Source organism: Capra hircus, chromosome 10 (assembly GCF_001704415.2).
Source record: "Capra hircus breed San Clemente chromosome 10, ASM170441v1, whole genome shotgun sequence".
Classification (NCBI taxonomy): domain Eukaryota; kingdom Metazoa; phylum Chordata; class Mammalia; order Artiodactyla; family Bovidae; genus Capra; species Capra hircus.
The window spans coordinates 38,160,475-38,232,563 of NC_030817.1; the positions used below are offsets into that span (position 1 = coordinate 38,160,475).

Consider the following 72,089-nt stretch of genomic DNA (forward strand, 5'->3'; position numbering starts at 1 on the left):
GCGGGACCAAAGTGGGTTACCTGTGCTTTTTTAAGTTCTCCAGGTGTTTGCTGTGTGCACACAGTGTTGAGGGTCACTACTTAGGAAAATAAAACCCTTAAGCCGAATCTCTGTGTTTGGGTGTGTAGGGCCTGGGGGCAGCCCAGGTTCAGATCCTGCCCCCACTACTTATTAGTTGTGCCTTCACAATTCTCTCTGAGTTTGAAACCTCAATCTCCTCATCTGCTAATATGAGAATAATAATGTAAGTGTCTACTTTGTGGGATTAGATGTGACAATCTGCTTATAATAGCGCTGGTCACTCCTTCCTATTTCCTTATCAGTCATACTCTGTCTTGTCTGTACCTCCAAAATGTGAAACCTGTGTCTACCCAGCTTGGAGTGCCCAATATTTTGTCTATACGGTGCTTTGCACATCGCTATACTCAATAAATACGAGTTAAATAAAGGAGTTGGAAGGCGATCCTTGTGCAGTGCTGACTTGTTTCCTAATTTAGCCCTGGAATAAATCCAGAGTCCATATACTGATTCTGTTTAGCACATTATTGCTTTTTTGAGTGTCCGCTATGTGCTGGGCTCTAAGTATTTGAAGATAAAGACACAATTGCTGTCACTGAGGAGTTGAGTCTGGCAGGGCCACAGATTCATGACCTCACATTTTTATCATCTATAAAGTTAGTACAGAAGCACCCCAGGCAAGAGGACGAGGATGAGGTGCAGGAGGAGGAACAAGAGGAGGATGAGGAGGAGGGGGAGGTAGAGGAGGAGAAGGGGGAGGAAGGAAGTATCCACACAGAGAATGGGAGATGACTTTTGAGATTTCTTTTCAAGTTTTTTTTTTATTATTATTAATTTAGTTTTGGCTGTGCATGCAGGGTCTCGGTTGCTGTGTGGGTTTTTCTCTAGCTGCTGTGAGTAGGAGCTACTCTCTAGTTGTGGTGTGAGGGCTTCTCACTGCCACCAGCTCCAGGTGCTTGGCCTTCAGTGGTCCTGACACGTGGGCTCGGTAGTTGCGACTCGGGCTCTAGAGCGCAGGCTCAGTAGCAGCCCAGGGGCTGAGTTGCTCCGCGGTGCGCACATGAGAGCGCACGAGCACGTGCATGCGCAGTCCTGTCGACTTTTTACGACCCCATGGGCTGTAGTCCGTCAGGCTCTTCTGTTTCCGAGCAAGAAGAGGAGAGTGGGTTGCCATTTCCCCTTCCAGGAGATCCTCCTGACCCAGGATGGAATCCCCGGTCTCCTGCATTGGCTGAGGTGGGTCATAACAATGGGAAGGAGCTTGTCAGGTGGAGAAGCAGAGAAGGGTGTTGGAGGCAGAGGGAACGGCACCGACAGAGCCTGAGAGGCCTGGAGGGTGTCGCGCCATGATCGAGGAGGGTGTCGCGCCATGTTCGAGGAGGGTGTGACAAGGCAGGAAGGAGCATGGGGTCCACATGGTGGGAGATGAGGCTGGACAGTCAGGTTGAAGCCCAACTGGGAAAGGCTTGGGGGCTGGGCTAAGAGGCTGGGGCTTTATCCTGTAGGGACAGGGAGAGCCCCGTCATGGCTGTGGGCCGGGAAGGCTAACAGGGCACGCCTGTTTGGTTTCCTTCCTTAAGGCATTAAGGCAGCCGCTCCTCGCCCGGGTGAGCCCTGCCCCGAGTCACTGAGCAGCCTTTCCTCTGGTCCCCGCCCGGGAGAGCCTGTCAGGTTGGGTCAAGCTTTGTCCCCGCTTCCTGGTGTCAAAGGGGCAGATGAATGAGATGGGTGTGGAGGAAGGTGCAGGCGGGGGTGGCCATGATTTCCACTGAGTTTCAGTCACTGGAGGCTTGACTTTGGGGTTCAAACCAGCTGGAAAAGCTGGGGCTGCTGCTGCTGCTAAGTCGCCTCAGTCGTGTCCGACTCTGTGCGACCCCATAGACGGCAGCCCACAAGGCTCCCCCATCCCTGGGATTCTCCAGGCAAGAACACTGGAGTGGGTTGCCATTTCCTTCTCCAATGCATGAAAGTGAAGTCGCTCAGTCGTGTCCGACTTTTAGCGACCCCTGGGGCAGCCTACCCTAAACAGGTAGGCTGGGGGTAGGGGTTAGCCAAGGGCCCCAGGCGGAGGGAGGCCCAGGAGACGGCCTTTTTTGTTGTAAAGCACGATTACCTCGCCGGCTGTGGTACCGCGGGCGCTGAATTCCCTCTCAGGACAGCAGCTTCCTCGGCTTCGAAGTGAAGGAGGCGGGCCACGCCATCTCCCAACCCCGATTGCAAGGAGGAGCGTGGGACTCTGCGCACAGGTTGCCGGAGGTGGGGGACTTCCCGGCAGGACAACGCCTCTTCTAGGGGGACGGACGGCTTTCCAAGGCTTGCCTCCCTGCCGGACCTCGGCTGCTCCGGGCCCTGCCGGTAGCCGGGCCCAGGCTGACGCGGGACCTCGGAGGTGCGAGCTGAGGTCCGCCTCCAGACCCGGCAGATGAGAGGGACCAGCCGGCTCGGCCGGGCTGCGCCGGGAACAGTGCTGGGACGCAGGAGGGGCCAGCTGCTCCCGTCCCTGGGGGTTCCCCGTCCTTTCCCGGGGTCCCTCCCCCCGCCCCACCCCCCTGGGGGCAATGAGGAGCCCACAGGAGCTAAGTCCAGGGGCAGACACCAGGCCCTCCCAGGCAGGGCGGTGAGTGACCGCAGGAAGTCAGCAGAGGCCTCTGGGCGGAAAGCCTGCAGAAAGGATGGAGACACCCTGACTCCGGAAAAACAGCCAGACCGCCGGCGCTCGTCATCCCCCAGCCACACCCAGCAGGCAGCCCCGCCTCTTCCACCGCCCACCCCTCCTTACTCAGTTACCTGAAAGCTCTGGTCTTCAAAAGCATCCTTGTTTTAAAAATAATTTCTGTTTCCTTTATTAGCACTCAGCTCCAGCTTTCATAAATATGTGAAATCGATGTAAATAATTGTTAAATTAAAAATGCACATGTTCCCAGTGGATCAAGAAGAACTAGCTGTCATTCTCAGCAGATCTGTGTTGAGCCTGGGGGAGACAGCCCTATACTCAGCGTCCTCACAGGGCTGAGGGCCATCATAGGACCACAAGGGGGGTTCAGGGAAGACTCTTGGGAGGAAACCTTGACCCAAGACCTGGGGCTTAACAGAGATCTGGCTAATGAAGGAGAGAGGGCATCTCAGGAGAGGGGCCGACCTAGGCAGGACCAGCAGATGGGTACCACCAGGAGTTGTGGTCAAGCAGGGAACTGAGGAGGAAATGTTCCTTTTTCTGAACTCATCACACTGATAATCATTTGTACAAGTATCTGTCAGTATCTGCCCTAATAGGTTACAAGCTCTGGGAGAGGAAATGGTATACATTTTATGGTTCCTCAGGATCCTGGTGTTTAGTACAATGACTGGCACACAGTAAGTATTCAGTTAGATTGGTGTTGATTGACCAAATAAATGAGAATTCTTCTGTTAATGTGGGTTTGGTCAGAAAGGGCTGAGAAGCCAAGCTAACTAGAGTGTAAATGTTATCCTAAGGGCAGTAGGGAGCCACTAAAGGTTTTAAATACTCAACAACAACAAAAGTTTTAAATAAGGGAATGACTTGGTCAGCTTTGTGTTCCAGGAATCCCGTTTTGGCTTTGGTCTGGAGAATGGCTGGAGACAGAGTCCAGGTGGCAGACGCATTGTCCTTACCTAGGAGCACTGTATGATTCAGTATCTGTTTATGTGATCTCCCTCAGTAGGCCATGAGCATCCCTGTGCCCAGCACACATGGCACGTGGTAACGGCTCTGTGGGTTTAATGGGTGAAATTCTGATTGGAAGTTGCAAATGCAACTTTAGGGGTAGGTGGTGATGTTTAATGCATGCAATGTCATAGGCAACTTTCAAAACATGGGGAACATGAAGGGAAAGGTCATTAATGTTTGGGAAGCAGTGTCAGAGCCCTGGGAGGTGGGATGGAGGAGGAGGAGGAGGGGTGTGGGGAGATGGAGCGGGCTTCTCAGAGCTGTGACAGTTGCTGGACTGATGAGGCCTTCCAGGTTTGGTATCTCTCTGAGATGAGAGGCTGAGGTGGGAAGCAGCAGGTTTGGAGGACTCGGTGAGGCATTTGGGTGTCTACGGGACATCCAGCTCAAGACTGGGGTGTCTCCAGCAATAGAAGATTCTGGAATCTTTAGGGTGAGTGTATGGCAGAATGTGGGGAAGTGTCTGGAATTCCCTGGAGAGGAGAACATTTGAGTAGGAGCAGAGAAGTGAGTCAGGGAGTCGGTGGGGTGGTGGGGGTGGGGGGAGGATGGAGAAGCACCAGGAGCTCCTGCCTCAGGACTGTGAGCTGGTGACTTCCTCTGTGTTCCCTCCAGACTCTTCATTATGAGCCCATTGTAACAGTCCTGTCAGGAACCGGCACTGCAGAGCCTCTGGTGAAGCCCAACTCCTCAACTTCTGTGTACACTTGGCTCACCTCCCTTTTGTGGTCAGAGTGCCACATTCTGTGATTGCCTTCTGTCTTCACAACACCTGCCTTCTGGACACTATACTTTCCTCCACTCAGACACTTAACTGTTTTCATTTCTGCTTGTCACCTTTCTCATGCTCCTGGCTTTTCCAAATAGTTCTGCCCACTCCCTAGTGAGCCAGGCTCCCTGCTGCAATGTCCTAGAGGGGGAACCAAGGGTGTTTCCCAGCTTTTCTCCACTTCCTCCCCTTTCTTCCCTCCTCATCTGTCTGAGCAAAGGTCCAGCACTGGCAGCAGCTGGGGGAAACACAGGGCTGGCCGCCCTCCCAGCCACTGCACATCCAGGTCCCCCAGTTGTGGGCCAGGTGCAATGGTGCACCTGTCAACAGGTGGCACTTGGGGCAGAAAGCCCTGATTGGTTGCATTTCTTGATTTCCGTGGTGTAAATATTCCCACCACCATCAATTTCAAGCTGCTGCTGCTAAGTCACTTCAGTCATGACCGACTCTGTGCAGCCCCATAGACAGCAGCCCACCAGGCTCCCTGTCCCTGGGATTCTCCAGGCAAGAACACTGGAGTGGGTTGCCATTGCCCTCTCCAATGCATGAAAGTGAAAAGTGAAAGTGAAGTCACTCAGTCGTGTCCGACTCTTGGCGACTCCATGGACTGCAGCCTACCAGGCTCCTCCATCCATGGGATTTTCCGGGCAAGAGTACTGGAGTGGGGTGCCATTGCCTTCTTCCAATTTCAAGCTACCAACAAGATATTACCGAATGCAGAACTGGGGGCAGATGGGAAGCAATGCACTGTCACATAATATTTCTAGCAAGCAGACACAACAGGTGTAGACAGCCTCAAAAGCAAATATAATTACAAAATTCAGTCAAATAATTGGGAAGTTTTGAGTATTTGTTGCTTTTTTAAAACATAACTTATTCTAAGATTTTATAATTGTTAATATGATGGCTGTTTAACAACCACTTTGCAAAAACCAAAACAACAGCTTTGCAGAATTCCTTAAAACTTAACAATTAGATCTTGTAAGCAGTACAGACTGGCTTCAGCCAACCACTGGGTGCCATATGGGCCAGGAGGAGAAGTGGAGACCCCAAGCCCCAAACTACAGTGCATTCTCACCTGCAGCCTCTCCCTGCCCGGGCTGTGTGGGTGGCAGGTGACAGGTAGCAAGCCTCCGCAACCCAGGAGGAGCAGAGCTGGGCCCTGGGCACCCCTCCCACCTGTAGACATGCAGTTTTCTGGCCTGGGCCTGTGGGCTCTGTGCACATCCAAGCCCCAGGCTCTGGACATCTACCCAAGTAGCCTCCAGAATGAGGCAGTCTGAGTGGTGCAATTTCCTCTACCCTAAAAAGTGTGAAATACTGCTCAGAAAGCAGGCTTGCCCAATTACCCACAAAGAAAAACCAGAAGAGGACAAAGCCTCTCTTTCTAAGCTTCTCTTTATATCAGTGGGCTATAAAGCAGGTCGTGCTAGGTCTGAAAGGACATGAGATGGAGATGACTTCAGGCGTGCAGCTCATCCTGTGGGCATTTCTGGACACGGAGAATGAAAAGCACCAGGGAGCTAATTTGACCTGTTCTAAATGTGCACTAGATCTTGGGGACTTAGAAGTGGTGACCTAACATGGTAGAAACCTTGTGTTGGCTACTGCAGGAAATAGCTGAATCTCTGACTTGATGTTCCTGTGTTCTTGCCAGTGACCCTTGTGAAGGCTAGATAAAAGGGGTCACCTTCTCACCACATCCTATATGTGCCTCGGGCCCTGGTTTATGGCTTTGCATAAGTATTAATAACTAACGGTGTCTTCTCACTCATAATCACATCCCATCACAAGCCAACCCATCGCACCTGCTCCCTCTCAAGCTCACTTTCAGAACTGCACCTCTATTTGCAGCTTTTCCACATTCTCTCATGGGGTCTTCCTTTGAGTGTGGGGTTTGTGTGCTCTGATATTTAAGCACAGGAAGGCCAGGACTTCGTCACTCACACATTCATTCATTGCTTTGTTCAGTGGGGAGTGGGGCTGGGGAGGAGGCAGGAGGATGGAAAGGTCTGTCCAGCTCTAAGTGGGGGCACAGCTCAGGGAAGGCTGCACCCTAAGTGGAGGCAGAAGGAGAGGCAGAGGGGGGCAGGAACAGAGACCAAACCCCTGTTTCTCTCTGCTTTCAGACCTTGTGCCAGGGTGTACCTGCCTTTGTAAACAGTGAAACAGTGTCTGAATGCTAGGTGAGGTAGTTATTCATTTTCTTTGGACTGCAGGTTACTCCCAGAGAGTGTTTCCATGGATTTGCCCGCCTCAGGACAGCCTCACCTGTGTTTCCTGCCTTGAGGTAAAGACCTTTTTATTCCTTTATTCGGAACAAAAAACATTAATATATTGTTTTCTGCCCTCCCTCTAAAAAAAAGCAGTTCTAGGTGTATTCCATCTAGCTGTATGGTGGCTTAAAGTTTTGATTTCTCATTATTTAACATTGCTTACTTGCAATATTTGGGGAAATTTAGTAGAAGGTAATGGCACCCCACTCCAGTACTCTTGCCTGGAAAATCCCATGGACGGAGGAGCCTAGTAGGCTGCAGTCCATGGGGTTGCTCAAGAGTCAGACACGACTGAGCGACTTCACTTTCACTTTTCACTTTCATGCACTGGAGAAGGAAATGGCAACCCACTCCAGTGTTCTTGCCTGGAGAATCCCAGGGACCGGGGAGCCTGGTGGGCTGCCGTCACTGGGGTCGCACAGAGCCGGACACAACTGAAATGACTTAGCAGCAGCAGCAGCAGCTGAAATTCAGGCATAGCCAGTTGGAAGGCTCAGGAGCAAGGTTATGGCGCTATCTACTGGTAACATCTAAGTATGACAAAGTTGAACTTGCATTGAGCCTCTTGCGTAGGTGAAAATGAGTTGATTTTTAAGTGAAGTACAGTTGATTTACAATGTTGTGTTGAATATGAGTTTATTTAAAAGCTTAAAATGGAAAGTGTGTTGTGTTGAATATGAGTTTATTTAAAAGCTTAAAATGGAAAGTGTGTGTGCATCAACATATGCAGATAACAAGTTAATATAAAAAACCTCAATGGAAAAATGAGCTCAGAAAAATGTATGAGACATAAAGGGGTACTTCATAAAAAAGGATATCCATTGCATGATGAATTTATGAAAGATGGTCGACTTTTCATTCTTGGAGACTCCTGGGGGAGGAAGAGATGGGATGGAGGGCCTCAGACCAAAAAACCAACAAAAACAACAAACAACCTTCCAAGTAATTCAGATTTTATCCACCAGGGGGAGGACTTTGACTTTAAGTTGCATCAGTTCAGTTCAGTTCAGTTCAGTTGCTCAGTCGTGTCCGACTCTTTGCGACCCCATGAATCGCAGCACGCCAGGCCTCCCTGTCCATCATCAACTCCTAGAGTTCACTCAGACTCGTGTCCACCGAGTCAGTGATGCCATCCAGCCATCTCATCCTTGGTCGTCCCCTTCTCCTCCTGCCCTCAATCCCTCCCAGCATCAGAGTCTTTTCCAATGAGTCAACTCTTCCCACGAGGTGGCCAAAGTACTGGAGTTTCAGCTTTAGCATCATTCCTTCCAAAGAAATCCCAGGGCTGATCTCCTTCAGAATGGGCTGGTTGGATCTCCTTGCAGTCCAAGGGACTCTCAAGAGTCTTCTCCAACACCACAGTTCAAAAGCATCAATTCTTCGGCGCTCAGCTTTCTTCACAGTCCAACTCTCACATCGTACATGACTACTGGAAAAATCATAGCCTTGACTAGACGGACCTTAGTTGGCAAAGTAATATCTCTGCTTTTGAATATACTATCTAGGTTGGTCATAACTTTTCTTCCAAGGAGTAAGCGTCTTTTAATTTCATAGCTGCAGTCACCATCTGCAGTGATTTTGGAGCCCCCCAAAATAAAGTCTGACACTGTTTCCACTGTTTCCCCATCTGTTTCCCATGAAATGATGGGACTGGATGCCATGATCTTCGTTTTCTGAATGTTGAGCTCTAAGCCAACTTTTTCACTCTCCTCTTTCACTTTCATCAAGAGGCTTTTTAGTTCCTCTTCACTTTCTGCCATAAGGGTGGTGTCATCTGCATATCTGAGGTTATTGATAGTTCTCCCGGCAATCTTGATTCCAGCTTGTGTTTCTTCCAGTCCAGCGTTTCTCATGATGTACTCTGCATGTAAGTTAAATAAGCAGGGTGACAATATACAGCCTTGACGTACTCCTTTTCCTGTTTGGAACCAGTCTGTTGTTCCATGTCCAGTTCTAACTGTTGCTTTCTGACCTGCATAAAGATTTCTCAAGAGGCAGGTCAAGTGGTCTGGTATTCTCATCTCTTTCAGGATTTTCCACAGTTTATTGTGATCCACACAGTCAAAGGCTTTGGCATAGTCAATAAACCAGAAATAGATGTTTTTCTGGAACTCTCTTTTTCCATGATCCAGCAGATGTTGGCAATTTGATCTCTGGTTCCTCTGCCTTTTCTAAAACCAGCTTGAACATCAGAAAGTTCACGGTTCACGTATTGCTAAAGCCTGGCTTGGAGAATTTTGAGCATTACTTTACTAGCATGTGAGATGAGTGCAATTGTGTGGTAGTTTGAGCATTCTTTGGCATTGCCTTTCTTTGGAATTGGAATGAAAACTGACCTTTTCCAGTCCTGTGGCCACTGCTGAGTTTTCCAAACTTGCTGGCATATTGAGTGCAGCACTTTTACAGCATCATCTTTCAGGATTTGAAATAGCTCAACTGGAATGCCATCACCTCCACTAGCTTTGTTCGTAGTGATGCTTTCTAAGGCCCACTTGACTTCACATTCCAGGATGTCTGGCTCTAGATGAGTGATCACACCATTGGGATTATCTGGGTCATGAAAATCTATTTTGTACAGTTCTTCCATGTATTCTTTCCACCTCTTCTTAACATCTTCTGCTTCTGTTAGGTCCATACAATTTCTGTCCTTTATCGAGCCCATCTTTGCATGTCTTTCCCACTCTGTTGTTTTCCTCTATTTCTTTGCATTGATCGCTGAAGAAGGCTTTCTTATCTCTTCTTGCTATTCTTTGGAACTCTGCATTCAGATGCTTATATCTTTCCTTTTCTTCTTTGCCTGTTGCCTCTCTTCTTTTCAGAGCTATTTGTAAGGCCTCCCCAGACAGCCATTTTGCTTTTTTGCATTTCTTTTCCATGGGGATGGTCTTGATCCCTGTCTCCTGTACAATGTCACGAACCTCATTCCATAGTTCATCAGGCACTCTATCTATCAGATCTAGGCCCTTAAATCTATTTCTCACTTCCACTGTATAATCATAAGGGATTTAATTTATGTCATACCTGAATGGTCTAGCAGTTTTCCCTGCTTTCTTCAATTTGAGTCTGAATTTGGTAATAAGGAGTTCATGATCTGAGCCACAGTCAGCTCCTGGTTTTGTTTTTGTTGACTGTATAGAGCTTCTCCATCTTTGGCTGCAAAGAATATAATCAGTCTGATTTCAGTGTTGACCATCTGGTGATGTCCATGTGTAGAGTCTTCTCTTGTGTTGTTGGGAACTGCAAATTCAAACCACAGTTAATTGTCACCATTTACCCTCCAGAATGGTTAAAATTAACAATAAAAAACTGTCAGTGCCAAGTTGGCAAAAATGTGGGGTTATGGGTATTCAAATACACTGCTGCAGGGAGTTGTTCTGCATTATCTGAAAAAAAGTTGAACAAATGGCTTAATCTGTAGCATAGCAACCTGACTCCTTAGTATATACACAACAAAAATATATGCCCATGTACCCTAAGATGCATACACATTGTTAACAGCATGAATGAAGCAAAGCTGAAATCAAGATTGCAGGGAGAAATATCAATAACCTCAGATATGAAGATGACACCACCCTTATGGCAGAAAGCAAAGAAGAGCTAAAGAGCCTCTTGATGAAAGTAAAAGAGGAGAGTGAAAAGTTGGCTTAAAGCTCAACATTCAGAAAATGAAGATCATGGCATCTGGTCCCATCACTTCATGGGAAATAGATGGGGAAAGAATGGAAGCAGAGACTTTATTTTGGGGCTCCAAAATCACTGCAGATGGTGACTGCAGCCATGAAATTAAAAGACGCTTACTCCTTGGAAGAAAAGCTATCACCAACCTAGAAAGCATATTAAAAAGCAGAGACATTACTTTGCCAACAAAGGTCTGTCTAGTCAAAGCTATGGTTTTTCCAGTAGTCATGTATAGATGTGAGAGTTGGACTATAAAGAAAGCTGAGCACCGAAGAATTGATGCTTTTAAACTGTGGTGTTGGAGAAGACTCTTGAGAGTCCATTGGACTGCAGGGAGATCCAACCAGTCCATCCTAAAGGAAATCAGTCCTGAATTTTCGTTGGAAGGACTGATGCTAAAGCTGAAACTCCAATACTTTGGCCACCTGATGCGAAGAACTGACTCATTTGAAAAGTCCCTGATGCTGGGAAAGATTGAAAGCGGGAGAAGGGGCCGACAGAGGATGAGATGGTTGGATGGTATCACCCCCTTGGTGGACATGAATTTGAGCAAGCTCTGGGAGTTGGTGATGGACAGGGAAACCTGGTGTGCTGCCGTCCATGGAGTTGCAAAGAGTCAGACATGACTAAGCGACTGAACTGAACTGAACAGCATAACTGGTAATAGCCAAGAAGTGGAAACAGTTCAAATGTCCGTAAACAAACAATAGGCTAGATAAAAAGAAAAAAACTGTAGTATATTAATGCAATGGAATATCTAACAGCAAAACAAACAAAAGCAAAGCGCAGCCCCTTAGCAACAGCTAGGTGAATTTTAGAAATGTAATATTAAAAAGAAATTGGACATAAAACAATGCCTACTATGTCATAATGATTGTATAAGTCAAAGAGGCAAGTCATTTTATGGTGTTGGATGTCAGGATGATGGTGTGGAGGATGAAGGCAGAGATCAGGACTGGGCTGGGGCTAATGATGTTTTATTTCTTGACCTGGTGGTTATATGGGTGTGTTCACATTGTGATCATTTATCTTTGATTTGAGCACTTTAAAAATAACACTTTTTAACTGTGTTAATAATTTAACCCTTCATTTATAAAATTAAAAAATAAAAATAGTTAAAGGTGGAAAGGTAGAGTGGGATTCCTAACCAGGGTAATATAGGCAAAAGTGTGGAAGGAAGGTATCAGAAACTCAGGCTTTTGGCTGCAAAAAAGGTTCCAGGTAATTCAGATTCTTCCCACTAGGAGGTCTGCTTCTCTTTCTTGTCTCAGATTCTTGCCCTAGGCGAACATTTTGTTTGGGTGTTTTTTTTTTTTTTTAACGCTTGAAGTATTTCCATAGGGGGAATTTTCATGAGTAGAATAATTTGGTTGAAGGAAGGGTATGGCCATTTTAATGTCTTGTTTTATAAACTGTCAGACTGTCCTCCAGAAAGACTGTATTAACCTATAGCAACTCAAGAATGCTCCAAAGTGTGTGTTTCTAAAACAGGGTTTTAAGAGTTTGTGGATTTAACATTGGCAAAATGGTATGGAAGTGGACTAATTTACATTTCCTTAGTTATTAGTGAAACTAAACATTTTCCTTTAAAATGCTTAATAATAATTCCCTCTTATACATACTGGCTGGTCAATGTTTTCTCTGCCTATTTAGGAGTTTGTTTTTTCTATGGATCTATATTTGATCTTTATATATTTTATTAGCAAATTTGTATCTGTCACAATTATCACAATTCCTCCAGTTCTCATGGTTACTTTTTTCCATCTTAATTTTTATTTTCTTTTGTAATACACTGTGGTTATACCTTTCCATTTTTTGCATCTATTTTTTTAAAAAGTACTTTAATGGTAATAATATATATGTCACCAGAGGAATGGTGGTTTTCTTTTTTTTTTTTTCAAGACTTTCTTTTTTATTTTTGCTTTTTATTTTTTTATTTTTTAATTTTATTTTTACTTTATTTTACTTTACAATACTGTATTGGTTTTTCCATACATTGACATGAATCCACCATGGATGTATACAAGCTCCCAATCCTGAATCCCCCTCTCCCACCTCCCACCCCATATCATCTCTCTGGATCATCCCTATGCACCAGCTCCAAGCATCCTGTATCCTGTATCGAACATAGACTGGCACTTCGTTTCTTACATGATAGGTGGTTTTCTTGATTATTGTTTTCTGAAGGGAAAGGATTCAGTTCAGGGACATAGAGTTTTAAGTAACAAAATGTTTGTTTATTTACTTGTTTGACTTAAACACCAAATTTATTTTCTCAGAATTTTGGAGGCCAGTAGTTCAAGATCAAGGTGCTAACAAGATGTTTTTTTTTAATTACTTATTTTATTATGGTTAGAACACTTAACATTTAACATAAGAACTTTAGAACACTTAATAAAATGTTAAGTGTGTAAAATACAATATCATGATCCATAGGCACAATATTGTTCAGCAGATCTCTACGTATTATCCATCTTGCATAACTCAAATTTTTCAACTGTGATTATCAACACTGCATTTATCCCTTTCCTCAACCTCTGAAAGCCGCAATTCTGTCGTTTATTTCTATGGGTTTGGCTATTTTCCATATTTCATATAAGTGGCATCGTGTGTTTGTCTCCCTGTGGCTGGCTTATTTCACTTAGCATGATAGCCTTCAGGTTCATCCATGTTGTCACGTATGGCAGAGTTTCCTTCTTTTTAAAGGCTGGATGGCAGTCTATTGTATGTATATGCCACACTTGCTTTATTCTTTCATCTGTTTATGGACAGTTATGTTGCTTCCACATTTTGAGTAGCAAGAGTTTTAAAGAAAAGGGAAAGTACCCTCTCAAGAAAGGATGAGATCCGGCTGTCTGGAAACCAGAAGCAGCCCCGCGTGGGGTAGGGCTGGGTGTATTAAGAGTGGTGGTGCCTCCCCATGTCATTTGACTGGCAAGTTAGTTAGCTTTAGGTTATATAACTTCTCCTCATGTGCAGGTGCTTTCGCGGGGAAACCCATGGTGGTGATCGTGGGGGTCAAAAACTGCAGTGCTAATTTATTACAAATACAGCACAATGAAGCCCAGGTTACTTTGAGTCACCTTTTAGGTCTTGGTACTTGTGTGCCAATGTGTGCTGGTGGTTTTTTTCTTGCCTGGTCATGATATGCCTAGATACCTAGCAGGGGTCCTTGGCCACAAGAAAGAAGGTCTTTGGCATGTTCTCATCACCAGAGTCCAGGTGGAGGAGAGAAAGATGACCCAGTTCAGGATAGTGCATGGACCCGCTCATGTCTGACTACCTAGCATACGTATGCTGCTGCTGCTGCTATGTTACTTCAGTCGTGTCTGACTCTGTGTGACCCCACAGACTGCAGTCCACCAGGCTCCCTTGTCCCTGGGATTCTCCAGGCAAGAACACTGGAGTGGGTAAACATACGTATATTTCTTCCTAAATTAAGGTAAAATGTGTATTTCTTCTAAGTAGTGTTTCCCAAATCAGTTTCCTGTTATCTCTTTTAATGTTAATGCATTTTCTGAAGGGGTTCCATGGTCAAAGAATATTGGAGAACAAAGAATTAGACAAAAATTAAACAACTTCCTTTATTACATTACTTATCAGATCATAAATATGGTAGTTTATTCATTGAACAAAATATTTATTGAGCACCAACTATGAGGCACTAGTGAACAAAGAGTCAAATGTATATTGTGTATTTCTAGGTGAAGGACATGGTAGATAAATTTTCTCTAATGTGTTTGAGCAAAAAGTTTTTATATCAGTCGTTAATCTTTTATATGATTCCACAGAATATCCTGATCTGGAATTTTTGCCGCATGATGTGAAAGACATGAATCAGCTTTCATTTTTTCCTAACAGACTCATCCATATTCCTTAGCAGAATTTGTTAAATGTGATTCTTCTTTGTGTGGTTTCATTGTCTTCTACTCATTGAATATACATTTTCCATAATTTGGGAATTTGTGGCAGAGTTGCTTGTTTCATTGGTTCATATTTCTGAACTGTGTGTTGATCATGAAGGAATTGTTATTCAGTCGCCAAGTCGTGTCCGACTCTTTGTGACCTCATGAACTGCAGCATGCCAGGCTTCCCTGTCCCTCACCGTCTCCTGGAGTTTGCCCCAAGTTCATGTCCATTGAATCGGTGATGCCATCCAACCATGTCATCCTCTGTTGCCCTCTTCTTCTTCTGCCTTCAGTCTTAGCCAGCATCAGGTCTTTTCCAATGAAGATAAGGAAATAGCTGTATCCTAAAAGGGACAAGAACTTTCACTTTTCCCACCTTTAATTGTTGCTAAGATGAAGTGGTGCCCTTGAGCCGCAATTTCCCTAGGCATCTGCCAGCAAGAGCTGGGCATCTCTCAGAAGAAGCATGAGAGCAGAGGGTATAATGTCTCTGGAGTCTCCTCAGCCCATTCAGCCACCGGGAGGGCTGGCCCTGGCTGGAGCACGAGTATTTGGAATCAGAGCAGGAAATTGATAGTTACCGGGTGCTTACCATGTGCAAGCCACATTGCATGTAAGGAATATTTAAGGAGAAAGTAAGGAAGCCAGAAGCAGCAGCAGAGAAATGAAAGGAGAACCAGGAGGGAATACACACAGACTGAAGGAGGTGAGTTCCCAGGATGGGTTGGTCAACAGAGTAAAAACTTACAATCTATTCTTGGTAAAACAACAACAACAACAAAATCAGCCTATAATGCAGGAGACTGGGTTTGATCCCTGGATTGGGAAGATCCCCTGGAGAAGGGAATGGCTACCCATTCCAGTATTCTTGCCTGGAGAATTCTATGGACAGGGTAGCCTTGTGGGCTACAGTCCATGGGGTCCCAAAGAGTTGAACACAACTGAGCAACTAATACTTTTCACTCTTACCATATAATCCAGCAAATCACAATCCTTAGAATCTAACCAAAGGAGCTGAAAACTATGTTCAAACAAAAAACGTGCTCTTGGATGTTTATAGCATTTTTATTCATAATTGTCAAAACGTGGAAGCAATCGAGATGTCCTTGAGTAGGTGAATGGATAAATAAACCGTGGTACATCCAGACAATGGCACATTATTCAGAACTAAAAAGAAAGGAGCTATCAAGTCATGAGAAGACGCGGAGGAAAGTTAAATGCATATCACCAAGTGACAGAAGCCAACTTGAAAAGGTTATGTACTATGTGATTCCAACCATATGACATTCTGGAAACATCAAAACAATGGAAACAGTAAAAAAAAAAAATCAGTGTTTGTCTAGAGTTGGGTCAGAGGAAGGATGAACAGGTAGAGCACAGGTTAATGGTGAATACGTGCCACTATAAATTTGTCAAAACCCACAGAATGTACATCAAGAGTGAACCCTAAAGTATGGACTTTGGGTGATAATGATGTGTCAGTATAGGTGTTTTTGTCGTTGTTGGATTTCTGTTCTGTTTTTTTTTTTTTTTTTTTGCTACACTGTGTCTTCCTTTTTGGTGTGCAGACTCTTTGATGTAGTGAGTAGCCTTCTCTAGTTGTGGCACGTACAGGCCTGGTTGCCCTGCAGCATGTGGGATCTTAGTTACTGGACCAGGGATGGAACCCACATCCCCTGCATTGGAAGGCAGATTCTTAGCCACTGGACCACCATAGGAATATAGGTTAATCAGTGACTCAATGGACATGAGTTTGACCAAACTCCAGGAGACAGTGAAGGACAGAGAAGCCTGGCATGCTGCAGTCCATGGAGTTGCAGAGAGTCAGACACGACTTAGTGACTGAACAACAACAAGTAACAAAAAGAACAAAGCATCACTCACAATCTGATCATGTGAGTTAAGTCATCACTCACTGACAGAATGTCCTGAGAGAGATTCAGGATGGAAAAACAGGGTGATACATTCTGTACTCTGGATACACCAGTCCCTGGTAGTTAAGATGCATATCCAAGGGAGAATTTCAATGATTCCAGATTCTTGCACCTTCTCATATGTAGAAAAGCACGAAAATCATTAACCGGGGATGTCTGTTCTTTGTGATTAGCAGTCATCTTTTACCAAAATGTATGCTGGATGCATGTATTTCCCAGCCAAAAATTTTACACATATACTGGCTCTTCCCCTAACTCTTTGAAGTAGTCCCTTCAAAGCTAGTAAGACGCTATTTTCTGGGGTGAGGGGATGTTGACAGTGAGAGAGACTCTGCATGCAGAAAGTAAATGGGAAATCTCTTACCTTTCTCTCAATTTTGCCATAAACCTAAAACTTCTCTAAAAGAATAAAATCTTAAACCTCAACCTTGCAGATCCAGTGAGAACTCAGCAAGACAAAAGAGTTCGAGTTACTGGCATGAAAGATGACTAAGATGATATTCCTAGATGATATGAAACTGAGTCCCCCTAAAACCGAGTACCCTGGCCAAGTTTATGATTAACCTCTCCATCCAAAACTTTATTCTCTTTTTTTGTCCCACACTTGTCCCCTTAGGATTGAGGAGTATCAAAGAAAAGGGGAGACCGAAAGCTAGCGGGACCCTGTGAAGCCCTCCCAGATACAGTCCCCTCCATGCGACCCACGCCCTTCCTGTTTGTAGAAAAAGGCTTCAGGGTCCTAGACCTTCTTTGGTTTCAAAGGGCAGATTCAAAGACTTCCTAATTAGGGAAGAGAGGGAATGTAGAAACAAAGGACAAGCCATCAAAAAACAATATGTGTGCTTATTCAGTCGTGCCGGATTCTTTGCGAATCCATGGACTGTAGCCCACCAGGCTCCTCTGTCCATGGAATTTTCCAGGCAAGAATACTGGAGCGGCTTGCCGTTTCCCTACTCCAGGGGATCTTTCCGACCCAGGGATCAACCCATGTCTCCTGCATTGGCAGGTGGATTCTTTACCACTTGCCACCTGAGAAGCCCCTCAGGAAGCAATGTGCAGCAATTCAAGAGTCCTGGTTCCTCCTCAAGGGCTGCATGTACCAATCTGATACATAGGCTTGAGTTGTTCTGTAGGAACTAAGGCCCCGACCTTGGGCCTAGTTCACAGAGCTGAATTTGGACTGACTGCAGGCAGGATCAAAGCCCTCTCTTTTCCACTGCACCACGCTGTCTTGCCTTAGTGTCTCACCCACAAAGTGTACGAGAGAAGAGGCACGAAGAGCATAGCCCCTTGGGGTCTTTATTTGCAAAACCTTCTAGAGAGCCTCAGGCAGTCCTGGGAGACATGGGGCCAGAGATATGGTAACCTGTCCATCCAATTGGACAATCACTGATGAAGCAGGCACAGTCCTGCTAGGTCCCTCTTCTCCCATGTCCATCCCACCCATGCAGGTGGGTTCTTGCAATGGCCCAGGACAGTGAGCCCAAGCCCTCCTGACCCTCTGAGAGCACCACACAACATTGCACTTGATAACCCATATGGCCAGTCACAGCTCTAATCATATCATAAAGGGTAAGAGAGTGGACACTGGAGCCTGATTGCCTGGATTTGAATCCCAGCTCAAGGTTACTGGCTAACCTTAGGCAAGTTTCTTAACTTCTCCTTGCCTTAGCTTCCTCACCCATAAAAATGGGATTATAATAACTCATAGATTTGTTTGGTAGGATTCTCAAAAACCTGAAAAGCTTTTAGAACAGTTAACTACCCCAAATGAAAATGAGCATGTCTCTACATGAAATGGATTAAGAAAAAATAAATACTTGAACCTTTTAGAACAAGGCCTGGTATATACAGTCCTAAGCACTCAATCAGTGTTTTAAAAATAATAATAACATTTATTATTATTATCATTATTTTTGGCCATACCATGTAGCGTCTTAGTTCTCAGACCAGGGACCAAACCTGCACCCCTGGTGGTGGAAGCACAGAGTCCCAAACACTGAACTGCCAGGGAAGTCCCTATTATTATTATTCAGATAGCCAGACTGAGGCATAGAAATACAAGAGTAACTTGTCAAATGAAACATGTATAGCAAAGCTGGAACCAGAGCTGGTTCTTGTGCCTTTTAATCCAGTGTACTTTGTATACTTGGTTACATGCTTTAACACTAAGATTACTGATTTAAAATTCATCGATTATCTGAAAGTAGCCTGAGCTGTTCCCCTATGCAGAAAATAATCACTTTATTAATTCATCTTTTTTAAAGTCTTTTATAAAAACAAACTCATCAAGAAGACTAGAATTGACAGGAACCAGCTCAGTTCTACCACTGCATTGGACTCCAAGAGAGATTATCAGGCTATACAAGTGATAAAAACTGCTGGTTGTTAGCACCAGTTTCAGTTCAGTTCAGTCGCTCAGTCGTGTCCGACTCTTTGCGACCCCATGAATTGCAGCACGCCGGGCCTCCCTGTCCATCACCAACTCCCGGAGTTCACTCAAACTCATGTCCATCAAGTCGGTGATGCCATCCAGCCATCTCATCCTTTGTCGTCCCCTTCTCCTCCTGCCCCCAATCCCTCCCAGCATCAGATTCTTTTCAAATGAGTCAACTCTTCGCATGCAAAGAGCACCAGTTTAGTTGCAATTAATTGCATAACTGTCTTGGGTGTTTCAGAAAAGTGTCTAATTTCTGTTGCAGTCTTAAAAAGATAAAACCATAAATACTTGCATAGCAGTAGTAGAATTACACATATCCTAAGTATCAAAAACCAATCTGGAATATTTTTATAGAAGAGTGGGTTTCAGTGGCATTACAGAGAAGAGGTTAAAACATTGGCGGTGGGGATTTTCAGGGTGCCTTAAAAAAGTTTCTGGGTATAAATTGATATTTGATGATGGTATAGTTTCCAACCGGGGGAACATTTATGCAGCCCTCCGGTGTCTCTAACGTTGGAGATTGGAAGAGCAGACCTAGGTCTCACCCAGGGGGCTTGTGGGTAATCAGACAGTGGTGGCTTTCCAGGGTGATGGTGACAGAATGAGGGAGGTGAGCATAGAGGTGTGTGTGTGTGTGTGTGTGTGTGTGTGTGTGAGTTGCTCAGTCATGTCTGACTTTGTGCGACCTAATGGACTATAACCCGCCAGGCTCCTCTGTCCATGGAATTCTCCAGGCAAGAATACTGGAGTGGGTTGCCATTTCCTTGTCAGGGGATCTTCCTGACCCAGAGATCAAACCCAGGTCTCTTGTATTGCAAGCGAATTCTTTATTGTCTGAGCCACCAAAGAAGCCCAGAGAAGGGGCTCCTAATAGGGAAGGCAAGGAAAGCTTCTTGAAAGAGATAATGCCTGAGGAGTCTTTAAGGATGAGTTGATTTTTGTGAGGTAAACAACTTGAGGAAAAGGTCTTCCAGATAAAGAAGGAGACGAAGGAGCAAGGATAAGAAAGTCTGTCTTGTTCTGGGTTTGCAAGATGCAATGCTAAGCTTTTTTTTTTTTTTAAGTCTGCATTTGTGAAGAAATTAACCTGCAGTAATTAGGATAGCTGATATTCGAGTTTTGTGTGTTCTTAAGACTTTGATTATATTGGTCATTTAATTCTTGTAAAAGTCACATTAAGTAGAGACACTTATTGTCCCCATTCTGCAGATGGAGAAACTGAGGCATAGAGTTCAGTGATTTTCCCCCATTCTTCTGGAGAACCAGGATGGTAACCTAGTCAGAGACTTTGCCTTTGTGCGAGCTCACAATGAGAGCATCTGTTTGGTTTGGAGCTACCTAGTAACTAACCCAGATAACAACCAGATTATACCCACTCCCAAGCAAGATGAGATCAACTTTAGCTGATAATTCCATGACTTGAGGGAAGTTCATTCTCTTCTTGATAATTTCTATCAATTACCAGAGGCTTGTGTTTTGTTTCCTGTGGGTTCACATTCTCTATGCAGCATTCCTGAGCTGTTTCTTCATCTCTGTCTTGGTGATGGCCAGTTGGTGGGTACAGCCCCTTCTTAATTTAACCCCTTCCTCCCCCAGCCAAACCATGCATGAATTAAGATTTGGGGGGCTGTTGAGACCAATAGATGCCATGGTATGTTGACTGTAACATGGAGTTCCCTCCCCTTCCCGCTTCACAAGCAAGACCAGCTGTGAGCTGGGAAATGCAGTGTCCTGACCTTAAAGGAGTGGCTGGCTGCAGGCCAGGAGGTGTCCAAGGCCTGTGGCCTGGATCCCAGCCCTTGCCAGTCATGGCCTTGAGGGCTGAGGAATAAGGAGAGGAAGGGCCAGGGAAGGGGATATGCTGGGACCCGATTCAGTGCCATCCTGGTACCTCAATTAACAAATGGTAAACTTTTGGCTGCTTTCTTGCTAATCATGCAAGTAATTATATAAGGTTGAATGTTCCCTAAAATATTATACTTCTCTTACTTTTATACACCTATTATCTAAAACCTGGTTGTGATTGCAACTGCATTAGTTTATATTGCATCCCTTTAGTATTACATGTTTACATGTTTTTGTATTACGTGTGTGTAACTATATTTAGGAGTCATCTGTGACTTCTATTCCTGAATTACTGCTCGACCTATGGGACTTTGGGCAAGTCACTGAATTTTTTCTGATCTCAGTTTCTTCACTTGCAAAATGAAGATTATAATTATCTTCAGAGGACCATCATGAGGATTAAATAATACATAAAAAAGTGCATGGTACAGTGTCTGAAGGGCAGTAATGGATCAGTACATGTTAGCAATCATTATTTCTCCCATCAACCAAGAGCTGACTGTAGTTTGGCTGATGTAGGGGAGGTCGGATGGCAGTAAGCAGTCATTAATTAGAAGGATTTTGTATTTTTACCCAAAGGATCTGGATTTCATCCTACAGTTTTTCAAGCCATCTCTAGTGGGAGTGGGATCTATCTGCAGGGGTGACAGTATAACCCAACATACTCTCCAAAAACAAGAGAGTTTAATTTCCTGTTTAATTTTAAAAATACATAGGAGTTTCATGCTCTATTCCGTAATGTGTTCAGTGGTACGAAGGTGGCCTTCAAAGAGCAATATTTAGTTGAATGATTATAAAATCAGCATCTGGAAGGAGTCTCAACCTATTCTAGAAAAAGAGAAAATTTCCAACCAACAGAGCCAACTTTTTGAGATGTCCTGATTTCAGTACCATGTCATCTTATATTCAAGACTGCTTCTAAGATCAAATATATATATCAATGATTAAAACACTCTACATTCTGTAATACTTTGTCTTAGGGATTAAAAAAAAATATCCTGGGCTTTGGAAAATGTTCTTACACAAGAAAGAGAGCTTGCTGCATCCATTTATGCTGTTATGGTCCTAAAATGGCACAACAGGGCACACCAGAGGCCAGCAAACTTTTTCTAAGAGAGGACAAGCAGTAAATATATTTGTCACAACTACTCAATTCTGCCACTGTAGCATGAGTGCAGTTGTGGTGGAATGAGTATGGCTGTGTTCAAGTAACTTTATTTACAGATGCTGAAATTTACCTTATGTAATTTTCACATCATGAAATATTATTATGATTTTTTAACGTTAAAAAATGAGAAAACCACCCTCAGCAACTTGGGCCATACAAACAGATTGTGGCAGATGGGCCAGTGAGGTGTGGTGTCTGAGCCCTGGTCTGAAACAGTTGGAAGTCCTTGGGGCACTAAGCTCACACTTTCCGATGGGCCTCACCAAACTCACTCCCACAGCAGCTTCTTTCTTTCTTTTCTGCCGTTGTTGCTGGGCTGCAGGGACATCAAAAGGGGCTCATATGGGAATTCCCTGGAGGTCCAGTGGCTAGGGCACCCCACTCCCACTGCGGGGGTCCAGGCTCATCCCTGGTTGGGGAACTAATATCCTGTGTGTAGCATGGCCCCCCAAATTTTTTTTAAGAAGTGATGGATATAAAAAGATAAAAGTTATTTCAATCTCTCTTTTATCCTCTCTGAAAGATTTTCTTCAGGTTTATTTCTTAAACATCTAAGAGGCCATTAAATTGGAGATTCTAAAACTAGATAGCTTAAAATCTATTTTCCAATGCTTTTCTTTCTATGATTACATTTTGAGGCCTATTATGATTATTTATTCAATTTTAAATACATAGAAATTTAAGGCACTGTACACTTTCATTTTTTTAATAAACCACATGGCAAAACAATACTTTAATAAATGTATAGGAAATTACAATTTGAAGATTGCAGATTCAGTACATATACATATACTATAGTTTGATTTTAAATTACAGGGACAGACTCCAGCTTCAAAATCTTTCTAAAATCAATCTTTATGCAAAATACCTGGTTTCTGAAAGTGTATATGGGAAAGTATATACAATTTCTTCAAGTGTGATATGGCCTACTTATTAACATGTATTTATTTAGAGAAGCATAAGCTTTCCAAATATACATTATCTTTCAGGTGCAAAGCTGACATACTGGCACATTTTAATTTTCTTGCAGTTATTTCAGAATATACTTAATTGTAATATTTAAACTGACACTGTCATAGGTTTAACTGGGAAAGTCTCCTTAAGTGTTTTCCAATCTTACCAAAAATTAGAAAATGTTTGTTGGTCATCACAATTTGACTAGAAGAATGGGTTAAATCTTTTGAAAGTGAGAATTCAATGACTGGCTGGCTGGAATGTGTAATGGAGGGGCACACACACAATTTAACACTGAGGACTTCCCACGATGGTTCTTCTCTACAGTTTGTGTGCTCCTACTGGCATCACAAGCAATATCCCTGGCTAGTGATCTGTAACATAAATGTGAAGCCCTGTCTGGTGGGATTCACAGGACAGATCTGTAGCTAGGGTTTGCAAATGATATCGTGGTTAGAGAGACATTAGGCATAATCAACAATTTGGGGATCAAGCTGGCCTCCCCTCAACAGAGCATACTGCAAAGTGTCACTTTGCATTTGTGACTAATAATACCCAGCTGGCTCCTAAGTGAAGCTTGATTCAAAGACAAACTGAACCCGATGAACTAGTCTTGTGAACACATTCTGTAACTTTAAATTTACTCTATGTAAGGCAGAGGCAACAGCAAAAGTGTCTAAAACCTTATTCCAAAGGGGCTCAAATTCTATATAAGAACACCTTATTTCATTGAACCAACTGAAGAAAACACATTTAGCCAATTGTGCTTGTTTCAGAAGTGAGCGCTTCTCTGTGGTGAGAGTGGTTATTTGAATCTTAGCAGTGATCCTGGCTTGCGATTGTGCAGCGCATCTACCACACTTACCATAAAGCTCGGCATGCAGAGAAATTTGGATCAGGAACAATCAGCAGCGTAAACAAAGGTTCTACCCTACCCAGAAACACATTTATAAGTGGTGCTTTGTCTCTGAAGGATGGTTTTTCCTCATATTAAAATGAAAGGGAAGCTCATATATCTGATCCTGCCTGTGTCTATTCTGGGAAAATTCTACTGAAGACAAACATTCAGTGAGGACACCTGAGCTCAAGATGTAGAACCAGAACACGGAGACTCCTAGGAGCAGGAAACTAGTTTTAGAAAATGGGAACGAAGCATCCAAAGTGGAAAACAGTAAAATAAGAAATCTAGTGATTTGGCAAGCAGTACTGATGGGAGCTGCAAGTTGTGAAAATTCAGGCTCACATTACACAGGGAATAGCTAATGGAAAATGTATGGAGGAATTCTGTCGCTTCTGGTTCTTCATTTCAAAGCCCTCTGAAGTATGCCTTATGCAACTATATTCCCCATGTTATATTTCTAAAGCAGTATGGTCATTAATGAAACAATAGGCCATGAAAGTCAAAATGCTGCATCTGGCCAGAGCTATGGAACACAGGTTATACACATAAGTAACTCTGATTATTTGCAAATAATAACCAAAATACTCCTCACTGAAGAACTGCCCAGTTTTTATGTTGTGATCTGTTTTCCTTATGCAAAATTAATAATGCTAGGTGTTTATACAAACAGCCACTGCCTTTGCTGGACAATGGAGAGCCCTTTTTGAGAGCTGGCTGAGGAGTATAACGAGGGGCTGTAACTAGGCGGGGGAAGGACAGACCACTTGTGCAATTCCTGGTCATATCTGCTAAGTTCACATCCTTCTCTGTGGGTCTTACGAAGTTACAAGTTAAATCTATCAATTCTCAAATCTTATACTCCTGGTGAAGTACCAGTACAAAGTCTATAGTCCTTGCTACAAAAAGCAAAGCATAGGAAAACTTCATGTGTTTCTCATTTTTAGGAGAACACTGTAAGATTTACAAAAGTTTTTGGTCTTTCTGCATTTTACAAAAGGATCCTTTCAATCCTCAAATGTATTTCAGACTGTTTCATCAAGTAACTTTCCAAGGAATGGGTTATTTATGAAAAGTCAGACATAGCTATTTAAGATAAAGGAAAATTTATAAGAAACAAGCTGGGTAGCTATGAGGAACAATTTGCAAATACGGGGAAATCTATTAGCATAATTAATGCATATTCTTTTTCCTTCTCTTGCTAAGTGCTCAAAGTCTGCAAGTGCCCAAATGTCCACTGAAATGCCTCTCATTTATTCTTACTTGCTCTCTGTATTTTAATTTTATATTTATTTTGATTTCAACAGCTTATGTGCTACTGAAATTTTTGAAAAATTCAAATCTTTTTTTTTAAATAGATTCACAGTAAGAATCTCATAAAGTTAATATTCAACAAACACGAGGTTTTATTAGGAACCATTAATCCTCATCTACCCTTTTACTGGATACCATCAACAATAAATTTTGGGGTAAATGCAGGTTTTATCTTAGGTTTATTACATAGTGAAGTATTTGGCAGAAAGATAAAGCGTGTGTCCTGTTCATTTATATCAGGAGTCATCTGCATGCCCATCTAGGATTTCAGTTCACAACTTGCTTGGTACACTGCTGCTCTACTCTGATTCTGAGGAATCAAGGGACTGTATCTGTTCTTGGTATACGAAACTGTTCTTCTTGAAAATGGATTTCTAACATGCATAAAGATAATCTCAAAACCAACAGTTGCAAAATGAAACATGAATATTCACAGCTGCCTCTTTAACACTATTGTTACCAATTAGTTGCCTCTGCTCTGAAAACTTTTATGCTTAGCCTCCCCACAACAGATTTAATGTCTATCCCCATTCCCCTGCTTCAAAACACAAGAACACACAAGGTCAAAAACCCTTGAAAATTTTGTCTTCTCAGAGTAATATTTTCCCCCAGTCCCTTTGGGCATTTCTGTTATGATATTATTATTGGAAAAACTTCAAAATTATATCCTAGGATTTCTGGAGTCCGCGGAGAATCCCTAACCCGTACCATTGATCTGAAATTCTTCCTGGAGGAACGTGGTTGGTCTACACATGAGAGGTGGAGGGCACACTGAAACTTAGTTTCCCAGAGTTCTACCCTGAAAGGGCTCCCACAGATTAACTGGTATGGAAGCAGGAAGGAAGGTACCAAGCAACTTCCTGTACAAAAGGCAAGGCAGTTCTTAAAAGGACAGAGGGTCATTGTTTACCTTCTGCAGTCTCTTGCTGTTCTTAAAATAATTCCATGAACAAGTGATTTCAGGAAGACTTAAATCTGAAACCCCACACCCCATTGTCACTCCTAAGTTTTTTTTCAAAGTATTATATTATAATTTGAGTTTATGATTCACTTCTGCTATTCAGAATAACACAGAAAATATCTCCTAAACAATGTAATATCAGTGGCCACAATATGTAAATATTTGATTCTGATAAGATTACAAATAACCAAAAATGCTAACTTTGAGATACAAAACCCTGTACTATCTGGGAAAAGGTGATTACAAAGTATAACAGTAAGATTCAAACTTATTTGTGAAATAAAACATTTCTGAAACTCTAGGAATACATGCTTATTCCACTCTCTGGATAATTAGTAGTACTTTGAGAAATTTGGTAAAAAGAGAGCTGGGTGTCAAATTCAAGAAGCTGGGTTCAAGATTACATAATAAAAAAAAAAATCAGTTTTCCAGCACTGGCTTGATATAAAAATGGTCTTTAAAAAGGATTTTTAAATGCAAATACTGAATTCTTGATGCTTTCTTTAAGACATGTACTGTCATAATTAGTGAAGTACGGTCTTGGATTGTCTTCTATGAGGTATCTGTAGAGTCATGTCTCATTCTGTAAACAGTGTTTTAGAAACATCTTCACATGAGAATCATGGTGAAGTCTCATTTTACCATTAAACAGAAACTAGCACTGTCAGGCTGGAGTGTCTGTTTTGAGAGACTGGTGCTTGATAGTGACACAGCTGTCAGGGATTCCATTCCTCACTCAGGTGTGCATTTATTGCTCTCACATCTGTGACTGCAGGATAAATAAGGCAGCAGTCTCTCATACATACACAGTTAGGAACTGGGACTCTGACAGTTTGCACAAGTTCTTTCCACTTCTTGCCTGTAACTCTGAAGCTGAATAGTACATTTATACATGCCAAACGTGTTCAATAATAAATGCTTTGCTTTGGACTGTACTTCCTCCCATTTAGATGAACTTCCAGGAACTGCAATATCAAGAAAATATCATTACTATTCACTGCACACTGTTACATATTAGTGAATAACATAAAGGGCAAAAAAACAATCATACTATTCTGTGTACATGTTTTTATTAGTGTGAGTTCTACCCTCTTGAAGCTATTCTGTTAGAGAAGTGTTTCAGTTCACAAAGCCAGAACGACTTCTTCTTATTCCAATTTCTCTGGTCCACTCTTGCATAGAGAAAGAACACTAGGCATCAATTACTAGTCTTTCATCTTTTGTAGTCTTTTTTAAAAAGTCCTAAGCGTGTATTATTTTGATAAAAAATAAAAAGCATCAATCTGTGAAATGTTTAAATAAAAACATAGAGCCTAGCTTTTTCTATATAGAAAAAACATAGTAAATATACTTTATGCCTTTAATCTGAAGGCAAAAAATCAATCTGTAATATCTCATCAAAGAGAAAATGATTGCTCTGCTATCATTATATTGACTTGCAACTCACCTTTTGAAGAGCTTCACCCTTCCCTTAAAATAAATCTTTCTAGCAGAAAAGTCTTCCTATTTACTCCTAAGGACAGTTGTTTAATTCCAAAGATAGAAGTCCACCAACCCCAGCATTTACCGTCAGCAACGTACTTAGCTGTATGTGTACTATGGCAGTAGGTTTTCCTGAAGTGAGAGACCAGATATTTAAATCTTCCACTGAATGTACATCTTCTATTTTCATCAAAGCTTCTTTGATATAGTCTACGTTCAAATGGCTTGGTACACCTATTCAGAATGGATCATTTATAAATAAAGGCTATTTTAAGAAAAAAGTTATATATTACTAATATGACATTTTTTAAGAAAAGAAACCAAATGGGTTTACCTAATTCAGTTTAAATTAATACTTTAAATTATACTAAAACTTTAAGATAAACTATGCATATATATATAGCAGGATATACACGAGAGGTTAATAAATACTTAAAAAAATGCTCACCAAAAAGAAATGTCAACCAAATCAGAATACTTTAATAAATAAGCTAGGATAGACAAAAAAGAAAAAGGAACATACAATGATGATAAACCTACTTTTGAGAACTCATGGTTACATGCTTATACTTAGTAAGGCAGGAATGTTAGAAATTGAATAGCAAGTTAAATGGGAATTACAGACTTAATACATGAATTACTAAACATAACTACATTAAGAATCATGAGTTGCATTCTTGTCCTAGCTCCACAGTTTATTAGCAGCATGACCTTAATGAAGTTATGTTACCCCACTGTGCCACAGTTTTGTTGTTGGTAAATGGGGATAATAATGTTTGCCTTGCCTACTTTTCTTGGCTATTACAAAGATCAAATGGGTAATAGATGGGAGAGTGCATTGAGTCTTGTATGTTTTATCATGTAAGGTGGTATTATAGACTAATAAGTATTAGTAAAAAGAAAGACATGACTCCTACCCTAGAGAATCCCTCCCGCCAACAGGAGGATTAGGGAAATAATTAACTGATTTAGGGAAATAATTAACTCACAATGGGGATACCAGACAGCTTACCTTCTAGAATTATCACTACTGTGTCCCATATGATTCGAAAGGTTGTAAAAGCCACAAGTAACGAAAACACATATGTACAGATGGGATCAGCAATCCTGTATTCTGGCTGAAGAGACAAATCAAAATTGTGTGATTAAATACAAACAGATATAAAACAAGTCTGAAAAGCAAAGCAAGGCATACTCTGTCCCTTCTTTAGCAGGACTGGAGCATATCTTTAAAACTTGGATATTGCCAGTCGAGAAATGTCTACTGTTCTTTGTGAGACCCGTTTCCAGAAGTTTAGCCATTTGTTCCACTGTTTTCCTCTGTGCCTCCTCTAAACCTTCCACCCACAAGCCACAGACCATCAGAATTGAAAGGAGTTTCAGCAGCCATCCATCTGGTCTAAGCCCCTCGTATTAAAGTGGAGAGAACTCAAGTTTAGAGCTGGGGGACTTGCTTAAGATCAAAGCATTACAGCCAGAGCCAACACTAGAACTCAGATCTCTGAATTTTCATTGCGGTATATATTCTAGTGGTTGAGTGTTAAAGCTTAAAATTGAGTTTTTCAGTGAAAGCACTACCAAAACCAATAGATAAGTTATTCCTTGAGGTGATACTATTCTGACTAGTGCTAGTGTAAGAGCGATACTGATAGTTCAGGTATGTTTGCATAACGCAAAGTGAATAGGACTGGCATTGGTGTCTAGCATACCGATAAAAGATAATCGTGACTTTTAGTTTAGTTTTGTTTTTTGTTTTGGCCGAGCCGCACAGCATGTGAAATCTTAGTTCCCCAAAAAGGGATTACACCCATGCCCCCTGCATTAGAAGCACAGAGTCTTAACCACTGGACTGCCAGGGAAGTTCAGTCATTTTTAATGTTGAAATTAAATACTATTTCAAAATAGAAGAATTAGTGATGGTACCTTGAATCGTATGATGTATGCAGCTATTAGCACACCAACACTCTGTACCAGATCCCCCAATGCATGTACAAATGCAGCTCTCACTGCCAGGCTATCCTGCCCTTGGTTGTGTCCACATCTGGGACCTGTGGTAGGAGAATTTGGGGGCAGGGAGTGGGAATGGGCATGATGGTGACCAGATTGGTTCAACAGAAACCCCATTCTGTTAAGAATAAAAGAAAAGATTATTATTCTTTCTAATATTATTGATTAAAATATTTGTTACTAATCAGGTACTAATGAGGCAACATGAAGCTCATTCATTTAATTAATATTTGAACACCTATTATGTATCAGGTACTGTTCTAGGTGTTGGGGTCAAAATAGTGGTAAGGCAGACATATCCCCATGGAACTCATGTTCCAGTAGAGAGGGCAGAGAATTAACAAATAAATACATAATGTACTGGTTGACAATGTGAATGCTTTGAAGAAAAACTAAAGCATGGCAAGGCGATGGAGAGTGATGGGGAGTGATGAGAAAAGGCCTCACTGGGATTCTGAGTAGAGACTTGAATGAAGTCAGGAAGCAAGTAGTGGTGGAAGAGTGTTCCAGGCAGAAGGACCACCAGGGCAAAGGCCCTAGGCTGAAAATGTGCTCTTAAAAGCAAGACAGCCACTGTGGCTAGAATAAAGTTACCAAGATGCTAGGAGGTGAGCTGGAGAGGTACACAGGATCTAACAAAATGGCTATGGTAAAATGTTTTGATTTTATAGTAAGTATGAATGGAGGCCATTAGCACAGGGACTGGCAAACTAGGGTCTGTAGACCATAGTTGGCTCACTTCCTGTTTTATACATTTTTTTCTTTTTCTTTTGCAAATAAAGTTTTATTGGAACACAGCCATGCTCATTTGTTTACATACTAAATGTGGGTGCTTCTGTTTTATAGCAGTAGAGCTGAGTATATGTAAAAGAGGCTCTCAAAGACTAACATATTTATTATCTGGTCCTTTTACAGAAAAAGTTTACAGAACCCTGATCCAAACGATTAAGTAAGTATTAAAGATTTTGTAGTTTTTAGGAAAAAAGTTGGTAGTTAGAAAAACTTATTAAAATAAAAATACTATAAAAGTTATTTTAAAAACTTTGTCCTACTTAAATTCCTGATTGTTAGTCAAACGTCAGTATACCTGAGCAAACCCATGAGAAACTTATATAATTCCACAACAGCATTTTATTAACATTTAGCAGAAAAGTTAATGTACTATAAAACTTCAAAATATATTAAAATATCACTGCACATTATTGAATGCATACACAATAGTCTCTAAGTTCACAGTACTTGAAAATATTAATGTGAACACAATATAGCGTGTGATACTATAATGGTAGATAGTGTCATTATAAATTTGTCCAAACTCATAGAATGAGTTTAACACCAAGAGTGAACCCTCATGTGAACTATGGATTCTGTGCAGTAATGATGTCAGTGTAGAGCTCATGGCTTGTATTAATAACAAGTGTGCCACTCTGGTGGGGGATGTTGATAATGGGGGAGGCTATGCATGTGTTGGGATAGTGTACATATGAGAAGTGCTTGCAGTGAACCTAATACTGCTTTAAAAAATAAAGTTATTAAAAATTTTTAAAAATACAGCTTACATCACGTTAACTGCAACTCCAATAGCTGCAGTAATGAGCATTATATCTCCATTTATTTCATATTTCATGTGGATAGTTCTTTGGACAGCTTCATACAGGAGGAACCCCATAAGTATATACACCAGCAGCACACTAATCATAGCTGACAGAACCTCTGGAAGGAAAAATAAAATAAATATATTTGTAGAATGGTTATTATACTTCATACATACTAAATATTGTGCCGTCTCTAATTTACATCTTCTTCCCTCTAAGGAGATAAAGGCATTATATTATTTTTGTCATGTTATTTTTCTTATTTAAAAAATTGTTTAGTTGTTTGCTTTGGATCCTCTATTAATTCATTCCCACCACTCCCCACCTCCTTCTTATCTCTTTAGGGTCAAATTATGTATATTTATAAACAAAAGGAAAAAAACTGAGAAAGAATTTGTAACATACTTGATTACAGACTAACTTCTCCATAGATGATATACTTACAAATCAATAAAAAAGCAAACAACCCATAAGAAAAATAGGTAAAGGACACAGATAGTAATATACAGAAAAGAAACAGATATCAAAATCAACCATAATACAAGAAATTCAAATAATTCCTTTTTCCCCTTACTAAGTTGGCAAATGTTAAAAAGTTTAACAGCCATAGTTAGCAAAGATATACTGATAGAAGCATAAAATAAAACTATCTTTTGGAGAGCAGTTAGTAAAACTAATAAAATTTTAAAATGCATATATTCCTTAATTTTAAAAATCTATCCAATAGAAACACATCCATATGTATACAAAGACATCTACAAAATTTTCTCCTGTAGCTTAGCCTGTAGTACAAAAAAAGATCTGGAGACATCTTAAATGCCCACCAATAAGGAACTTAATGGATAAATTATGGTATATACATAATGGGAAGCCATAGTCATATATCTAGGTATTTTTAATTGAAGTATAATTGATTTACAATATCATGTTAGTTTCAGTTGTACAGTACAGTGTGTATATATATATCTTCTTCAGATTTTCTTCTCTTATGCTCAGTCACTTTAGTTGTGTCCAGCACTTCAGTTGTGTCTAGCGCTTCAGTTGTGTCTAACTCTTTGTGACCATAACCTGCCAGATTCCTCTGTCTACGGGATTCTCCTGGCAAGAATACTGGAGAGGGTTGCCACGCCCTCCTCTAGGGGATCTTCCGACCCAGAGATCAAACCTCTGTCTCCTGCACTGCAGGCAGACCCTCTACCACTGAGCCACTGGGGAAGCCCCAGCATAAGAAAATACTGAGTGCAGTTCCCTGTGCTATACAGTAGGTCCTTGTTGGTTTATTTATATTTTTTTAAAAAGGGGAAAAAAAGGGACTACTCTAGTGATCCAGTGGTTAAGAATCCACCTTGCAATCCAGGGGGACATGGATTCGATCTCTGGATGGGGAACTAAGACCGCACATGCCTTGGAGCAACTAACTCTACACACAACTACTGAGCCCACGCACCACAACTACTTAGCGCACGCGCCACAACTACTGAGCACATGCACCACAACTAGAGAGACTGTGTGCCACAGTGAGAGATTCTGCATGTAACAACAAAGACTTGACTCAGCCAAATAAATAAATATTTAAACAAATAAATAAAAAGAAAAAAAATCAGGCAAATTGATAATCACAAGAAAAGATTGACAAGCTGCACGTGTACAAAATGAGGTATGTTAAGAATCTATTTATCAAATATTACATATAATAGCAAACAAGTGAAAACAATAAAAGAAGTGATTAGTAGGAGCCTTACAGCATGGAATATTATGCAGCTGAAAAAAAGCATTGAGCTCTTAATGTTGTAATAAGGAATCATCTATGTGAAAAAAGAAAAGTACACAACAGTATACATGATATGTTAGCATTTGTGCCAAAAGAAAGAGAATATATAATAATGATCTGTACATGCAAACTCTGGAAGACTATACAAAAATACTGATAAAAACAGATTGTGAAGGAAATGGGTGGCTAGGAGACAGGGATAATGTTCCACTATATATGCTTTCCACCATGTGAGTAAGAAGTAGAAATCATTTTATATCTTCTTAAAGTTATTAAAATAGGGCAATGTAAAGTACATTTAAAAATAATTATTATATAAAACTAGTGTTGACACTCAGAACAATAACAGAAAGAAAATATATAAAAATTTTCTTAAGAAATCAAATATTAAACCTTTAAGTGTTATAAGTTAAAACAACCTGGAAAATTGTTATCTGGGTCAACTTACTGCTCAAAGGTCCCAGGCAGTTCCAGTATATTGGACTTTGATACATTTTTATTCCACCTCATAAATTGCAACACAGAAAACTATCTAGCAGTAAAATAAGCTGTTTCCCCAAAGACATCTCATTAATGTAGCCAAAACCCTAAAATTCTGTGGATCAACAGATGTTAGAATAAGACAAAAAACATAACAATCCCTATTTAAAACTATGATTTACCTATTCCTGACATACTAATTATCATACTTTAAAGGAGACACTGCAATAAGAAAGATAGAGAAAAAACTAACTGAAATACACAAAGATAGGGAGAGACTACTATATCAATAGGTCTAGGCTCTAAGCCCCTTAAGGATATGACTACTTTACATTCCAGGTCACATTTACTGTAGCACTCAGCAGAAAGGCTGGCATGTAGTATGTACTCAGGTATTTATGGATGGATCTGTAGAATGAAGTTAGTTAGGCTGAGTAAGGAAAGATAAAAGTGTATATATACAATTAAGAAGGTTAAGCTAAATATGAACAATAGGTTATTTACTAAATCCCGAAAAACAAGAATAGGTTAAAAGAAAAGAATTAAGCCAAATATAAGACTGAAAACATATAGAATTTCTTGTTAAATTATAATCACTGATGGCAAAATATACATATATAAATAAAGAAAGAATAAAAAATTTTGAACTGTAAAATCTCAGGTACTAGTGGTTGGCTCCTCATTTTACTCACGAAGAAATAGAACTTTAACTCTCTTTAATATTGGTATTTAAAAAATACCAATCCTTCTCAAACTCTTCCAGAAAAAAAAAAAAGAACTTTAATCATGTGTCCAGATTGAAGCTAGCTAACAGTTAGGACACCATAGTTTTAAGGGTACCCAAATCAAATTTTTAACATGAAATTATAAAGCAGTACATTTTGTAAAGATTAACAGTTGTACAAGTTAATGACATAGAGATGTGATTGCTTATGAAGATCTAAAATCAGTAATTAAAAATTCTTTCAAAACACCTTGCAATTAGGTTGGCCATACTTTCCTGTTTTCCCAGATAGCCCCAATTTATGCCTGTTATCCTGTCATAATTACTAACAGTGTCCCATTTCACTCTCAAAAGTGTCTTTGTCTTTTGGATGATAAGATATATTGTGACCCTAGGAGGTCTTCCAGGTAAAATACTGGATGCCCAGTTAAATCTGCATTTCAGATAAACAACCAATTTTTGCATATAAGTATGTCCCATGCAATATTTCAGACACACTGTTACCTAGAGAGAGCAAGAGAGCTTGCAAGCAAGTTAAAATGTGGCAATACCCACATCTCAGTGATCATTTTCCTAAACACTGAGAATTATCTTTTTGTGAACTTTCAGACAAGGCAAAACCATATTCAAAATAAAGTAAAATGAAAGTCAAACTAAAGCATAATGTTCTTGACAAGGAGGATTCCCACCTGAGAAGGCCTGAGGCCTTTGCATCCAAAAACTCAGTTTTCCACCACACAGCTTTCACCCACATGAGCAGCACAAAGGACCCTAATGCCTGCCCATAGTTAAGAGTAATGGAATTCAGCTGATTCCTAGAAATTCCCAAAATGACATATTAGGATACTGTTACCAAAGATGTGGCTTATTCAGTAATTAATAGGAATGTGCCTCATATTTAGTTTCCCTGGTGAAAAGGAAAGAATTCATGTTATTTTTTTATTCTAATGATCTGTCAAAATGTTTTCTAAACAGAGCACTGATAAATGCAAAAAAGAAACTAAATTTTGAGTATATTTTTCGGGCTGAGATTTATAATTGAGAAGTATAAGGCACAGGAACATATATAACTGAAATTTCTAATAGTAGACGTATGATCATTCTGATAAAATGAACAAAAAGTTCTTTCACTGTGAATAAATTAAACTTTGGTGAAATATCAAGAATAGACCTAATTATTAAAATTTTTTCATAGTATTTTAAATACGATGGAATGCAGATAAATGCAGGCAAGATATTGTTTTCTCCCACATTTGAGAGAGAAGGAAGCTTTCAATCAACAACCAAATTATGACTTGCTCCAATCTTCTCATTCTTGCCCTGTTGCCCTGGGTTGGTATTTGGTCACATAACATACATTAAAGTTTTCCAAGATGAAAGGAGTATACAACATATGGGTTTTTCATTTTCTAAAGGAGACTCAGGAACTTTCACAATTGAAACCCTAGTTTTTGTGAAAGTTACTATCCTATTCATCTTAGATAAACATGACAAAATGGAAATTTAGCATAAGTAAACTCTTGAAAGAGATTGTTATGGAAATTCTAGAAAACCTATTTTATAGTAGTTCTAACATAATTTGCTACTTGATTATACACACAAATAGTTGTATCACTCTACTTGGCTGAATGGTAGCATTGGAGGATGGAGTAAGACGAATGAATATGTATTTTGTAACACTCTCTTGGGTCATTTCATTCAGCTGAAACACAAATGCTTATTATGATCAATGATCTAACAAAGACCAAAATATACTCTAAATTTCACATACAGAGGATAAACAGTTTTGATTCAAAAAGCTAATAAATAGTAAGAGCAAAAATTAAATGGAACAAAATACAGATGATTATCAAGTTTTGATAGTACTATAATAAATTTAAAATGTTTATTGTACATTTTAACACATCTGTAAATTGCCAAAGGGTTTCCCTGTTGGTACAGTGGTAAAGAACCCATCTGCCAGTGTAGGAGATACAAGAGATGCAGGTTTGATCCCTGGGTCAGGAAGATCCCCTGGAGTAGGAAATGGCAACCCACTCCAGTATTCTTGCTTGGAAAATTCCATGAACAGAGGAGCCTTGCTGGTCACAGTCCATGGAGTCTCAAAAGAGTTGGATACAACTGGGTGACTGAGAGCACATGCAAATAAATTGCCAAAACTAGAGGTTTTCAAGATTCATATGAAAAATACTGAGTCCTTCTCTGATATCCTCAGTTATTCTCCATCATACTACCTTATTCTTTCTCTTTATAACATTTAATACAATTTATGATTATGTTGTGCTTGTGTATATATTTATTGTGTTTCGCCACCCTATAATATTACTCATTCAACAGGAACTTTTGAGCACCTATTCAGTGAATGAGTAACAATCTTCTTCAACTATGTAAATCACACTCAACCCAAGCATATTTGCTTTTTTATGAGTGCTGCCCAGATGTACTGGCCTGTCATAACCGTTATCTTTGCTATGATGCCAATAATGTATATTTCCCTTCAGGCATACACATTGTCTCTCTACTGACTCAAACTTAAATAGCAAACATCTGAAGTTCAGGTTTCAGAGGCCTATAAAAAAGAATAGGGAAGGAGAGTGGAGATACAGTCTCTTCCATTTCCTTTTATGCTATTTTTCTTTTCTACGTTCTTCTAAAAGCAGATAGGAAGGAAAAAGAAGGAAAAGCAGTGGGCTGTACTGGATTTGCCTAGGACTTCCAAACTAGTATTTTTATTTCATCTCATCCGCAGGTGAGGATGAACTCAGGACAAAGACATCACATAGGATTTCAGGGGCCCACAGTTGCTACCAGGAAAGCTAAACTGCAAAGTCTGTATCTTCGGATCCTCTCACTTCCTACTCTAAATCACCTCCTGTTTTCTGCCTTCTTACCACTCCCTCTCCCCCACACCCACAGTGCCCAGTGCTCGCAAGTGGACTTTTGGCTATCCAGTGTTGACTGCTGTCTTATACCTGCCTCCGTAAAAACTCCCATTTTTAGCATGTACCTATACGTTCCCCTAATATGTTCATGTGATATAAATTAGCGCTTAAGATGTGAACATGACAAATAGGCATAACTCTTGTCAGGGGTGGGAGGAAGTTGTTGAAATGAATCACCAGGGAGAAGAGATGGTTTTTTTTTTTTTTTGGTTGCATGTATAGGGGAAGAAATTTTTTTAGCTGAATACTTTCTGTTCCTTTAGTAAGTATCAGGGGAAAAATAAACTACGTAGAATTAGCATTATAAGCATATACCTACCTCAGGACAACCATCATCTAGTCAGGTCTGCAAGGTCTCTGCTCAGTAGAATGACACACTGCTACAAAAGACTCCTGCACTGTCACTTCACAGTTAACCTAGGCTGAGATCTGCATTACCAAAGTTAATCTTGCTTTTCATTCCACATACAGACAACTCTGCTTATTACAGTCCTTCCACATGGTCACTATCTTTATCTAATTCTTGCAGACTCTTCAGCCCAAGAACTGGAAGAAAAGCCAAATAAATAAAGTCAACTACATTCATAATCCACAGAGAAGGATAAAAGCAGAAAGCTCCCCCACTACTTTGGAATAGCATGTCCCCTGAGACATAATGCTATTCCTCTTAAGGATTTGTGGGATTTCTTCTACAGTGTGGCTTCATGAAGTTCTAAGTTTTATTAACGTCCAGAATCAGATGGCATATCCACAGTCAAATAAATCCAGGCATTTAAAAATAACTCACATATCTTCTCACAAAAGAGCTGCCACTGTAACTCACTGAAATGTAAGAAAGAAAGAAAAAAAAGAAAAAGGAAAAGAAAAACCTGAATGATTTTATACAATCTGTGAGTTCACATGAAGGAAAGAAAGCACCAACAGAATGGAACTGACTCCTGCAACAGCCAGTTGGGCTTACCCCTCAGATCAGAAACTACCTCTCTGGCCTTGACTGAGAACGATTTTTGCTAAAAGAAACTTTGTTATACTGCCCCAAATGTTACTAAAGACCTAAGTTATAAAGCACATCTTTAAAAATTGTTAATCATGAGGGTGAATCATGTTACTTTTCTCCTACTACCTGGCTGAGATAGTTTTGCTAAGAAAATAAGAATTTTGATTGGGGTAGGGGGAAGCAGGCGGTTTTGAAGCATGGAGCATTTTGAGAGAGAAGAAAAGTCTGGATAAGATGACAAACTGGCAGAAGGAGGAAGGAAAAGAAGGCTGACACTAACTTTTAGTGAGAATCTACTCTGTGCCAGGTATCATGTTAGGAACTTATACTACCTTAACTATGTCTTTTTTTTTTTTACAATTCTGCAATAAAAGTACTATCATCTCTATTTTACAGTAGAAACCCATAGTTAAGTCATTCTCCCAAAGGTCATACAGCTAGTGAAAGAGCAGATCTCAGATGTGGGATCAGCCCCTGACTAAGATAAGGAGAAGAAATTCCCTTCTGACTAGTTTCTTTATTAGTCTGAAGGACCTATAAGCCAGGCTACACAACTCAGCTATGTTACTGACCAAATAAATTTTTAGAGTTTGTGACTATAAACTGATTCAGAATTATAGATAAATGCTTTCAAGTCCCAAACAGTTTTGTCCCAAAATTTAAAAAATTCTCCTACTCTCAGTTTGGAAGTTGGTTTAACTTTGAAAACAAATGATTTAAGGATCACTAGATTATCTGTTTCAGTTTTCATATCCATATTTACTCAGCTTTGACTATGTAACAATCTGATTAATGATAACTTATACAGCACTTATTAGTGCCAGAGCCATAGACTTTCGTATTTTATGTTCTTGTTCCTACTTAATTCATGGTCTAGAAGGAGACACTGTCTCATAAAAACATCTATAAAAATGTGATAAATGCTATTAGACATGTATAAAGTGTTATGAGAAAACAAAATAAATTTAGGGTACGATACTAATATCTAACCCTTCTCCATAGACATACACCTCCAGTATGCTGCCTTTGCATAAGAAGGGTCGTGAGGAGATGCATATGAACATACATACATATTTTTTTTTTCTTATACTTTCAAAAGGAAATGCTAGAAGGTCAGACAGAAAGTAATTACAATGGTTGCTAATTAGGAGTAGGGCAGGATGGGTTGGAGGGGACAGGATGAAAGCAAGGCTTCTCTGAGTAAATCTTTTCTTTTAAAAATTAATTTTTTACTTCTGTGACAGTTTTACATATATACAAGGTAAAACAACAAAGAAAAATCCAACTCCTATCACCCATGCCATCAAAGCAAAACAAAATTCAACAGCACAGTAACCAACCAGAAGTTTCTCAGGGGGAATTCCTTCCGAACCGTTCTTTAGGACCTGAATCCCCAAGTCTTGGTAGTTGAGAGGTTATTAAGAGGCATGCTCTCTAAATGCGTCCAACGTAAACATACCCTCCCCTAGAGAACTTAGATTACTTGTGAAGCTGTGGAATTTTATAGCACGTGAGGACAGCCACTGCTTCAGTTTATAGCTTTGTTCAGTTCTACATACATTTGTTGCCTTTTTAATCCTCCTCAGATCATCATAACTTTTTCTTTCATTACTTCAAAGAGCAGAATAAGTGAAATAAGTTCTTATCTATATATATCCTTGTAAGATTTTGGAATACAAAGAAGAAAAAGATCTCAAGAGGCCCTTCCAGTGGGAGGGTGTGATTCCCCCCTTAGCTCTGGAAAATACTCACCTATCTGTATCACAACAATCCTCTTCCTTAAATTTAGATAAAATTCAAATAACAAAATTTACCACTTTAACAATTTTGAAGTGGATAATTCAGAGGGTTTTCGTATATGCACAGGTTGTGCAACAAGTACCATTAATTCCAGAACATGCTCATCAGCCCCAAAAAGAAACTCTATAATCCTGAAGCAGTCACTCCTTTTTATTTTTTAAGTCTCTTTTTCTGAGGTTTTTAATAGTATACTTCAGACTTTCCAGATCATTCTTTCATAGTTTTAAACTTCTTCTGTTTTTATTTTTGTTCTGTATTCTGGGAGACTTTGTTTCTTTTCTACTATTGTTTAAAATTTTTACTGTAGTTGATTTACAATGTTTGTAAATTTCTTCTGCAGAGTGACTCAATTATATATATTCTTTTTAATATTCTTTTCTATTATAGTTTCTCATAGGATATGGAGTGTCATTCCCTGTGCTATAGAGTAGAATCTTGTTTATTCACCCTATTATATAATAGTTTGCCTTTGCTAATCCCAAACTCCCATTCTGTCTCTCCCCTACCCACCCCCCACTCCCTCATCCCCTTTGGCAACTACAAATCTGTTCTCTATATCTGTGAGTCTGTTTGTTTCATAGATGGGTTGATTTATATCATATTTTAGCTCTCATCTATAAATATTATCATATGGCATTTGTCTTTATGGAGGACTTTCTTGATTATATTTTCTAGTCCTATTGAAAACATTTTTTGTAATATTTCAATTTCAGAGAGCTTTTTCTATATGTTTTTTTTCAAAATATTTTACTGTTTTACTATACTGAGTATTAATAAGGTAATTTAAAACATTTTCCTCTGTTTCTTAAGTCAACTCTTTTTCAGGTAGGACAAATTTTTGTTAGTTTTTTTTTTTTTTTAAACTTTCTTTTATGCTGCTGGTTTTTCTCACTTCCTAAAAGATTCTTGGTCTGTTCACATTTAGGGTAGAAGGACAGGACTATGCAAAAAGTAAATGCTGGAAGGATAATATGTAACTATTTAAAATAGGTATGAATAAGGGGTATAGAGCAGCGCAGACTAAGACAAGTGTATTACTTTTAGCGTGAGTATGTGGGGACCCAAACTCTAAGGCTGCAGAACCCTGAATTCTAGGATGAAAAATATTTATTTTGGAGCATCAACATTCACACTAAAAGCCTCAGCTTTCTCCAAACATTTGGCTCAGTTTCTTTCTGGAAGAACTATTTGATGTTCACACGGAGAGAAATGCAGACTGCCTGAGGGGAGGTGGGGATGGGCAGAAAGTAGGGACATAGTGGACTGACTAGTAGCAGCAGTTTCCCATTTATAGCCATTCAGTTAATCTTGTTTAAGCCCTCTTTCTCACTTCTGCCATTTCTGTCCCTGAGTCTTCTTTGAAGTTCCATTAGGCTGATCCAGTTCCTGCCCAAACGTACTCTAGGCTGCTGTTCCTTGGCTTGTTTCTTTCTTCAACCCACTCCCATCTACTTTCTAACTTCCAGAAATTTCCTGTTTATTGGTTACCCAACCATTTGCTTTTCTTTGTTGTTTTGGTACTCTGCATTTCCTATTGAAATGTATTTCCCGTCTCAAATGCTGATTTCTAGTCCACCATCTTGAACTAGTACTTTTAAGTAAAGGGAAAATTTTGACTTTCTATAGAAATATACAGAAATACAATAGAACCAGTCAGTTCTTTTTTCTTGCATCTTTCCATAGTGCTTGTAATCTACAACCAAATAAATAATAAATACTTGTTTGACATTTAACAGAATTTCCATGATTATGTGTTCTTAATTTATCATTTGTAGAACCTTCTATGTTACTGCATGTTTCTAGAGGAGAATTCCACTGTTTTCATTAGAATTGCAAGGGATCTACAATCTAAAATGAATATATTCTCTTTAGAAAATAAAAATTCCCATTCCATGATGCTGTGTTTGAGTTCTGATCTTAAATTGCAAGAGTTTACATCACACAAAGATTAAAGTTTGAGAATAATTTTGAAGCTGTTTACAAACCCCAAGGCAATCAGTAAACAAATGGATGTATAATGTGTCAGTTAGCAGTGGGAGTTTTTTTAGGAACACATCCAAATGCATTATGTGTTATGCATTGGCTTAACAAATAACAGAAAGACCTCATTCAGGGCTTTACCTCTCTTGTACAGCAGCCAAGGATGCTGAGATATGGGGATGCCAGATAATTTCCCTAAGTTATGACCTGGATAGCTACTTGGAATACAGCCATTCATGTACAACGTCAAGTTTTATACCAGAAGACTCAACTATTAAATTATATGAGACCTACATGTTAAGATTAAGCTAAAAAGTAACAAAGAAGGGGAGATACTGATTAATATATTAGCCCAAAGTGTCAATGTCTCTACAAAAGATGTTAATTCTGGTTCTTTAAGACCAGTTTTGCTGAAGCTACTTAAATGTCAATTTTTAGGTTCTAAGCAAATGCAAAAATTGGTCATATGGCACTTCATATTCAAGTGACTGTTCTATATGTATTTTAAAAATAAGTAAAAATTTAAAAAAACAATCAAGAAGAAGAGTTGTGTGGATAACAATATATGATTTTAACTTCTTTTAATTGAATATTTATTCAAAATAGGAAAATAAAATATGTGTGCATTGCTAAAGAAAAAAATTCAATGACACTTGTTAAACCATAGTAAAGAAGACTTTATTAAAGACTTTATTAAAGATTGGTATAGGAAGTCTTATTGAAAACCAGGGTGATGAGACATCACCTGGGGATAACCCATCGAATATTGAGAATGGGGTTTCTGTTAAATTGGCTTGGCAAGGTTCTTGCTAAAACTAGAGTTTACAAGAAAGAACACAGATGGGCTTGGGAGATGATTCAGGAGGTTTGGTCAAGCAGAGAATCTTTGCTGTATTTACAGTTAATGGCCACAGTGAAGGTCAGCAATACAGTATGTTATAAAAATTACAGTAGTGCCCCAAACCTGGACTACAGTAGCTTTGATTGGAAAGCCTGAGGTGAAAGAAAGAAGTTAACACTCATTGATGAATTAAATACATATATATATAGTTCTGCTTGGTTCAGTAAACTGAAGGTAAACTTTTTTTCTGTTAACATCTTCAGGACACAGGGAACAACATTTGAAGATTAATGATCATCATATAACTTTTTTCTTTTGGCTGTGCCATGGCATGCAGGTCAGTTCCCTGACCAGGGATCAAACCTGTGCCCCCTGCAGTGGAAGCACAGAGTTCTAACCACTGGACTGCCAGCGAAGTACCTGATTACCATGTAATTTTACATGTGTAAGCTATTTAGCTGAATGAACTGAATGTACCCTGGAAGATATATATCTGAATGTACCCTGGAAGATATATATCTGAAGATATATATCTGAATAGCTTTATTTCCTAAGCCAATGCATAACACATAATGCATTTGGAGGTGTTCCTATTTGTCTATTTTCATTTGCTTTGTTCTAACAGGCTATCACCAGAAAGACTTTAGTTAATCAAAGGTTATATAGTTCATTGTGATTTTACTATAAAATGTTATAAATAAAGAAATGCCCAATTACTTACCTAAGCGATGAAATCCAAAAGTGAACCTTTTGGTTGGTGATTTTGAAGACAGCCACAAAGCAAGCAGGGTCAATATGATGGCACTTAGGTCAGTTAACATATGAAGTGCATCAGTCATGATTGCTAGGCTATTTGCAATGTATCCACCTTAGAGTAAGGGTGACAGGAAAGAAGGAATAAGTTAATTAAAATAACAAGCAATCAAACCCCAAATATACAATATTCTACAAAACATGAACTTATAACTAAAGTTAACTAAATACTTATCCTATTACAATTAAGTCAAAGTATCCTGAAATTTTATGTAAAACATTAACTATGCATATATGTTTTTCTGGTGAGACTGTCCATTTCTAGAAACAGATTCTCTGAGGAATCAATGACCTTAAAAAAGTTAAGAGGCACGAAAGGGGGGCTAACACAAGATAAGTTTTATGTTTTAGCACTTCAGCTTTTACTCAACCTACTAATTCTGCTGCTGCCACTTAGCTGCTTCAGTTGATTCCAACTCTGTGCGACCCTATCGACTGCAGCCTGCCAGGCTTCTCTGTCCATTGGATTCTCTAGGCAAGAGTCCTAGGGTGGGTTCCCATGTCCTGCTTCAGGGGATCTTCATGACCCAGGGATCACACCTGGGTCATATTCTTTACTGCTAAGTGTGTTAGTGAACTTAACCACCATATCTAAATATTATAATAAAGCTGAACAAAAGGTAGGAATTCACTAATTTGGGAGGGTTTGAACATAAACTAAAGAAATTCACAAGATATTCAATAGTTCAAAACAAAAGATAAAAAAATAACTAATTCTCTTAGATATAAATAGCAGTGTCTCCTAATAGAGGGATAAAAGATGTCATTTAGAATACAATTCTTTTGTACTGGTTTTCCAGTAAATAATAATAATGTATATATTTCATATATTTGGGTGTGTATGTCTGTGTCTGTATATATAAATATATTTATTATATATGTATATATATATACACATAATATATGTACACTATTTATTATTATTATTTAGTTCCATTATGGTCAACCAATTTTCCTATCACCATTCAGAGAATAAATTTTTATTATACAGAGTTTTCAAGCTTGTATGTATATCACAATTACCTAGAAGGTTTGTTAAACTATGGACTTCTTGACCCCACTCCCAGAATTTCTAATTCAGTAGATCTGGATGAGGCCTGAGAATTTACATTTCTAACATGTTCAACGTAATTTGCAATCAAACTCTTTTAGAATAAATAACAAGAAGTACCATTTTCAACTAATATTAGGAAGCCTTTTAAAATATTCATGCCCACTTCTTGGGAAGTTTCTGTAAGAAGGTCTTTGTGGTGATGCTAACTTGGGTCAGAAAGATATTTCTGAAAAGTGTTTGAATAATTTAGGTCAGGAATATCTTTTAGAAATGTGTGCATTTTATCTATTACTTCTACAAGTCAATGCTAAGGGATCAAGCAGAAATGTGGCAAAATTTTGTGCATTTGGATTTCAATTATAATGTTATTTATTGTTTTTAAAAAATGTAAAAATCTCCTAATTATCAATACCCTGGTAATAGTTTGAAAAGCTTTAATATTTTCATCCCCAAATATTTTAGCATTAAAAATAATGTTCTTAAAATCTGAGTTCTGTTTGCATTCAAGGAAGAAATCTTGCCACCAGGGATTTATTTCAAAATTCATTGTGAAAATTCACTTCTGGCAGACCGAATTTCATCTCTTAGGGAGGTTTTTCTTAATTTTGGCTAATCAATAAAAGATTCTCATACTTTGGCAGTTTTTCCCTACCTGCTTTTTTGCGAGTAGTTCAGTTCAGTTCAGTTCAGTTGCTCAGTCGTGTCCAACTCTTTGCGACCCCATGAATCGCAGCACGCCATGCCTCCCTGTCCATCACCAACTCCTGGAGTTCACTCAGACTCACATCCATCGAGTCCGTGATGCCATCCAGCCATCTCATCCTCTGGCATCCCCTTCTCCTCCTGCCCCCAATCCCTCCCAGCATCAGAGTCTTTTCCAATGAGTCAACTCTTTGCATGAGGTGGCTAAAATACTGGAGTTTCAGCTTTAGCATCATTCCTTCCAAAGAAATCCCAGGGTTGATCTCCTTCAGAATGGACTGGTTGGATCTCGCTCAGCCTTCTTCACAGTCCAACTCTCACATCCATACACAGAAGAACTGTACAAAAAAGATCTTCACAACCCAGATAATCACGATGGTGTGATCACTCATCTAGAGCCAGACATCCTGGAATGTGAAGTCAAGTGGGCCTTAGAAAGCATCACTATGAACAAAGCTAGTGGAGGTGATAGAATTCCACTTGAACTATTTCAAATCCTGAAAGATGATGTTGTGAAAATGCTGTATTCAATATGCCAGCAAATTTGGAAAACTGAGCAGTGGCCACAGGACTGGAAAATGTCAGTTTTCATTCCAATCCCAAAGAAAGGCAATGCCAAAGATTGCTCAAACTACTGCACAATTGCATTCATCTCACATGCTAGTAAAGTAATGCTCAAAATTCTCCAAGCCAGGCTTCAGCAATACGTGAACCGTGAACTCCCTGCTGTTCAAGCTGGTTTTAGAAAAGGCAGAGGAACCAGAGATCAAATTGCCAACATCTGCTGGATCATGGAAAAAGCAAGAGAGTTCCAGAAAAACATCTATTTCTGCTTTATTGACTATGCCAAAGCCTTTGACTGTGTGGACTACAATAAACTGTGGAAAATTCTGAAAGAGATGGGAATACCAGACCACCTGACCTGCCTCTTGAGAAATCTGTATGCAGGTCAGAAAGCAACAGTTAGAACTGGACATGGAACAACAGACTGGTTTCAAATAGGAAAAGGAGTACATCAAGGCTGTATATTGTCACCCTGCTTATTTAACTTACATGCAGAGTACATCATGAGAAATGCTGGACTGGAAGAAACACAAGCTGGAATCAAGATTGCCGGGAGAACTATCAATAACCTCAGATATGCAGATGACACCACCCTTATGGCAGAAAGTGAAGAGGAACTAAAAAGCCTGTTGATGAAAGTGAAAGTGGAGAGTGAAAAAGTTGGCTTAGAGCTCAACATTAAGAAAACGAAGATCATGGCATCCAGTCCCATCACTTCATGGGAAATAGATGGGGAAACAGTGGAAACAGTGTCAGACTTTATTTTGGGGGGCTCCAAAATCACTGCAGATGGTGACTGCAGCCATGAAATTAAAAGACGCTTACTCCTTGGAAGAAAAGTTATGACCAACCTAGATAGCATATTGAAAAACATTGAAAAACAGAGACATTACTTTGCCGACTAAGGTCTGTCTAGTCAAGGCTATGGTTTTTCCTGTGGTCATGTATGGATGTGAGAGTTGGACTGTGAAGAAGGCTGAGCACTGAAGAATTGATGCTTTTGAACTGTGGTGTTGGAGAAGACTCTTGGGAGTCCCTTGAACTGCAAGGAGATCCAACCAGTCTATTCTGAAGGCGATCAACTCTGGGATTTCTTTGGAAGGAATGATGCTAAAGCTGAAACTCCAGTACTTTGGCAACCTCATGTGCAGAGTTGACTCATTGGAAAAGACTGATGCTGGGAGGGATTAGGGCAGGAGGAGAAGGGGACGACCAAGGATGGGATGGCTGGATGGCATCACTGACTTGATGGACGTGAATCTGAGTGAACTCCGGGAGATGGTGATGGACAGGGAGGCCTGGAGTGCTGCAATTCATGGGGTCGCAAAGAGTTGGACACGACTGAGCGACTGAACTGAACTGAACATGTTCCTAGGTCGCCATTGATGCTTCTGGTTTTGAAACCACACTATGAGAATTACTGTTTTAGTGTACTGCAGAACTTCATGATCAGGATGTTGTGACACTTAAAATGTGCTGAGCTGTTGATTCCCCTTTCCTGAGATGGGTGTGCAGGGCCAAGAGCAGCAGAAGTGGGGCTGATGATCTTGTAGACACATCCATTTATCCCAGTGTTGTCTATACAAATACCATTTTTATATGTTTTCCCTGACATGAAAAAGCTGGAAATCACTGAGAGAAAATATAGCTTGGTGGTTAATACCATCAGTTTAGTTCAGTTGCTGGGTCGTGTCCAACTCTTTGCAACCCCATGGACTGCAACATGCCAGGCTTCCAGGACTTTGAAATCTGAGACTTTGAGCAAGTTACTTACTCATTTTTGAGCTTCAATTTACTCATCTATAAAATGAGGATAATACCTTAAAGCCACACTGTCCAATAAAACTGAGATGATGGAAATATTTTATCAGCGCTGGCCAGTGGAGTAGCCGCTAGTCACATTGTGGCTTTTGAGCATTTGAAATATGGCTAGAGCAACTAAGGGACTGAATTTATTTTAGTTAGCCTAAAGAGCCACATGTGGTGATCACCACCAAAGAAAGCAGAGTAAGGACCTCTGAAAATCATCTCCTCCATACAAGGCATGGAACACGGGCAAAAATGGTTCAAACCAGCTTTCTGAAAACTATGCACATTAATTAAACAAAGGCTGATAAAGGTAGCATTTATTCAAGGAAAAGGCTCAACCTTGATAAGAATCTCAGTAGCCCTGTGGCATTTTAACTTGCTTTATACCCAGTCTCTCCCTCTTCAATTCCATGGTAGCCTTGGAAACTAACAAGCAGTGAGCACAGTGAAAACCTCAGCCTGGCAGCCACTGTAGGGAACAGGATGGAGTTGAAAGTGAAAGTGTTAGTCCCTCAGTTGTGTCTCATCCTTTGTGACTCCATGAACTGTAGCCAGCCAGGCTCCTCTGTCCATGGGATCCTCCAGGAAAGAATACTGGAGTGGGTTGCCATTTTCTTCTCCTGGGGATTGAACCTGGGTCTCCTGCATTGCAGGCAGATTCTTTACCATCTGAGCCACCAGAGACATCCTGGATGGAGTTAGAGGTCATTAAAAGCCCCACCGCCAGGAAATTGTCATTATTTGATCTGTTTGGTGATTCCCTCAGAGACTATACTTGTAAGGTTCTTTTTATTTGACTTGACTTGGAACTTGGCCCTGGTACAAACCACAGTGAATGTTTGTCGAAAACAATCAGAGACAGTTGTTGAACACACCAGTTCCCTGAAGCAATAAATACGTCTTCTGAAATTTTACAGTGACGTACCTCGGTGTGGTATTATTTTCATCCAATTTGGGCTTTTATTGACTCTGTCTGTAATTATATACCCATCAGTTCTTGGGAAATTTCTTAAACTATGTTGCTGATGATTTCTTTCTTATGCTTTCTCTATTCCCCAAGCCCCTATTATTTGGAACTTGAACTCATATACTAGTTTTCTTGCCTTTCTTTCCCCATGATCTTCTATCTCTCTGCTCTATTCTGTAAGAGACTATCTTAATTCACCTTCTAATTTGTTTGGAGTTAAAAAATATTTTAATGTTTTTATTATTCAAAATATTTTTTTCTGCTCTGAATTTCTTTTTAAGAATAGCCTATTCTTGTTTCATAGATTCATGATCTCATTTTATCTCTATGGATACTTATTCTATTACTATACTATTATATCTGACTGGCTCTTAAACACATTTTCATAAACTTTCCTTATTTTAGCCTTCCTCTTTACCCACTTAGAGGGGTACCTGATGCAACCAGTTCTAGTCCTGCTTAGTATTCTCTAGCGCAGTTCTCAATTGTAGTACTCAGGATCAGCAGCATCAGCATCTCCTGGGAACTTGTTAGAAAATTCTACCCCGGAACTACTTAATTAGGAACTCTGGTCCAGCAATTTGTGTTTTAACAAGTTATCTAGGTGTTTCTGATGCACTAGCATAAACTGGATTGGGTCTTGGTTTTCCTCACTGCTTGTTTAGGAACTGGCTTTCTTGGGCCTATTAATATAGTTACGTCTTTTACATGATTCCGTTCTAGTTTGTGTTGCTATTGTCTCCTTTCCAGTTTTCCCCATCTGTGTGGAAATAATATATATATATTCCATATATGTATGTGGATATATGTATATATATGTGTGTGTGTGTGTATATATATATATATCCACATATATCTTTTTCACTCCCATGCAGCTGTTAGAGCAGTCAGTAACTATTACTAAATTCAAAGGATATTTTAGTTCTCATCTTATTGGGCCTCTCAGCAGCTTTAACTTATTTATTTCCAATTTGAAATACTCTTTTCTTCAGTTCTGGGATACTTGTTTGCCTTCTGCCTGACTTCTAAAGTTGTAGTTCCTCAAGACTTGGGTTCTCTAGATAATTTTTCCTGTTCCTATGGCATCTACCTTGACCTCCCTTCTGAATGGCAGACTTACATATAATAGGTCACTAGACATTTTTACATGGCTATTTCACATACATGTAATACTTAACATGTCTAAAACCCTTGAGCCCATGCTTAAATCCTGTTCTGTATTTTCTCCCTTCCCTGCTTCATAAATGATACACATTTCCATATACTCAGCAGGTTAGGTACGAAATTTCAGAATCATTCCTGATATTGCTCTCCCATCAACTCTCACGTTCACCTCATTAGCCATTTTGCCACAGTTACCTCTAGAATGTTTCTCAATCAGTGTATTTTTCTCCATCCACTCTATTTCAAGTCATAATCACTTCCTACTGGGACTTCTGTGAAAATATACTTGCTTCTGCTCTTGTACCAGCCAATCCACTCTCCATATGAGTCAGAGTTATCTTTTAAAAAAGTAAATCCTATCATGTCAGTCTCTACTCAGAAGCCATCACTGGCTCCCCATTGTACTTAGAATTAAAGAACAGACTCATTTAAAATGGTCTGTCAGGACCTACTTGATCTGGGCCCCCTACCTCTTTCCCTCTCACTATATTCTGGCCAACTGGTCTTTTTAGGTCCTCGTAAAGAACTGATGGTTTTAGGACTTTTGAACTTGCTGTTCTCTTTGCTTGCAAAAAAAGTCCTCCTCCATTCCCTTTTCTTAAATAACTCCTGATATTCTTTTTTTGGTTTAACTGTATCTGGCTCATACATAAACCATGTCCTATTGATTACTATGTCCTATAGTATCTTGTTCTTTTTCTTCACAGTACTTAAAACCTCTTGCATTTTAAATTTACTTGCATGTTTAACATCTGTGTCCTCCATTACAGGAGGACATAATGTCCTCCAAACATTAGATTAAGTGTTTTAGATAGTAGGGATCATAATAGTTTTGTTCTCCATTGTATATCTGGAACACCACAGCACACTGCCTGGTACATAGTAAGTATACCAAGAAATACTTGCTGAATGGAAAGAACTGACCTTTCCTAACATCTCAGGGCAAAACCAAGATTCAAAATCAAGTCTCCTCTTTCAGATTTTTAAATTATTTCATTTTAAAAATTACTCCATACTTTCTACATAAGATGTTTTATTTCTAAGTGCTTTTGACACATTGTAATAAATGCTGTTTACAATTTAATTCTGTGTAACATTCTGAATAATATTGTTAATGTCTATTCTAAGTACTAGTACCTCTACAGTGTTTGACAAGATTTTCATACTTCAAAATCAAGTTAGTATTTGAAAAGAAATGCTTATTGTAGCTCTCGCAAAACATCATTTACCAAGTAAGAGACTTAAAAAATGTCAGGGCAATTATATCCTAGTAATTTTTAATAGGTGTAAACTCTAATTTTAAGGGGGAAATTTTGATTAAATGTGATTTAACTTCAAATATTAAATATTAACTGAATGACTCCATATTCCTGTGAATTTGGGCATCATTGACTCAGTCTGAGAGCATACCTTATCTGATCTCAGCTTCTACTCCTTTCTTTACAGTGTAAACATTTATAATTATCTAACAAATTATTAAACAAAAATTTATTGAATGTATACTCTTTGCTAGTCATTGTGCTGTGTGCTGGTAACTAAGCTTATATTTCAGTGGACACTGATACTAAACAAGTGAATATACAAGCAAGACAGTCTGAGGGCTTTTAAAGTGGGGGAAGGAACAGGGGAGAAAAGACCTACAGGCAGTCAGAAAGGTCTCTAAGAGGTATCTTTTGAGATGAGACATAATTACAAGAAGTCATCCTAGAATGTTTTGGGAAAAGGCAGTCCATACAAAGTTGTGTTTTTCAAATTGTGGGCTGTGACCCATTCATAGACCATGAAATCAATTATGGGCTGGACCATAATTGAAAAAACAGAACACATCACATGACATGCAACTTTTGTTTTAATTATACATATATTTATACATATGTGTATGTGTCTGAACATACTTACATATGTATGCATGCCTGCCTACATAGGTCACTATGTTAAGCGTGTATCTTACTACAGTGAGATCAAAAAAAGTTTGAAAGCCACTGGTGTAGAGGGGCCAGTCAGTTTGAAGGTGTTATGGGCAGGAAAAGAGCTTTGTGAGTCAAAGGAAGAAAGAAGGTTAGCATGGGTGAAGTGAGCACTGGGGAGGAGTGGTATGAAACAACTTAGGAAATGTACATAATTTTTCTGCACGTAACCCCCAGCCAGCATCTTAAATCCAGATGGCTTTCTCTGTTCTCATCATGGTTCTTCATTAAGAGAACACAGGAGGGAATTCCCTGGCAGTCCAGTGGTTCGGATTACCTCAGAAGTTCAGTCCCTGGTCCAGGAGCTAAGATCCCAGAAGCCCCAGGGTGTGGAAAAATATAAAAAAGGAGAACACAAGAGAATAATCTCCTTTCTTTAATGTCCCTTTATCAATGATCACTTAGAGAAGTTAGCAGTTACACTTATGTGACTCTGAAATTAATCTCTAAATGGAGAATCTATTTTATAGTAAAACTGCATTACTTGAATAATTAAAAAGTGAAAAAGCCAAATTCATAAAATCTGGGGAAGACGTCTGACTTTCAGATCCTCCTTAAAATGAAAAACTTTGAGGTTAGTTAGTAGTATTTACCTATGCAAATTTCCTGGATATAAATACAAAAGGAAATAGTAAACAACCACTGAATTCAATGGCAGAGGGGAAAAAAATCAAGACAATGGGATGGTAGATCTTCACTTACTTAAGTGTCTTCATAATCTATTTAACCTCTGTGCCCTCAGAACTCTTAGAAAAGGTGGAGCAGGTGTTCAGTAAGGTCCCTTCACATAGTAAAATGTTATTTTTCTAAGTAATTTTAGAATAATTTACTATTTTAAACGTTGCAAAAATTAACCTAGTGTTTTATCAGATTTTTTTTTCTGAAACAGGAAGTTACCTGATATATAATGAAGAAAATGTCCTTAACTTTACAGTAGATGACATGGTGTTCAGAGAACTAGAAAATGTCAAAAGTTAGCTTTGGAAAGTCACCAAATGCACCCATGCCTGCAAAGATAACTTTTGTACCTAGGCTGATCTGCAGTTTGTGAGGCCTCGGCACATCACCAGATCAGTATCTTGATAAATAACAAGCTTCCTAAAAGGCAAGTTTAAACCCCAAAGCAGTAGGCAAGGTAAGTGGGAAGTGAGTTGGCAACACAACTCACCTACAAGCTCTCCAATCATGAAAAGCAAGTAAAGAACGGCAGCAATGGTCAATCTGGTTTTCACCTTTCTCTGCTTCAACAACTCTCTCTGCTTGCTGCAGTTGTCACAGGGGTCCGCCTTCAAACTCAGCTGACTGTTGGCCAAAGGTAAGTCCTGGTCCAGCAAGGAGTCATCGTCGGCCTGGAGGGCCGAGTGCGCCCCGTTAGCAGGCCTTTCCGGGGCTTCGGAACCGTTGTCGGCCACCACAACTCGAAGTTTGTTAAACCGAGAAAGCCCCTCGTCGACCACCTCGTCCGAGAAGTCAAAGGCGCTGGTGTCATTTAAGAACAGCGGCGCATCATCCTTCCTCAGCATTGATTTGAGGCGCTTCCACGCGCCGGAGCCGGCCATAGCACTGGCTGAGCGGCCGCGGCGCCGAGCGGCTGGGTGCAGGCGGGCGGCCGGCGACTCCTACTTCACTCGAAAGCCAGTTCCCAGTGGCACTGCGGCGCGTCCCTCCTCATTCTGTGGGAAACGAAGCACATTATAAATTAAAGGCAGCCCGACAGAGCCCACAAGTTCCGAAGCCCGGGGCGGCGGGGGGCGCCGGAGCTCCGAAAGGGGGCAGCGCTCTACCTGGGGTGCCGCTGCCGGGCCGCCGCTCATCTCCCCGCCCCGGCCGGCTCCGCGGGGCCGGCTCGCGCATCTCGGCCCGGGGCCGCGAAGGAGCGGGGCGGTCCTCGAGCCTGCAGCGCCCGCAGCTCCAGGCCGGGTTCCCGAGTCTGACAGGTTTGGGGCCGGGCGCCCGCGGCCGCCGCCTCTCCCCGCCCTGCGCGAAGCCGCGCGCGTGCGCTGGAGCGGCCGCGGACGAGCCGCGCCAGGGAGGGGTGGGCGCGAGGACACGCAGGCCTGGCGCGCCGGGCAGAGGCTCACACGAGGGGCGGGGCGGGGCAGGGCAGGGGCGCGCGCCGCGTCGCCCGCCCCTCACCCGGCTCTCCACTTCCCGAGGCCGCGAGGTCGGAGGGGGCTGGAATCCTCGGGCTAAGTGGGTAGATTTCTACGGTCCCGCCCACCCGAGGTTGGGCGTTGCTGCAGGGAGTTCGCTCCGCTGAAGGACGGCCTAGAGAATCTTTGATTGAGATCTGGGTTTCGGATGCTTGGCGACAGGAAAATGTAACCCTTTCTTGCTAAATTGAGCAGCTTTTCTGCCATTAGAGTTGCTGCCTCTCTGGCAGGTTAGCAAAGTTTGCTGCACAGTCAGATCAGCTTGGAGAGGGCAAGGCTTGTGGTCGTAAGCAGTTCAGTGTCCTGCTTGATATTTACTGTTGTTTATCAGCAAATATGTATTACCTGTGTGCTCCCTATCAGGTTCCTTTTGCCGCCAAGGTGTTTACAGTATGGACTAAACCCAAGCGCAGGAACTATATATAGTGCGGTGAGTCCCCTACATACCAACCTTCAAGTTGTGACCGGTCAAAGATGTGAACTTTTAAAGATGCGAACATGCTTTCCATGCTTTCCCACCGTCTAATCACATAGGTTAGTTCACGCGTCTGGCATACATTATCATATATGTGCATGCTCTAGAAGTGGTTGTGCTTCTGTGTACTTTACTGTACAATACTATATATAGTGCTACAGTATCTTTATTTTAAGCTCAAGATGTCCGGAAGCAAGTTTAAAAGCAGCCATGATGTAGCTGGTATATAGTACTACCCAGACATCACTGGATCTTTTTTTTTTTTTTTTCAAGAATGTAGATAGACTTGAATCCAGCAAGGAATCAGAACCTGTGCCATTAATGTCAGGTGTGAGTGAAATTTGCCCTCCATCTCCTGTTGCTGACAATCCTTCAGCACTATCAGCTCCCACCTCCTCTCCCTCCAGTCAGTAACTCTTCTTGCCTGTTCACTCAGTGCCAACCCCTGTATGCCAGCTGTTGTACTGTACTACTGTACTTTTCAAGGTACTATAAGATTAAAAATGTTTATTTTTGTGTTTGTTTTTATGCATTATTTGTGTAAAAAGTATTATGAAGTATTATAAACCTATTTCAGTACAGTACTATAGAGCCCATTGTGTTAGTTAGGTACCTAGGCTAACTTTGTTGGAACAAATTGGACTTGCAAACATGCTCCCAGAATGGAATTCGTTTGTAAGTGGCAAACTTACTGTAAAAGAATCTGTACTGGCTGTTGATTCTATTTAACAACATGGTTTAAAAAGAATTAAGTTTTTATTAGTAGCTTCTAATTTAGATCTAATTTTAATGACAAAATGAAATGACAATAAGCCCCACCTTCTGCTTCTCTGGCGATTCTCCAGGTGAGTCTTAGGGGATTTGGAGGCCTTAAAACTACATGCAAAATTTTGTGGGTATATGTATTTTCTTGAATAAGTCTGTTAGCCTTCATCATATTCTCAAATGAGTTTCAGACTAAAATAAGATTAAAACAACAGCACTCTTAGGAGAACTCACAGATCAAGACCCTAGCTTCTACTTGGACTTGAATTGTAGTGCAAACTCCCATTAATCCAGTGTTTATAAATGTATTTTAACAACAATCTATATGAATTACCACATTTTAAGTTACAGAAAATACAATAAAAAGTCATATAAACATCATTTCCTCTGAAGATCCAGATGACATTTTAGAATCTTGCATGTCTCAGGTGCAACTCACCTTTGAATGCCCACGATATTCCTATAGAACTACAGTCATGGGAGTCAGATTAGGAAAACTGGATTAGCGATCCCCTAGTTCCCTAGACCCAGAGTATTTAATAACCAGGTGACCTCGGTCGTTATCAACAGAAGGAAGAAATTTTCCTGAAGGTTGCTCCCTTAATTCTAATATTAATCCATCCAGATTGGGAGTAGTTTATTTGTTGTTAGTACTTTTAGTTTGTTATATTGCCTGAAATCTTACTAATGAGAAATAACAAATGAATAAAATATTTCAGGAATGTGATCACTCTTTAATAAAAATTTTGCAAATGAGATTCCATTAAGGAATGGAGATAGACGTTTTTAAAAACAAGATGAGGCAAGAGCATGTGTTTTGTTTGTTTTTGATATTTGCAGTAAACTTTGTTGGGAAGAGCTAAAATATGGAAAGTTTTGGGGTAAGTTGTTACACAGCAATAGATGACTAATATAGTCGATATCAACTTTCCTCTGTTCCAGAAAAGACACCTTTCTTATTCTTTTATCACATGGACTCTTGTTCCTAGGCCTGCCTTGAGTTAGTGGTGTGATTTCTATCATTGAACTTTAAAGGGGGCTAAATAAATAAATTTCTGTGAATAGTCTTGGAAGGTAACTATAATTTTCAACCTTATATCTACATATTCAGAGTTTATAACAATAGATAAGTCAGCTTTTGAAACACAACCCATTTATAAGCAGAGCGCTTCCTGCAAGTATTCTAGCTCTTGGTCAGTATGCCATTCTTTTATATGAGACTTAATACTTCTTAATACTTTGCCCGGGCAAATGGAAAAAGTTGTCAGCCATTTAGCCTGTCTCTTAACCAGGTAACCTATAACATACAGATGGTTTAGAAAATAGCAGAGGCCGGTCAATTCAGTTTCAGGACACATATCTCAGGGCAGTTAACTGGAATAGATGCAAAATATCCTATGTTAAAACCTGTTTTCTGGCCCAAATATCTCTTGGAACAAATGGCAGTGCTAAAAATAATACTATAGCTAACATTTAATTAAGGCTTGTTTATGTGTCAGGCACTAGGCAAGGGATCTGATTTACCTGAGTTTATTTAATACTTACAGCATCATTAGGATACAATCACTAGTGATACAAAGCATGGATGTGGGAGTCAGACTGCTTGTGTTTGCATCCTGGTTTCACCACTTAGAGTCATATAATCTCTGGTGAACTGTTTAACCTCTTCGTGCTTCAATTTTCTTACCTATGAAGTTGGAGTGATAATCATACCTGCTTCACAGGGCTTAATAAGAATTAATGCATATAGAGCATGTAAAACTTAGCATACTTAGTTCCCAGCACATAGTAAGTACTCTATTAATGCCAGTGATTACTATTTTTTAAGTAGATGAAGACATATAATCTCAGGGAGATTAGGTAACTTGGCCAGAGTCATGCTGCAAACAGAGCAGGAACTCAATTTCAGATCAGTTTGGTTTCAGAGCTCAAGCTCTTAACTATCACTCTACACTGTCCTCCTTGGTTTCTTTCTGCACAAAAACGGAAAAATCTGCAGAAAAATATCTAGAATTCTTGGGATATGTTAGGATAGATCTCTGTTTCATACATCAAAGATTTGCCAACAATTTGCGACCTCTGCATTGTCCTGTGAAATCCTGTTTGGGAATGGAAAGGTTGTTTTTTTTTTTTTTTTTAATTGAAATGTAGAAAAGGTGCTTCATCTACTTAGTTGACAGGTTCAAATGCTGCATATCCTCATCCTGAGAACTCTTTTGTCTGTTGGAGTATGTGGCTGTAGGAAGTTCCTATAGGATGTTTTTGGAATGTGTTCCCTTACCTTTTTTAGGAGGGGATGAAAGCTGTTGGATAGGTATGAACAAGAGTTAGTGATGTGATACACAACTCTGGTGAAGATAATGCTTTCATCTTTCTGGTGGATTACTCAGTAACACAGTGGCTGGAGATTCAGTTTAACCTCTCCTCCAGGTAGAAGAAATAACAGAAATAGATTACCTGGGGATAGGCAGTTGCCTTTTTGGCCAGGGAAGAGATAAGATCTCTGGCTCTAGAGACCATCTACCATTTCACCAACCTGTGAGCCAAACCTACTTTCAAACAAGTTCGTAGTTTTCATATCTTTGATGAATGGACAAGAAAGCTGTGGTACATATACACAATGGAGTATTACTCAGCCATTAAAAAGAATACATTTGAATCAGTTCTAATGAGGTGGATGAAACTGGAGCCAATTATACAGAGTGAAGTAAGCCAGAAAGAAAAACACCAATACAGTATACTAACACATATATATGGAATTTAGAAAGATGGTAACGATAACCCTGTATGCGAGACAGCAAAAGAGACACAGATATATAGAACAGTCTTTTGGACTCTGTGGGAGAGGGAGAGGGGGATGATTTGGGATAATGGCATTGAAACATGTATAATATCATGTAAGAAACGAATCGCCAGTCTAGGTTTGAGGCAGAATACAGGATGCTTGGGGCTGGTGCACTGGGATGACCCAGAGAGACGGCATGGGGAGGGAGGTGGGAGGGGGGTTCAGGATTGGGAACTCATGTACACCCGTGACGGATTCATGTTGATGTATGGCAGAACCAATACAGTATTGTAAAGTAGAATAAAGTAAAAAAAATAATAAAAAATTTTAAAATTAAATATTTCTATGGATTTCTCTAATCATGTCTGGCTGAAATAAAAGGGAATAGGAGGTCCCAGTTGGGACAGTAATTTAAGAACTAAGCATAGGATTTCCCTCTAGTCCAGTAGTTGAGACTCACCACTCTGCCCTTCCACTGCAAGAGGGCTCAGGTTTGATCCCTGGTTGGGGAACTAAGAGCCTGCATGCCGCTTTGCCAAAAAAAAAAAAAATTTCTTGAACTGAATAAAAATAAAAATACAACATATCAACTTAAAAAAAAGTATATATGTAGAAAGAACTAAGCGCATCAGTCCTGGAGTTTGGAGGTTATGGCTGGGCTGGGGGAACTTGAAGATGAGGGTGAATTTGGAAAACTTAGTTTCAGCTTCTAATTTTGCCATCTATTCACTGTGATCTCTAGCAGCATACTACTGCTAAGCTCATTTTCTTGTGTGTTAATAGTGGAAAATAAAACTTGTCCTACCTGTTTCATAGCGACACTGTAAGAATCCAATGAGATTTTGAATGTGAAACATCCACTTAACCTATTTTGCTAGTGAGAACTATTAAAGACCACGCCATCTAAATCAAATTGCAAACCAAGGGTACAGGCAAATGCTGATCATCCGATATCCTTCTTAGGATTGCTACACTCCATTTTTGGTTTATTAAACATGTTTTGACTCACTTAGACCTCTTGATCACTACCACATATATTTCACTGTTACAATTACTTTATTTCTCTCCTAGGCTCTGTGTGCCCTTAGTAGCTGACATTATACTCAGAGCAGAAACACTGTAAATACATGGGATTAATAGATGAAGATATTTTTGTTATAGAGAGTTCATCCATGACTTTAAATTCCTTTCTAACAATATTTCTATGTCCTTAAGCTAGTGTGTAAAGTCATTTGTAAGAAATTCTTACCGGGGAGGTCAATATGTCTCATAATGACTAGAGATTATTAATATGCTAGTAGTTTGTATTTATACTAGACTCATTTCAAAGAATGTTACAACATTTATGAATTAAACTGGGACAAAGAAGCAATGACAGACAAAGGGACTCTTTTGTGGCCTCTGACAACTGGTGGTTTTAAACAAAGAAAGCCATTGTGTAAGAACTCCCTCCTGGGGTTATTGTGAGGATTGATTAGATTAAAATCTACAAAGTGCTTTGACTTTTTCCCAGAATTCTTTTACAAATAAAGATGGCGTTAAAATTTTTTTTTAAGTATCTTTATATTGGTCCTCGCTGACTCAAATGAAACAAGTTCACCTACTATTTCACTCTCTGTATTCCCTGAAGCAAAAAAACCAGACTAAGCTAGCCTAAATTACTTTAAATGGTTTTAAGCTGGCCACCAGTGCACACATGACTGAGCAGAATTTAGTACCCTAATCACAAAGATCTTTGTGTATGATTTACATGACACAGTAATGCCTCATAATCACTAGGCTACATGGTCATTAGATATAAATTACTGTAATTATTACAACTGTTTTATACTGACCAACAAAGTTATATATTCCCCTTTGTTATTTATATTTTAATAACTCACATTCTGCTTACTCAACAAAGAATGTTTCAGGCAGTCTTCCCTTTGGTAGTTCTTCCCTATCTTCAAACATTGTAAATGTTGAAGGTTTGCCCTGATACCAAGTACTGTTTCATCCTCATTGTTTACACAGAAACACATAGAGACATCAGATAAAAAATGAGAGTCTTAGATCCAAGTTTCCAATAGTTGAGATTCCTCGGAAACCTCTCCTCCTTGGCCTGTTGGTCTCTTCTATTCCCAGTGACCCAACCGTCCCATGCTGTCCCTTCCCTGATCTAGAAGGAGCCACTCTGCACATTCTAGGGGGCAGCAGTTTCTCTGGAGCAGGCCCACATGTGGTCTGGGAACAGTGGAACAAGAAGCCTGTTGGGTAGGCCACCCCAAAAATATGCCTCGATGGCATATTATTTACTTTGAATCAAAGTTATGGCCAATTGAAGAAGAGGCACTATGAACCTTCTGTCTTCCTGAAAGCCGGAAATAAATCTCTTCTTGTGAAAAGTACACTCCCTACATCTGCAGATACAAGGACACCTTATCACCAAAGATAGGGAATTGGAACTGAGAAGCCTGTGTAAACAAACCTTCACTACTTCTTTAGCTTACTACCCCAAGCCAAAACTCCGTTTTGATTCTTCACGAATTGGGCACCCAGAACCTAAGTTTCTTTGTCCTGTCAATTCCTCACAAAAAAGTTTGTCTAAAAAGTATAAAATACGGACTTCCCTGGTTTTTGTTGTTGTTGTTCAGTTGCTAAGTCGTGTCCAACTCTTTGTAACCCCATGAATTGCAGCACACCAGGCTTCCCAGTCCTCCACTATCTCTTGGAGTTTGCTCAAACTCAGATGGTAAAGAATCTGCCTGCAGTGCAGCAGACGTGGGTTCAGGAAGATCCCCTGGAGAAGGAAATGGCAACCCACTCCAGTATTCTTACCTGGAGAATTCTGTGGACAGAGGAGCCTGGCAGGCTATAGTCCACAGGGTTGCAAAGAGTCAGACATGACTAAGCTACTAACATGCGCGCCCACACACACACACACACACACACACACACACACACGTCCACTGAGTCAGGGATGCCATCCAACCATCTCATCCTTTGTCACCCGCTTCTCCTTTTGCTTTCAGTATTTCCAAGCATCACGGTCTTTTCCAACGAGTCTCTTCTTTGCATCAGGTGCCCAAAGTATTGAAGCTTCAGCTTCAGCACCAGTCCTTCCGGTGGTGGTCCAATGATTAAGAATCCACCTGCCAGGGCAGGGGACATGGTTTTGATCCCTGGTCCAGGAAGATTCCACATGCTGTGGGGCAAATAAGCCCGCGTGCCACAGCTACTGAGCCCACACTCTCGAGCTCATGAGCCATATATGGGGTGAGCCTGTGTGCTGCAACTCCTGAAGCACGTGCACCTAGAGCCTGTGCTCCCCAGCAAGAGAAGCTACTGCAATGAGAAGGCTGCACAAAGCAAGGGAAAGTAGCCCCTGCCACTGCAGTTAGAGGGGCTTCCCAGGTGGCTGAGCAGTAAAGAATCTGCCTGCCAAGCAGGAGACACAGGTTTGATCCTTGGGTGGGGAAGATCCTTCTACAGAAGAAAGTGGCAGTCCATTCCAAAATTCTTGCCTGGGAATTCTCATGGACAGAGGAACCTGGTGGGTTTCTGTCCACGGGGTTGCAAAGAGGTGGACATGGCTTAGCGACCGCAGCTAGAAAAAGCCTGGGTACAGCAACGAAGACCCAGTGTAGCCAAAGAGAAAACAGTATAAAGTCTGCCTACTTTGGCTACTTCTTTGGTCTCATTCTATGGATATTCCATGGGCATGAATTTAAATTTGTTTCTCTTTTTCCATTAATTTTAAGTCCAGCCACATGAATTCAAGAGGGATGGAGGGAAATTTCCTCCTCCCCAACCAGCCCAGTGTATTAAATGAGGAATCCATCTGGCAGGTGACCAACTGTCCTGGTTGGCTTGGAACAGAGGGGATTCCCAGGGCCTAGGACTTTCACATTACTAGGATGGGTTTCCCTCGCAGCGAGGATAGATTCCAGAACCCTGAACATTTGGATTATGGAGCCCTGGCTGAGTGCTTGTCGGGCAGGCAGAGTATCTTACCTGAGAAAGGCACCTTGTTCCTTTCGGGCCTGCAGCACACGGGGATGGGTGTTCTCAGGGAACCCTCCAGATGTGAATCCTGTTACATTGAAATGGAAGAGGTCAGAGGTGTCCAAGAGGGAGGCGGCCACACGAGGTAGGGCCCTGGATGACCCTGCTAGAGCCGCCAAGGTCCCAGGTTAATTCTGTCAGCTTTGCAGGTGTGGAAACAAGCCCTGAGGATCAGGCTGAAGAAATCAGTGTATGCCCTCCTGCCTGGAGAGCCTGAGGAACTTGCAGTGTGGCTGATACCTTAATTATCCTGGAGGACACACCTCTCCTGTGGCCCTGGCCCCTTCACAGGGCCGGTGGTAGGAGAAACCAAGTTACCTTGGAGATAGAGCAAAGGTGACAGGGAGTTTTATTGTGATATATATTTCCAGGCCTCATTGTCTCTCCCGGCCTCTTATGCTTCTGTTTTTCCACTGGGATGTTCTTCCCCATTCTTGGAGGGTGTCCAACTCCTGTTCAGCCTTCAAATTCTATAGGTTCTATCCAGTTTCCCTCCTTCTTCCCCTCCTTCATCCTCTCTCTCTTCCTCTCCTACCCTCCTTCCTTCTCATCTTTCTTTTTCCTTCCTTCTCTCCTTTTATTCAACAAATATTATTTGAACGCTTATCATATGCCAGTCGTTGAACTAGGGACTGGGGCTATAAAGTTAAACAAAACAAAGTCTTGATGATAACCCATCCCCCAGTAACCCAGTAGTAATACCACACACTCTAAATCTTTATCACTAATTTCTTCTGGAGATTATATGCAGACTGTCATTATCTATGTCTGTATATAACTTTTAAGTGAAACTGCAAAATAATATGGCCTTTCTTCTAGGTTGAATTTTAGCTTAGTTGTCCTGAAATCATTCCCCAGGCCTCTACCAGGGATGTCATCAGACAGCCAACCTCACCCATTGTGTACTGATTCTTATAGTCTGGGGCAGGAAATTCACACACTGTTACTCTAGCTGCCTTCAGTCTTTGCCATTGTGCTTAGTTCTGAGCTGTGACCTCATAGCTCAGAGCCTTGTCTTCATTTTATAAATAGTTTGTATATTTTTATCCCAATGTGCATTACTTTGCACTTGTTCCCACTAAAGCTCATTTGTCAGTTGTCTGACCACAAGCTCAGATTTATAGGCTCTTCTGACTAGCCCAAGAGCGGGCTACCTTGTTCTATAAGGGGCCAGATAGTAAATAATTTTAGCTTCACAGCACTACCCTAGTGCTGGTCGCAGTTATTGGCTCTGCTGCTGTATCGTGAAAGCAGCCATGGACGATAGTAAACAAATGAGCATGATTGTTTTCCCTTAAAACTTTATTTATAGACACTGAAATGTGAATTTCATGTAATTTTCACCTGGCACAAAATAGTCATCTTCTTTTGATTTTTTTTCAGCCATTTAAAAATGTGAAAAGTATTTTTAACTTGTGGGCTGCCTAGAAATAGGTGCTGGCTGGATTTGGCTCTTGGGTTGTAGTTTGCTGACCCTGATCTAGACCCATCGCTAGTTAGAAGTTAGGGATTTTACTGCATTCTCCCTCCGCTTGATCATGTACACATGTCACTGAGCCTCTTCCTAGCACATATGCTGGAGGATTCAGTCTCTTAGGTCCATCAGTCCCTGCTTCCCAATGTTCTGTTAAGGCAGCCTACCTGTCCTCGTATAGATGGGGTGCAGCTGGGGTCCAAGAATCCACAGAGTGCTCTGCTTGTGGCTGCCCCAGCGTCCCAGGGGTCCTGTTAAAATGCATTGGGCTTTTCAGAATAGAAATCTGAGTCTCCACCCTCTCCGCCACCCCTAGCTCAGGCGCTCTAACAGGAAGCCACACTGAACTTGCATTGTTTGAGACTTTGATCACAGCCTTTGTAAGCACAGGTGCCTTATTTGGAATGGTTTTCCTCACCATTCCTTTACCTAATTAATTCTAGGTAGACTCTGGAGCCACTCTCCCCCATGGCACTCATAGCACCCCAAGTTTAGATGAGTCCATCTGTTACATGTGCTAATGTTTCACTATGTAACTTTATTTTCATTAGTGACCTTATTTGATTAAGAGCTGCCTCCAACTGCCTTATTAGACTCTCTGCTCCACAAGAATGGGGGACTGCCTTTGTTTGCTCACCGCTATGTCTCCCGCACCTGGCCCTTTGCCTGGCACATAGTAGGTATTCGAAAAGCATTTGCTGAACAGAGGCACCAGCGCCACAGCAGACCTCAGCCTGTTGTCTGGGGCACTGCTGTCCATATATAAGTCTCCCAACTAGAAAATGGTGGAGTCAGAATTTGTCCAAGCCAAGTGCCCATCATCTTTCCATTCTGACATTTTCCTCCTTTCTATGCTTGCTGGTTGGTGATGGTGGTGGGGAAGGTGTGTATGTAACATTCTCACTTTTATAATCTTTTGGGTGATTAGCCTCTTGTTATGACTGGTTACTCATTTTGGTGAATGGTCTTTCCATGTCATATTAGAGTTCCATCAAAACTCACATAGGTCTTGAAGTATTACCCTTTCATTTAAACCACTCATCATCCATCTACCCAACCCATATTTCTTAGCAGGTTATTTTAGTCTGTTTGGACTATTATAACAAAATACCACAAATCAAATCGCATATAAACAACAGAAATGTATTTCTCACATTTCTGGAGGCTTTAAAGTCCAACATCAACAGCATGGTTGTGTTCTGGTGCGGACCCTCTTTCTGGTTCCTAGCTGGCCCTTGCTCACTGTGTTCTCACATGATAGAAGAGGCTAGGAAGCTCAGCAGGCTCTCCTTTATGAGAGCACTAATCCTGTTTATCCACTCTCATGACCTAGTCACTATCCAAAGGCCCCACCTTCTAACACCATCACATCAGTGGACATTAGGATTCCAACAGGTGAATTTGTTGTAAACCAGACACACTGAATATGTGCTATGTGCTGAATATGCTTTAGGCCAAAGAAGTATGTTCTTAAAGTTAAAACTTTGGGGACTTAGTGGAAGAGGCATTTGTGGGGGAGGTGTGGAAGTAAGGAAGATGGAGAGGAAGGATGGGAAAGAGGACTTCCTATGAAGTTTCTACCCTAGGGACCCACGAGTCCGGAGGAGGCTACTGGCTGTGATGGGGAAGGCAAGGGGAGGTTAATGAGAGTCTTATACACCAGGATAGAAGGGATGAGGTGGAATCAGCAGAACTTCATCCTGGAATGAAATACTGCTTCTCTTGGTAGGGGCTTGTGGTTTTCAGTTCCCTTCCCAACAAGCCGGTACTTTCCTAGCTCTCTGATGTTCTCATTTACCCGTTCCAAGCCAGCATAGATTTTGTGTTCTTTGTATAGGTAGCATCCCTACGTATCGTGATAGCCTACCAGTATTGCTACAGTGACCAGTTACTATACTGTGTAGAAGAGGTCACCTCATTTTCCCCTTAGTCATGTGTGTGTGTGCATTGTTTGTGCATGTGTACACAAGTGTGAATAGACTTGTGCATGTTAGAGGTGAGGGACCCTGGTTGTTGTAGTCCAGTCATTAAAATCATGTTCAGACAGAGGGGTTCTGGTGACTGCTGGAAGAGACATTTACGTAAGGCATTTTACCTTAGTGTGTTCACTGTGCATCAGATTCAGAAACTTGATTTTCCTAGGGCATCCTAAGAAAGCATTAATTTCTCATTAACCTAAATTATGGAAACTAAAAACTACAAACCAGAATATTGTGGATATGCAAGAAAGTGTGTATAATGTTTTTGAGGTACATACTGAAGTAAGTGGGGATGAAATGACTTGGGTCTAGCATTTGTTTAAAATATTTTAGTTTGTTTTTAAAAGTGCAGGAATGTGAAGCAAATATAGGATTTGATAATGCTTTAGCTTGGTTAATGAGTATTCTACAGGACCACCAGGAACAAACCTGTGGTCTGACAAAATCAGTCTCACAGCAAGGGGATATCTGTAGAACTGTGATATGCTGCCCTCCTCAAAGGACCTCTAGCAACTGTATTCTTTTTTTTCCCCTCACTGTAGCATTATTTTCATTCTATATTTTTTTATAGGATGAAAGATTATTTACATTCTATTGTGCTTTACATTTTTCAAAAGTTTCACAACACATGGTATCATAGAATCCCATAATATACTTTTTTCCTATCTCTTACCCTTATATTGCCCCTCCTCCCTTTCCTGTCCTCCCTGGTAACCACTAGTTTGTTCTCTATAGCTGTGAGTTTGCGGTATTTTTATGGAATGTCTCAATTAATTACAGAATGCACTTTCCTCACATGTCTATAAGTGAGTTAGCACCAGAGACCATTTTTACAGAATGACAGCTAGTTTCAAAAGCATAGAGTGAGGGCTCTGGGTCTGAGCTCTCCCATATGACTCCCAAACTCAGGGACTGTGTTGGTTGCTCAGGCAGTAACATTGACCTGTCTGCAGCCAGGGGCTCCTCTGTCTCCTTCTGCTCTTCTGTCCCAGGGTCAGTTCTAGGGACTGTCTCAAGACTTGAGACATCTGATATCTACACACATCCCACTCCCCATCCCCATATCAAGCACTTAAATCCTGTTCTAGGCTGAAGGAGTGGGCACACCTATCGCTATACTAATGCACCAGGAATCTATTTCTCTTGCTTCCAGCTTCTGGTTTAGCTTTAAGACTTTTTATCTTTGGGCTACAAAACAGATCCTGCTAACCCAGTTGGTGCTTCAACTTCTGTTCCCACGGGCACCTCCTTGCCATCAGATGTCTTAGGGGCTGAACCTGAGAAGCCGAAGGGCAAGGTGAGGATTCCTGGCCTTGCAACCTGACCTGTCTGCCTCACTCTCAGCCTTGTTTGCCCTTCACCAGCTCCAGGAATGACAGAGGTGGCTAAAGAGGTGCTAATGATAACTCCCTGGTTTGCAAGGCATTTTCAAAGGCATGATTTAATTTGACCTTCTTGCAGACCTGGAAGATACAGTTTTTCCTATTGGAAGCGATAAGAAACTAGGGCACCACAAGGTTACATAATATGTTTACAGTCACAAAGTTAATCGGCAGCAGGGCCATGAAATGAGAACTGAGGTATTCTTTCTCCTGGGGCAGTTTATCTGAGTCCAATTTATTACTAAACCACCATATTTCTATAATTAAAATGTTATTTGTAGCCACCGAGTTGTATTACCACAGAAGATGAATCATTATTAGCAGCAGGCTGAGGTTGTTCAATGGGCTTCCTTCATAGCTCAGTTGGTAAAGAATCCACCTGCAATGTGGGGGAGATTGTTCAATAGCCAAATGCTGTGTTTCATTTCCATCCATGTGTGAATGTACTATTTTTCCTATTTTTTCATCACGAGGAGTCAGTAGATAGTATATAGTTGATAAATCAAGAAAAAGAGGCATAAATATATTACATGCAGTTTTCAAATGGTAATCACAGTAGAACTTAGAAACTGTTAGTTAAACCTCTGAGTAATGGGTGTGGGAGTGGTGGGGCTGGTGGTGGGAGATTTTTGTTTCTCATTTTAGGTACTTTCTGCACAGTCTGAATTTTTAGAGCAAGTAATGTGCATTGCTTTTAAATAAAAATTTTAAAAGTGGAAACAAGAATGGAAATAAAAAGTATTCCCTCAGTGAGTGATTACTTAGTCATATGTAATACTAGGCAGTCATTAGAAAAACTAAGGTCCATGTATACAAATTTTAAGTAAGGAAAACAAGTTGGAGAATGGTGTGATTAGGATAACACCATTTATTTCAAATATTGTGTATATACATGTGCATGTGAGTGTGTGCGCACTGGGAAGGTACATATTAAAGTGATAGCAAAGTATAGGGATACATAGCAAAGTGGGGAGGAAAGACTTTATAATATTCTACACTTTATATACTGTTGTCCCACTGTTTTTTTTTTTTAATTTTTATTTTATATTGGAGTGTAGTTGATTTACCATGTTGTACTGTTTGTTTTTTCAAGGAGCATGCATTGAATATGAACGTATGGAATGTTCTGCAGATTCAAAACTAAAGTGATTCTGAGTGTTTCCCTTCCCTTTTTTGCTATGAAAAGGGCCAAGTGTGATTGCACTGTGTTAGGTATAAGGGTCAGGATATTACACTGACTTATAGGGAGGAAATTCACTGGTTCTCCACTCATGAGTATTGTTCCCAAAGGGAAGTTTGTGAATTGTATCGGTCCGCTGTCGTGCCTTAATGTCACCATAGAGCTGACCAAAAATCTGATTAATGTTTCTTTTTATAGTTCCATTTCCTTCTTCTGCTTAGTTTTGAGCAAGAGTGTGTGGAATTTAAATCCCCAAGCCTAGTATCTGATGACTGTGGCAAGATATCTGTCCCACACTTTAGAGTTCTGGACTTGGGGTCTTGACTAACCCTGATATTAGTTAGAATTCTTTGACAATTGAATTACTTTTGTATTTTATTTTATTGTGGAAAAAACACTTAATATGAGATTTACCCTCTTAACAAATTTTTGCGTGCATGTGCAGTCCCTCAGTCGTGTCGTACTCTTCACAATCCTATGGACTGTAGCCTGCCAGGCTCCTCTGTCCGTAGGATTTCTTGGGCAAGAATACTGGAGTGGGTTGCCATTTCCTTCTCCAGAGGATTTTCCCAACCCAGGGATCAAACTCCATCTCCTGCATTGTCAGGAGGATTCTTTACTACTGAGCCACCTGGGAATCCCAGCAAATTTTTAAGTGTTTGATATATTATTGTTGACTTCAGGTATAATAGTCATACAGCAGATTTCTAGAACTTACTCATATTTTTAATTTTTTTGGTTCCAGTTTTATTGAGATAAAATTGACATACAGCACTGTATAAATTTAAGGTGTATGACATAATTATTTGACTCACATACATCATAAAATGATTACCATGGTAAGCTTAGCAAACATCCATTATCTCATATAGTTTAAAGAAATAGAAAAAAATTTTTTTCTTATGATGAGAACTCTCAGGATTTACTATCTTAACAACTTTCAGATATAACATACAAGTGTTAATTATATTTCTCATGTGGTACATTTCATCCCTAGTACTTATTTATCTTATAACTGGACATCTGTATCTTTTGACAGCCTTCATCCAATCCCCCTCTTCCCACCCTGCCTCTGGTAATCACATTTCTGATCTCTTTCTCCATGAGTTTGCTTTTGAAGTATAATTGGCCTACAACACTATGTTAGTTCCTATTATTATTAACAACATAGTGATTGTATATTGCTATACATTTCAAAGTTATCACCACAATAAGTCTAATTACTGTCTGTCACCATTCAAAACTATTACATAATTATTTATTATATTCTCCACACTGTACATTTCATGCCATGAGTCATTTATTTTGCATCTAGAACTCTGTACCTCTTAATCTCCCTCACCTGTTTCTATCTTCTGCCCACCCCCTTCCCTCTGGCAACCACCCTTTTGTTCTCTGTATCTATAACTCTGTTTCTATTTGGTTATGTTTGTTCATGTGTTTTGTTTCTTAGATTCCACATGTAAATGAAATAATATAGTATTTGTCTTTCTCTTGTGTGACTTATTTCACTTAGCATAATATCTTCTAGGTCCATCCAGATTTTTGAAAATGGCACAATTTCATTCTTTTTTATGGCTGAGTAGTATTCCACTTCATAGGTAGGGCTGAATCTTTGCCTGGTAGTTGTTTGATCCAGTACTGATGCCAACAGTCTGGTGGGTGGGTCTAGTCCTGGTACTAATAAGCTAGAGGGAGGATTCCAAAATGGCACTTGCCAGCACAACGTCCTCATGGTAGATGATTCCCCAGAGTGGATGCTGCCAACGTCCCTGTCCCTACGGTGAGCTCCAGTTGCCTCCTAACTTTCCAGGAAGCTTTCCAATAGCAGTTGGTGGGACTGACCCAGGCTTCTTTTGTATTACTACTTCTGTCCTGAGTTCCGGTGTATATGAGCTTTTGTGTTCTCCCTTTAAAAGTGGACTCTATTTCAAACAACCCTGTAGGTCTCCGGAAAGTAAGCCCCATTGGCCTTCAGCGTCAGACATTCTGGTGACTCCTCTTCCTGATGTAGAACCCTCAGGCTGGGGAGCTTGATGTGGGATTCAGACCCTGTGTTCCTTGGGGTGAGCCTCTGCAATGGTAATTGTCTTCTCATTTGTGGGTTGCCCACCCCAGGGCTATGAATCCTGGCTAGACCATGTCTCTGCCCCTCCTACCCTCTCACTATGGTTCCTTCTTTATATCTTTAGTTGTAAGAGATCATTTCTACTAGTCCCCAGGTCTTTCTCATTAATAGTTTCTCTGTAAGTAGTTATAATTTGGTGTGCCTGTGGAAGAGGGTGAACTCAGGCTTCTCCTACTCCACCGTCTTGACCATACTCCCTCATTTTTCTTTTAAATAAAAGAAGTTAAATTTACAAACACTTTAAGATAACTTGGGAAATATGCAGTAAAAAAAGAATGAATCCTTCAAATTACAAAGATTTTACTAGTATGCAAACTGCCAGTTCCTCTAAATTTGGCATATCCAACCTACTTAACTGATTTGTTGTTGTTCAGTCTCACTAAGTCATGTCCAACTCTTTGTGACCCCGTGGACTGCAGCATGCCAGGCTTCCCTGCCCTTCACTATCTCCCTGAGTTTTCTCAAACTCATATCCAATGAGTCAGTGATGACATCATCCAACCATCTCATCCTCTGTTTCCCCCTTCTCCTCCTGTCCTCAATCTTTCCCAGCATTAGGATATTTTTCAATGAGTTGGTTCTTCACATCAGGTAGCCAGAGTATTCGGGCTTCAGCTTCAGCATCAGTCCTTACAATGAATATTCAGGGTTGAAATCCTTTAAGTAGTAATTTTTCTAACAGAGTTTAGTTGGAGAATGAGTAATATATTTATGCCTTTAACAAAGAAAACACATATGGTATTGCTGTGCTTGAGAACAGAGAATATGCTGCTGCTGCTGCTAAGTCGCTTCAGTTGTGTCTAACTCTGTGCGACCCCATAGACGGCAGCCCAGCAGGCTCCCCCATCCCTGGGATTCTCCAGGCAAGAACACTGGAGTGGGTTGCCATTTCTTTCTCCAATGCATGAAAGTGAAAAGTGAAAGTGAAGTTGCTCAGTCGTGTCCAACTCTTAGCGACCCCATGGACTGCAGCCTACCAGGCTCCTCCACCCATGGGATTTTCCAGGCAAGAGTACTGAAGTGGGGTGCCATTGCCTTCTCCGACAGAGAATATAAATCTTGGCTATTTTTATTGTTCTGGACCATCAAAACTCAAAGAACATGTGAGGTTCTGCCTGTCCAGTGAGGATAGGCAAATATAATAGCAGGTGTGCTAGGTGGGCACATGTTTTTATCTTACAAAGCTTATGGTTGTTCCTCTTCATCTCCATTTGGAAAATACATAGGGAGTAATAAATTTTATTTTATTTTAAAAAATAAATTTTAATAGTAATCTTTATCTGTGAGCAGTTTAGAATCTCTGAGCATCTCTAAGCAATTTTTATGTCCAGGTACAGAGCCATTTACACAGTTTATATTGTGCTTTCAGTCCATATGCTGTCCTATCTGTGTTTTCCATACGTCCAGACGTTGCTGACTCTGGCAACGTCACTGGTTGAAATTGTTCTAAAACTTCTGTGGATTTTTGTTTGACCATGAGTAGTAGTGAAGTGAAGTGAAGTGAAGTGAATTCACTCAGTCATGTCCGACTCTTTGCGACCCTGTGGACTGTAGCTTACCAGGATCCTCTGTCCATGGAATTTTCTAAGCAAGTGTACTGGAGGGGCTGGCCATTCTGGCCTTTAAATCCCCATGTTTTCATGATGCCTCAAAAACCTTCACCAATATGATTTTTGTTGTGACATTCATATACTGTCTGGGAGAAAATGAGCAGCATAACAAGGAATGCCTGGTTTAATGACAGTGTTTTCTGTCATTATGAAAGGTTTTTAACTTTGCATACTGGCAGCAAGTCCAGTTTCCAGTAAATTTCCAATATAGATGTAGATTTACAGAAATGTGATACAGTGAAGAAGGCAGAGTGCCAAAGAATTGATGCTTTTGAACTGTGGTGTTGGAGAAGACTCTTGAGAGTTCCTTGGACTGCAAGGAGATCCAACCAGTCCATTCTGAAGGAGATCAGCCCTGGGATTTCTTTGGAGGGAATGATGCTGAAGCTGAAACTCCAGTACTTTGGCCACCTCATGAGAAGAGTTGACTCACTGGAAAAGACTCTGATGCTGGGAGGGATTGGAGGCAGGAGCAGAAGAGGACAACAGAGGATGAGATGGCTGGATGGCATCTCCATCTCGATGGACATGAGTTTGAGTGAACTCCAGGAGATGGTGATGAACAGGGAGGCCTGGCGTGCTGCGATTCATGGGATCGTAAAGA

General features: G+C 40.4%; 2 protein-coding genes and 1 long non-coding RNA gene across 4 annotated transcripts; 1 reads left to right on the forward strand and 2 right to left on the reverse strand.

The window, feature by feature from the left end:
• Window positions 867-3,038, reverse strand: LOC106502552. The gene is made up of 3 exons (XM_018053762.1): window positions 3,011-3,038; window positions 2,132-2,792; window positions 867-1,517 (listed from the first exon to the last, which is right to left on the reverse strand). The coding sequence occupies exons 1-3, from the start codon at window positions 3,036-3,038 to the stop codon at window positions 1,283-1,285; spliced, it is 924 nt and encodes a 307-aa protein (XP_017909251.1). The 3' UTR covers window positions 867-1,282.
• On the forward strand, window positions 6,617-40,174 carry LOC108636986. The gene is made up of 3 exons (XR_001918674.1): window positions 6,617-6,765; window positions 30,256-30,289; window positions 37,382-40,174. It is a non-coding gene; the product is annotated as an uncharacterized LOC108636986 (long non-coding RNA).
• On the reverse strand, window positions 22,425-53,501 carry SLC30A4 (solute carrier family 30 member 4). Of its 2 annotated transcripts, none has more exons than XM_018054153.1 (8): window positions 53,295-53,500; window positions 52,679-53,183; window positions 43,192-43,338; window positions 30,900-31,053; window positions 29,257-29,458; window positions 28,346-28,451; window positions 27,433-27,567; window positions 22,425-26,816 (listed from the first exon to the last, which is right to left on the reverse strand). In XM_018054153.1, exons 2-8 carry the CDS (start codon window positions 53,067-53,069, stop codon window positions 26,662-26,664), a joined length of 1,290 nt encoding a protein of 429 aa, XP_017909642.1. In that variant the 5' UTR covers window positions 53,070-53,183; window positions 53,295-53,500; the 3' UTR covers window positions 22,425-26,661. The 2 variants fall into 2 exon arrangements, with proteins under 2 accessions (XP_017909642.1, XP_017909643.1); XM_018054154.1 differs by lacking the exon at window positions 22,425-26,816 and adding an exon at window positions 26,863-27,023 and having other exon boundaries at window positions 53,295-53,501.

What these genes read in the sequence shown, in the direction of transcription:
- LOC106502552 (XM_018053762.1), bottom strand. Translation starts at nt 3,038, where the DNA reads ATGGCCCTCAGCCCTGTGAGGACGCTGA. An exon ending in CAGCCCTGTGAGGACGCTGA is followed by an intron (nt 2,793 to 3,010) that starts GTATAGGGCTGT and finishes TAACTGAGTAAG; the next exon opens with GAGGGGTGGGCGGTGGAAGA. An exon ending in GCGGTACCACAGCCGGCGAG is followed by an intron (nt 1,518 to 2,131) that starts GTAATCGTGCTT and finishes CTGTCCCTACAG; the next exon opens with GATAAAGCCCCAGCCTCTTA.
- SLC30A4 (XM_018054153.1), bottom strand. Translation starts at nt 53,069, where the DNA reads ATGGCCGGCTCCGGCGCGTGGAAGCGCCTCAAATCAATGCTGAGGAAG. An exon ending in CATGATTGGAGAGCTTGTAG is followed by an intron (nt 43,339 to 52,678) that starts GTGAGTTGTGTT and finishes CCTTACTCTAAG; the next exon opens with GTGGATACATTGCAAATAGC. An exon ending in TTTTGGATTTCATCGCTTAG is followed by an intron (nt 31,054 to 43,191) that starts GTAAGTAATTGG and finishes TTTTCCTTCCAG; the next exon opens with AGGTTCTGTCAGCTATGATT.